A 72,089-nucleotide genomic window follows, 5' to 3' on the forward strand; every position below is an offset into this window, starting at 1 on the left:
ACTGTTGGTGGGGGGGGGGGGGGTCTCTCCTCGAGCTAGATAGTACTGTTGGTGGGGGGGGGGTCTCTCCTCGAGCTAGATAGTACTGTTGGTGAGGGGGGGGGGGGTCTCTCCTCGAGCTAGATAGTACTGTTGGTGAGGGGGGGGGGGGGGGGTCTCTCCTCGAGCTAGATAGTACTGTTGGTGAGGAGGGGGGGGTCTCTACTGGAGCTAGATAGTACTGTTGGTGAGGGGGGTGGGGGGGTCTCTCCTGGAGCTAGATAGTACTGTTGGTGAGGAGGGGAGGTCTCTACTGGAGCTAGATAGTACTGTTGGTGAGGAGGGGGGGGGGGGAATCTCTCCTGGAGCTAGATAGTACTGTTGGTGAGGAGGGGGGGGGGGGAATCTCTCCTGGAGCTAGATAGTACTGTTGGTGAGGAGGGGGGGGGGAATCTCTCCTGGAGCTAGATAGTACTGTTGGTGAGGAGGGGGGGGGGGAATCTCTCCTGGAGCTCGATAGTACTGTTGGTGAGGAGGGGGTGATCTCTACTGGAGCTAGATAGTACTGTTGGTGAGGGGGGGGGTCTCTCCTGGAGCTAGATAGTACTGTTGGTGAGGAGGGGGGGGGGGATCTCTCCTGGAGCTAGATAGTACTGTTGGTGAGGAGGGGGGGGGGTCTCTCCTGGACTAAGATGGTACTGTTGGTGAGGGGGGGGGGGGGGGGGTCTCTCCTGGAGCTAGATAGTACTGTTGGTGAGGAGGGGGGGGGTCTCTCCTGGAGCTAGATAGTACTGTTGGTGAGGAGGGGGGGTCTCTACTGGAGCTAGATAGTACTGTTGGTGAGGGGGGGGGTCTCTCCTGGAGCTAGATAGTACTGTTGGTGAGGGGGGGGGGGGGATCTCTCCTGGAGCTAGATAGTACTGTTGGTGAGGAGGGGGGGGGGGGGGGGTCTCTCCTGGACTAAGATGGTACTGTTGGTGAGGGGGGGGGTCTCTCCTGGAGCTAGATAGTACTTTTGGTGGTGGGGGGGGGGGGGGGGGGGGGTCTCTAACACATCAAATGAACAAGCTGTTGAGTCTGAACACCTACTGTACACTGACTGTAGTAGGGACTGACTGTAGTAGGACTATGTAAATACAGTCTGACTAGATACACTGTTAGTTAGCACACTGACTGGCCTAAAGTAGGGCACTTAGATAGGGCACTATTTTGGATGCGAACAAAACAAACTGAGTTATAATATACAGTAATAATGTGAGGTGTTAAACTAGGAGAATGGCTTATATGATGCCCTGCCTGAGAGGAGAGACGGTAACGACCTCATCAGGGGATGAGAGGAGAGACGGTAACGACCTCATCAGGCATCAGGGGATGAGAGGAGAGACGGTAACGACCTCATCAGGGGATGAGAGGAGAGACGGTAACGACCGCATCAGGGGATGAGAGGAGAGACGGTAACGACCGCATCAGGGGATGAGAGGAGAGATGGTAACGACCTCATCAGGGGATGAGAGGAGAGACGGTAACGACCTCATCAGGGGATGAGAGGAGAGACGGTAACGACCTCATCGGGGGGGAGAGGAGAGACAGTCACGACCTCATCGGGGGGTGAGAGGAGAGACAGTCACGACCTCATCAGGAGAGAGGAGAGAGAACGTCACATGTCAGTGTTTAATAGATGAAAACGGACATGTAGCTTGCATCCCAAATAGCACCCTTCATAGTGCACTATGGGCCCTGTTCAAAAGTAGACACACACCCTTAGTCTCCTCTAAAAGATATCAGGGTTAGTCTCCTCTAAAAGATAGCAGGGTTAGTCTCCTCTAAAAGATAGCAGGGTTAGTCTCCTCTAAAAGATAGCAGGGTTAATCTCTTCTAAAAGATAGCAGGGTTAATCTCTTCTAAAAGATAGCAGGGTTAGTCTCCTCTAAAAGATAGCAGGGTTAGTCTCCTCTAAAAGATAGCAGGGTTAGTCTCCTCTAAAAGATAGCAGGGTTAGTCTCCTCTAAAAGATAGCAGGGTTAGAGTTGGTCTCCTTTAAACCAGATGTGCTCTGTCATTCGTTCTTCCTGTAACCTCTGTCCTTCAATCTCCTCTCTGATGCTGTAGTGGAATATATCTGGATTCTAAATGGCACCCTGTTCCCTGTATAGGGCACTACTTTAGACCGGGACCTGTTCCCTGTATAGGGCACTACTTTTTGGGTGAAGCTTATGTTTTCAGTCAGACCAGACTTTGGTGAAAGACTATCGTTTTTAGATTCAGGGTCACGTTCAGATTTGTTTTAAAATTTGGCAGTACTATTCATAAAACTGACTGGCCAAAACAGGATATAATCAAAATACATTTCAACAAGTTACTGGAAAGTAATGAAGTCACCCTGTACCCAACACCTCTTTAACCCTTTCACACGTACAATCACACGGGGTGTGATCGTTCTACAGTGGTCCCTGAAGCGTACGATCACACCCCGTGTGATTAGAACACTCATTTAGAACACTCATTTAGAACGGCCAGTTTCGAATGACGCAACAATCAACATTTGAGCTGGCCACACTTTTTTCAGAAACTATTTACACAAACACAGTCCTTACAAAGTTATCTCCAGAATGTGAGCAGTTTATTTTTGGATGCAATGTTCAGATATTCACAGAAGTATCTATAGCATAACACAATCATCCTAACCGGAAAAATGTAGGCTACATTTGTCCTAGCGCTGAGGAAAGATTGACGCAAGACAAGCGGTCATATTTTCTAACTCTCGGCTGACACAAACTACACTATGAATTAGCTAATAGCAATTACTATGTACAATTAATCACATCACGGGTGAGCTCACCGTTGACCAAAATAATTGAGTAAAACACTTTCTAGAAATCGAAAGTAATCCGAAGATTAGTTTCAGCATGCAAGCCATGCTTTTTTACCTCACAGAAACCGAAGATAATAAGAGAAGACAAGATGAGTTGTTGAAGGGGTGTGGTCTACCATCATTCACATCCCACATTCACTTCCTGAAGTTCTCAAAAAATGAGTGAACCCTTACTCACCTCATTTTGTTATAGCATCTTTGGTCCGACAGACGATCAAGTGAAACCCAGAATGCATTGTATGTGAACAAACATGGCTCCATACACAAAGCTGGAATTAGCTTAGCTCATCATAATCAGTACAACCTTCAAAACATTATTTTACACACATACTATGCGCCCTTTACAATTTATGCAAAAATCGGAACGCATGATTTATCACGGGTAATTGAAAAACGTAAATAAAATAGTAAATATATCAATAATACCACACAACATTTTCTGATAGTGATTTATTGATACAAATTGCGCGTTTAGGCAGTCAATCACGGTAACCTCTCACTCCCACTCTGAGCCATTCAGTGTTGTTGTTTATGTAACAATCATATCCTGGAATGGAGAGAACGTTCGAACATCACGTGCATAAAAAAACTCACGCTGGGGCGACCGTTAGAGATATTTGGAACTCACGCGTGAAAGGGTTAAACTAATGTTGTGCTTGTCCTTGTTTTTTTCTCTCTAGCTGAGACTGACATCGTGTGTGTGTTCGGTCCTATGTGGCTCAGTGGGTAGAGCACGGTGCAATGCCAGGGTTATGGGTTTGATTCCCACTGGGGACCAGTATGAAAATGTATGCGCTCACTTCTGTAAGTCGCTCTAGATAAAAGTGTCTGCTATAATGTAAAACTGTCTTGTGTGTCTGTGTTACACACTGTTGATGATGTTGTGAATATATGGGTCAGCGCTGTGCATTCTTTGTTTGATGTTTTGATTGTGTGTTGGGTTTCTTAGTCGTAGGCGACGCTTATAATGGATTAGGCAGGTCTGGACTAGTCAGAGTGAATCTGTTTATCACACTAGACAGACAACTCTCTCTGTCTCTCTCTCGCTACAGTTTCCTCCCCGTGTTACCCAACGCCTTCTAAAGAACTATTTTAAAGAACTCATTCTTCCTCCTTCCCATGACACTCACCCCTCTCTTCCTCACACCCACCTCTTCCTCACACCCACCTCTTCCTCACCCTCACCCCTCTCTCTTCCTCACACTCCCCTCTCTCTTCCTCACACCCCCCTCTCTCTTCCTCACACCCCCCTCTCTCTTCCACACCCCCCTCTCTCTTCCACACCCCCCTCTCTTTCTCCTCTCTTGCTAGATATGCACAACAGACAATAAGCTGCTTCTGTTGAGTTGCATTAGGCTGAAACACATCTCTTAATGCTGAATATGAGCTGTTCTATCCTCTTTGTCTCTCAGGGTTTGGAGGACTCCCACAGTTTTGTTTTCAGATGAGTTAGGAGGACAGTTTTATGACTAAATTATGGTGTGTTGGTTTTGGCTTTGATTTGTGGCCTAGTTTTTATATTCCATGGATCTGATAAAGTATTGTCCTAGTTTTATATTTCATGGATCTGATAAAGTATTATACAGGTTTTAGGATGTGGTCCTTTTGTAGCTCAGTCGGTAGATTATGGAGCTTGTAACGCCACGGTAGTTGGTTCGATTCCCGGGACCACCCCATACGTAAAGTGTATGAACACCATGAGTCTAAGTCACTTTGGATGAAAGCATCTGCTAAATGTAAAATATAAACGGAAAAACAAACGATTGTACTGAGTTACAGTTCATATAAGGAAATCAGTCAATTAAAATCAATTCATCAGGCCCTAATCTATGGATTTCACATGACTGGGAATACAGATATGCATCTATTGGTCACAGTAGGGCAGTGGATCAGAAAAACAGTCAGTATCCGGTGTGACCACCATTTGCTTTCATGGAGCCCGACATATCCTTCGCATAGAGTTGATTGTGGCCTTTTTGAATGTTGGCCCACTCCTCTTCAATTGCTGTGCGAAGTTTCTGGATATTGGCAGGAACTGGAACACGCTGTTGTACACGTCAATCCAGAGCATCCTAAACGTGCTCAACGGGTGACATGTCTGGTGAGTAGGCCTCTAAAACGATGTTGGAGGTGGCTTATGGTAGAGAAATTCATTTTAAATTCTCTGGCAACAGTTCTGGTGGACATTCCTGCAGTCTGCATGCCAAATGCACACTCCCTCAAAACTTTAGACATCTGTGGCATTGTGCACATTTTAGAGTGGCCTTTTCTTGTCCCCAACACAAGGTGCACCTGTGCAATGATCATGCTGTTTAATCAGCTTCTTGATATGCCACACCTGTTAGGTGGATGGGTTATCTTGGCAAAGGAGAAATCCATTTTAGAATAAGGCTGTAACGTAACAATGTGGAAAAAGGGAAGGTGTGTGTATGTGTGAACAGAAACGAAAAGAAACGTGAAAAGTGAAAAGAAACGTTCTCACTGTCAACTGCGTTTATTTTCAGCAAACTAGTGTAAATATTTGTATGAACATAACAAGATTCAACAACTGAGACATAAACTGAACAAGTTCCACAGACATGTGACTAACAGAAATTGAATAATGTGTCCCTGAACAAAGGGGAGGTCAAAATTAAAAGTAACAGTCAGTATCTGGTGTGGCCACCAGCTGCATTAAGAACTGCAGTGCATCTCCTCCTCATGGACTGTGCCAGATTTGCCAGTTCTTGCTGTGAGATGTTACCCCACTCTTCCACCAAGGCACCTGCAAGTTCCCAGACATTTCTGGTTGGAATGGCCCTATCCCTCACCCTCCGATCCAACAGGTCTCAGACGTGCTCAATGAATGGGATTGAGATCCGGGCTCTTCGCTGGCCATGGCAGAACACTGACATTCCTGTCTTGCAGGAAATCACGCACAGAATGAGCAGTATTGGTTGGTGGCATTGCCATGCTGGAGGGTCATGTCAGGATCAGCCTGCAGGAAGGGTACCACATGAGGGAGGAGGATGTCTTCCCTGTAACGCACAGCGTTGAGATTGCTTGCAATGACAACAAGCTCAGTCCGATGATGCTGTGACGCACCGCCCCAGACCATGACGGACCCTCCACCTCCAAATGAATCCTGCTCCAGAGTACAGGCCTCAGTGTTACGCTCATTCCTTCAATGGTAAACGCGAATCCAACCATCACCCCTGGTGAGACAAAACCACGACTCGTCAGTGAAGAGCACTTTTTGCCAGTCCTGTCTGGTCCAGCGACAGTGGGTTTGTGCCTATAGGCGACGTTGTTGACGGTGATGTCTGGTGAGGACCTGCCTTACAACAGGTCTACAAGTCCTCAGTCCAGCCTCTGTCCGCAATAGGCTGAGAATCTGAGCACTGATGGAGGGATTGTGCATTCCTGGTGTATCTCGGGCAGTTGTTGTTGCCGTCCTGTACCTGTCCCGCAGGTGTGATGTTCAGATGTACCAATCCTATGCAGGTGTTGTTACACGTGGTCTGCCACTGCGAGGATGATCAGCTGTCCGTCCTTTCTCCTTGTACTGCTGTCTTAGGCGTCTCGCAGTACGGACATTGCAATTTATTGCCCTGGCCACATCTGCAGTCCTCATACCTCCTTGCAGCATGCCTATGTCACATTCACGCAGGGACCCTGGGCATCTTTCTTTTGGTGTTTTTCAGAGTCAGTAGAAAGGCCTCTTTAGCGTCCTAAGTTTTCATAACTGTGACCTTAATTGCCTACCGTCTGTAAGCTGTTAGTGTCTTAACGACCGTTCCACAGGTGCATGTTCATTAATTGTTTATGGCTCATTGAACAAGCATGGGAAACAGTGTTTAAACCCTTTACAATGAAGATCTGTGAAGTTATTTGGATTTTTACGAATTATGTTTGAAAGACAGGGTCCTGAATAAGGGACGTTTCTTTTTTGCCGAGTTTATATACTATTTTTTTGTGGACAAACTTTTGGCCATGGTTTTTTTATTTGTGTGTGTGTGTGTACACACTACCGTTCAGAAGTTTGGGGTCACTTAGAAATTCTTGTTTTTGAAAGAAAAGCAAATTTGTTTTTGTCCTTTTTAAAATGACATCAAATTGATCAGAAAAACAGTGTAGACATTCTTAATGCTGTAAATGACTGTTGAAGCTGGAAACGTCAGATTTTTTTAATGGAATATCTACATAGGCGTACAGAGGCCCATTATCAGCAACCGTCACAAGGCTAATTGATCATTAGAAAACCCTTTTTCAATTATGTTAACACAGCTGAAAATCGTTGTGCTTATTTAAAGAAGCAATAAAACTGGCCTTCTTTAGACTAGTTGAGTATCTGGAGCATCAGCATTTGTGGGTTCGATTACAGGCTCAAAATGGCCAGAAACAAAGACCTTTCTTCTGAAACTCGTCAGTCTATTCTTGTTCTGAGAAATGAAGGCTATTCCATGCGAGAAATTACCAAGAAACTGAAGATATTGTTCAACGCTGTGTACTACTCCCTTCAGAGAACAAACTGGCTCTAACCAGAATAGAAAGAGTAGGAGGCCCCGGTGCACAACTGAGCAAGAGGACAAGTACATTAGAGTGTCTAGCTTGAGAAACAGACACCTCATAAGTTCTCAACTGGCAGCTTCATTAAATAGTACCCGCAAAACACCAGTCTCAACGTCAACAGTGAAGAGACGACTCCGGGATTCTGGCCTTCTAGGCAGAGTTCCTCTGTCCAGTGTCTGTGTTTTTTTTGCCCATCTTAATCTTTTTGTTTTATTGGCCAGTCTGAGATTTGGCTTTCCATTGCAACTCTGCCTAGAAGGCCAGAATCCCTGAGTCGCCTCTTCACTGTTGACTTTGAGACTGGTGTTTTGCCTCACTAATGCTCTTGTGGCTGAGTGGAAGTAAGTTCCCGCAGCAATGTTCCAACATCTAGTGGAAAACCTTCCCAGTAGAGATGGAGGCTGTTTATAGCAGCAAAGAGGGGACCAACTCCATATTAATGCCCGTGATTTTGGATTGAGATGTTCCACGAGCAGGTGTCCACATATTTATGGCCATAGAGAACTTTGAAGTGAGGTAGAATAACATAGTGGGGTGTGCTTCAACAGGGCCCTTTTTTGTAGTGCACTATATAGGGAATAGGGTGCCATTTTGGACTCACACAGTGGAAAGTGTACAGCCTAGTGAAGGAACTAGCTCTGCCCAGTAATCTATCACTGATCATCCAGACAAACACAATAGGGCTCTATTTAACTGCTCCGCTGGCACCTCTCTGAGGATGTGGGCTGAACGTGTGTGTGTTTGTGGTGTGTGTGTGTGTGTGTGATGACGTATGTGACCTTGAAAAGAAAAGAATGCTCTGGGTTAGTCAGAGAGAGAAATATCTCTGGAATCACTGACTGGTGTTTGGCAGTCGCACGGTAGTGCATCCCAAATGGTAACCTATTCCCTACGTAGTGCTCTACCCTTACTGAATAAACAGGCTTCTGGCAAACCTTTGGCCAATTTGCTGCAAATTTTCACATGCAAATTCATTTTGTGGCAAACTAGAGAACTTCCTGGGAAACTTGTGGCGAATATTTTGCTGCAAATTTAATCAGGTTTTTGTTTACTGTGTTTACTACATGAACCAAATCTCACAACTTAAAATGAACTTGCTTCTCAGAGAACTAAACATACTAAATGTAGTAAACTTTATAGAGAGTAGGATACTGAGACAGCCAGTGATTTGGGCATGTGGCGTGGCTGAGCAAGGGGCATACCTAGTCAGCTGTCCAACTGAAATGTGTCTTCCGCATTTAACCCAACCCCTCTGAATCAGAGAGGTGCGGGGCGACTGCCTTAATCAACATCTACGTCTTCAGCGCCCGGGGAACAGTGGGTTAACTGCCTTGTTCAGGTCCCGGGGAACAGTAGGTTAACTGCCTTGCTCAGGGACAGAACTACATATTTTTACCTTGTCAGCTCTGGGGATTCGATCCAGCAACCTTCCGGTTACTATTCCAACGCTCTAATCACTAGGCTACCTGCTACTCCAACTTGTATTCAATGTCTTAACTTGAAATCAACTTGAAATCAACAGCATGATCATGAAGAAAATAGCAAATACTGGATATTTCCCCCCCAAAAATGGTTTATTTAACCGTTTTATGTAGCTACAACATTTACATGAGAGATGTGTGTATCGAGTTATGCCTAATATGGCAATTCATATTATTTGTCCAAAATGAATGGTTTTGTTAGCTTGCATCTCAAAGCCATCCGTGCAAGAAGCCTTGACCTGATGCACACACATTTCTCTGTCCTCAGTTTGATTGAAGGCCTCTGTGTTTTGTCTTTTTGCCTGGTAACTGAATGCTTCTAGAACGAGAGAAGGAACAACACGTGATGAAGCTGAACGAGCTACTAGTTTTAAAGCATTGAACCATCTAATTGTTACAAAGAATGAATGTATATGGGCTACATTTAGGAGAATACATGCATTTTCTTACCTTGTCAAGCTTGAAGACGATACACAAAAATATATATTTTTAAAAGTGTTGAGGTCACCACAAACATATTTCCAGGGTGTCAATGCAGCCTCCTCCCACTACAGCCTCCTCCCGCTAATGCTATTGAACAGTGACACTAGCATATTGACATGTAGGTTTTAAAAGGCAGCAACAAATTCACCTAAAAATATAACTGTTTCTTTAGGTGTTTAGGCAAATCATTAGTTAGCTAGCTAACTATCACATTAATTGTGCAAAAATATGATAGCTATTGTTAGCTAGCTAGCTAGGCACTAGCCGGTCAGTGACACTGACGGATTGAAGCTGGTATCAACAATGTGTTTCACTTTATCCCATAAAACATGACATTGCTAACTAGGCATCAATTAGCTAACACAATTTTAAAGTTTATTAGGAAGTTTAATAAGTTAGACACTCAACGGTCAACTTTGGTAGCTAGCTAGCTAGCTTGGTTTCTATTTTCCAACATATTTTTCTGATCCCCCTGAGTGGTCATCAACTGTTAATATTCTTGAAACTCATGTGTTCACCAGTAACGGCTTCTGGTAAACTGTTTGCCACTAAATATTATTGTTGCCAAAGGTTTTGCCGCAGATTCACCACCACTGGCAACATTTTGTGCACACTATTTAGTTTGCAGCAAACGTGCAGGAAGTTTGCAGCAAAATATTCATTTTTGTAAGGGTACTTTTGCCCAGGGCCCAGAGAGTAGTAGTTCACTATGTAGGGAATAGGGTGCCATTTAGGATGAATGCATAGGCTTTACTGAATCCCTGTAACCTGATACACGCCCTGTAGTTTAACAATCACCCTGTCCCATATTTCAAGCTATAATGTGCTCAATAATACACTAGTCTTCGTCCCAAATGGCATCCTATTTCCTACGTAATGCACTACTACTCCATGCGCCCAAAAACAATCCCTTAAAAAAATGAATATATTGTGCAGTTCTTTTGACCAGGGGCTAAGTGCACTACTTTGGATCAATCTAGGGAATAGGGTGGGTGCCATTTGGGACGGAACCTAGGTTAATCTCAGTCCGTTATTAAGTCCTTTATTCCCAGAGGCAGTGACTCTGCCTTTCACCTCTCGTTCTCTCCCGGGTTCTCTCCCGGTTCTCTCCCAGTTCGGTCTAATTTTACAAAAGAAACAGAAGACGAGAACTCTCTTGGTTCTCCTTCTGGGTGTGTAGATTGGTGGAAAGGTTTTATTCTTGAACGCCAGATCCCAGTATCTCCTATCGTCTAATTAACATCACTTTGCATGGCCCAGTATCTCCTATCGTCTAATTAACCTCACTTTGCATTGCCCAGTATCGCCTATCGTCTAATTAACATCACTTTGCATGGCCCAGTATCTCCTATCGTCTAATTAACCTCACTTTGCATTGCCCAGTATCGCCTATCGTCTAATTAACATCACTTTGCATGGCCCAGTATCTCCTATCGTCTAATTAACACCACTTTGTCTAGTGGTGCTGAATATGTGATGCACACGACTGTCCACGTTTTTTTGCAATAGCCTTTTTTGATTTTAACAGTTTTAGTGTGGGTACTAGGCTTTACAATATTTTTTTAAATTGAACCAAATGATCAGTTTCTGTCTTCAGTCCTTTTTAAATAGGATAGATGGGCTATGTGGGCTACGGTATAGGTCTAATGTTATAGTCTGTCTATAACCAGCCTGAGTAGGCCTATAACCAGCCAGAGTAGGCCTATAACCAGCCAGAGTAGGTCTATAACCAGCCTGAGTAGGTCTATAACTCCATTAGGTTGAATGTGATAGTCTGTCTATAACCAGCCTGAGTAGGTCTATAACCAGCCTGAGTAGGTCTATAACCAGCCTGAGTAGGTCTTTTACTCCATTCCTGTTCTATTCAAAGTTTAGACAAATTAATCACGTTGGAAATTAGCTATTATCAGGCTGGTTTAATGTGATGCATCCACCCGCACTCTGCTACGCCCCGCCTACTCAGCCAATCAGGAGCCACTACTGCGTTGCGACTGGGGCATACTGCGTTCCTTTTACTAAACAGTATGCGGTAAATAGAATACAATGACGAGTAAATGCAGTTTAAGTATGTAGTACGCTAGTATGGGTACGGCCAGTCACTTTAAGACATTAACTTGAAGACTGTAGTGTCGTTGAAATACTTTAGTATTAATCTCTGAGTGTTGCACCCATTAAACTTGACATTTTGTTTCCTTGAGCTCTGACGTACTCGTATCAGCCTATACCATTCTCTACCGCTGTCTCTTAACACTCTTCTCCCCCCCGTTTCCTATCTGATACAGACTTGTTGGACGTAGTGTAGAATGGATTGGTTTCCTATCAGTATGCCGCCAGGCCTGAGTGTGATGATGTGTGTGGTATGCAGAATCACGGGAAGGAAGTATGATAGAGACAGAGGGAGAGAAAGAGAGCCCCGGTCCAACATTTTCATGTTATAAAACAGAAGGGTCCGTGTAGCTATTTTGTTAGCTATTTAGCAGTCTTATGGTTTGGGGATAGAAGCTGTTCAGGAGCCTGTTGGTGTCAGACTTATTGCTCTGGCACAGTTTGCCGTGCGGGAAGCCGAGAGAACAGTATGGCTTGGGTGGCTGGAGTCTAACTATTTTCCGGGCCTTTCCTTTCACACCGCCTGATATATATATATAGAGCCTTATGACTTTAAATATGAGATTAAATAAATTATCCTATGTAGTGTAAACAGGAACCTGCATGAGGAAATTATTGACATCATTGAATTTAGGCTCACCGTCACAGGTGATCTGGTCTGCCGTCGTCATGTCGTCAGCAAGCTTGATGATGGTGTTGGAGTCTTACGTAGCCACACAGTTGTGGGTGAACTGGGAGTACAGGAGGGACTAAGCACACAGCCCTGAGAGGCCCCCCGTGTTGAAGGTCAGCATGGCGGATGTGATTGTTGCTTACCCTCACCCAGTGGGGGCGGCTCGTCAGGAAGTCCAGGATCCAGTTCCTGAGGGAGGTGTTTAATCCCAGGGTCCTTAGGTTAGTGATGAGCTTGGAGTGAACTATGGTGTTGAACGCTGAGCTGTAGTCAATGAACAGCATTCTCACATACAGTGCATTCGGAAAGTATTCAGACCCCTTGACTTTTTCCACATTGTTACGTTACAGCTTTATTCTAAAATGTATTAAATCGTTTTTTCCCCTCATCAATCTACACACAATACCCCATAATGACAAAGGGAAAAGTTTTTTTTATAATAATGATGAGGTACATAGGGCTCAGTGTTAGGAAGTAATAATGAGGTACATAGGGCCTCAGTGTTAGGAAGTAATAATGAGGTACATAGGGCCTCAGTGTTAGGAAGTAATAATGAGGTACATAGGGCCTCAGTGTTGGGAAGTAATAATGAGGTACATAGGGCCTCAGTGTTAGGAAGTAATAATGAGGTACATAGGGCCTCAGTGTTAGGAAGTAATAATGAGGTACATAGGGCCTCAGTGTTAGGAAGTAATAATGAGGTGCATAGGGCCTCAGTGTTGGGAAGTAATAATGAGGTACATAGGGCCTCAGTGTTGGGAAGTAATAATGAGGTACATAGGGCCTCAGTGTTGGGAAGTAATAATGAGGTACATAGGGCCTCAGTGTTGGGAAGTAATAATGAGGTACATAGGGCCTCAGTGTTGGGAAGTAATAATGAGGTACATAGGGCCTCAGTGTTGGGAAGTAATAATGAGGTACATAGGGCCTCAGTGTTGGGAAGTAATAATGAGGTACATTGGGCCTCAGTGTTGGGAAGTAATAATGAGGTACATAGGGCCTCAGTGTTAGGAAGCAATACTGTTGGTTCACCTTATAATATTTAGGAGACCAGGTGTAATTCTAACCTTTTTTGATATTTTGGCTTAGTGCATATTTTTTATTTTATTTAATCGAGACAAATATGAATTTGTTTGAGATGGATTTAGTTCAGTGCATTTTAAAACATCGGAAAGCCGGATTTGATTATGGTAACTAAGCGTATATGATAACATTTATTCTGCATCAAACGACTTCTTTAAAACGAACCATGTTATAATAAAAACAAACTATCCACCACACGCACTATCCACCACATGCTGACTGTCTGCTATATACTGTACATAGAAATTCCTGCAGGTTAAACTATATTAATCCATGAAGTCGATGTTTATGCATACAATAACAAAATAAACATATTTAATAAAAGCAATCACATCTCAACTACAGAGGTCCTCAATCAATCCTTTCAACTTCCTGTGTGGATCTCGTCACGGTATCTCTGTACATTCAAATTTCCATCGATTTTAAAATGCAATTGTGTTCGTTGTCCGTAGCTTATGCCTGCCCCATACCATAACCCCACCACCACCATGGGCACTCTGTCCACAACGTTGACATCTGCAAACCGCTCGCCCCACACGTCTGCCATCTGCCCGGTACAGTTGAAACCGGGATTAATTTATGAAGAATCACACTTCTCCAGCGTGCCAGTGGCCATCGAAGGTGAGCATTTGCCCACTGAAGTCGGTTATGATGCCGAACTGCAGTCAGGTCATGACCCTGGTGAGGACGACGAGCATGCAGATGAGCATCCTTGATACAGTTTCTGACACTTTGTGCAGAAATTCTTTGGTTATGCAAAACCCACAGTTTCATCAGCTGTCTGGGTGGCTGGTCTAAGATGATCCCGCAGGTGAAGAAGCCGGATGTGGAGGTCCTGGGCTGGCGTGGTTACACGTGGTCTGTTGTTATGAGGCTGGTTAGACATACTGCCAAATTTTCAAAAAATGATGGAGGCGGCTTATGGTAGAGAAATAAACCATTCAATTATCTAGCAACATCTCTGGTGGACATTCCTGCAGTCAGCATGCCCAATTGCACGCTCCTTCAACTTGAGACATCCGTGGCATTGTGTTCAAAAAGTACTTCCACTCAAAACCATGAAGAGGAAGAACGGCGGGAGGCCGAGATGCAAAAAAAATAAAATAATTAAATTAAATTTAATCCGTGCTCGAAAGAATACAAGAACTGAAAGTGCAAGGTGCTAATCAGAGCTTATGCCTTCATCAGTACAAACACGTTTAAGAAGACACCTAACACCTGCTGTGTTTAACAGGTGCAAGAATATAGATATGTTTCTACTAGTGTTTGTCTTCAGGCACTCAATCGAGATTCACTGCATATTATAGAAGAGTATTAAACATGGACAATTCACAACAGTCTGGGCTACGTAGCAATATCAGAAGCAATAGATATGAAATAGTCGAGTGGGTTTAAAAGGTCAGAGGGGGAGGGGAGGGTGACTGCTGGTGCCTGTAGACAACACTACAAGAAAACATATACAAGGTCAGTCTCTAACTATCTGCTTGCACCTGTTGTGCACAGCGGGTGTTTTAATTACGTGTCGTCTTAATTTGTTTCCACTGATGAAGGCAGAAACGTATTGCTATTTTATTTATTTATTAGCTCAATTTTCACTTGTTGTATTCTTCTGAACATGGATTAAATTAGCATTATTTTTTGCATCTCTGCCTCCTTGAGTAATTCTTCTTCATGGGTTTTGAGTATGTAGTTTTGGAACGCTACATATCATTTCTCTCCCACGCACCGGCCGCCTTTCATTCTAGGCTGAGCGCTAACCCTCGTACTGGCTTTCCACCCGTCTGACAAAACTGCACATTTTAGAGTGGCCTTTTCTTGTCCCCTGTCAGGTGGATGGATTATCTTGGCAAAGGAGAAATGTTCACTAACAGGGATGGTAAAAATAATTTGTTCACAAAATTTGAAAGAAATAAGCTTTTTTGGGCATATGGAACATTTCTGTTATTTTATTTCAGCTCATGAAACCTGCGACCATCACTTTCTAAATGTTGCGTTTTTATCATTTTTTGTTCAGTATAAATGAAGGTTTTATAGGATATACTACTGTGACATTCTAACTTTATTTTCTAACACCTGTTTTCCAACCTTTTTTTCAGAGCTTTCCATGCGGGTGGCAATCAGAAGGTAAGAGTGTCTGGGCTGCTTCCCAAACACCACCCTATTCCCTGTATAGTGCACTACTCTATCAGGGCTCTGCATCCCAACACCACCCTATTCCCTGTATAGTGCACTACTCTATCAGGGCTCTGCATCCCAACACCACCCTATTCCCTGTATAGTGCACTACTCTATCAGGGCTCGGGTCAAAAGTAGTGAGCTGTACATGGAAAAGGATGTCATTTAATTTCATGTCTGTTGTCTTAACCTCACACCTCCTGAAACACTGTGATGCTTCTGCAATGTGAATCAACAGATCTGTCTTCACTAGGCAGTAAAGAAACAGTCCTGTCTGGTCTTCACTAGGCAGTAAAGAAACAGTCCTGTCTGGTCTTCACTAGGCAGTAAAGAAACAGTCCTGTCTGTCTGGTCTTCACTAGACAGTAAAGAAACAGTCCTGTCTGTCTGGTCTTCACTAGGCAGTAAAGAAACAGCCCTGTCTGTCTGGTCTTCACTAGGCAGTAAAGAAACAGTCCTGTCTGTCTGGTCTTCACTAGGCAGTAAAGAAACAGCCCTGTCTGTCTGGTCTTCACTAGGCAGTAAAGAAACAGTCCTGTCTGTCTGGTCTTCACTAGGCAGTAAAGAAACAGCCCTGTCTGTCTGGTCTTCACTAGGCAGTAAAGAAACAGTCCTGTCTGTCTGGTCTTCACTAGGCAGTAAAGAAACAGCCCTGTCTGTCTGGTCTTCACTAGGCAGTAAAGAAACAGTCCTGTCTGTCTGGTCTTCACTAGACAGTAAAGAAACAGTCCTGTCTGGTCTTCACTAGGCAGTAAAGAAACAGTCCTCTCTGTCTGGTCTTCACTAGGCAGTAAAGAAACAGTCCTCTCTGTCTGGTCTTCACTAGGCAGTAAAGAAACAGTCCTGTCTGTCTGGTCTTCACTAGGCAGTAAAGAAACAGTCCTGTCTGTCTGGTCTTCACTAGGCAGTAAAGAAACAGTCCTGTCTGTCTGGTCTTCACTAGACAGTAAAGAAACAGTCCTGTCTGTCTGGTCTTCACTAGGCAGTAAAGAAACAGTCCTGTCTGTCTGGTCTTCACTAGGCAGTAAAGAAACAGTCCTGTCTGTCTGGTCTTCACTAGGCAGTAAAGAAACAGTCCTGTCTGTCTGGTCTTCACTAGGCAGTAAAGAAACAGTCCTCTCTGTCTGGTCTTCACTAGACAGTAAAGAAACAGTCCTGTCTGTCTGGTCTTCACTAGGCAGTAAAGAAACAGTCCTGTCTGTCTGGTCTTCACTAGGCAGTAAAGAAACAGTCCTGTCTGTCTGGTCTTCACTAGACAGTAAAGAAACAGTCCTCTCTGTCTGGTCTTCACTAGACAGTAAAGAAACAGTCCTGTCTGTCTGGTCTTCACTAGGCAGTAAAGAAACAGTCCTGTCTGTCTGGTCTTCACTAGGCAGTAAAGAAACAGTCCTGTCTGGTCTTCACTAGGCAGTAAAGAAACAGTCCTGTCTGTCTGGTCTTCACTAGGCAGTAAAGAAACAGTCCTGTCTGTCTGGTCTTCACTAGGCAGTAAAGAAACAGTCCTGTCTGTCTGGTCTTCACTAGACAGAGGAAGACCATAGCCAAGCTAACAGAGACGGATCATAGCCAAGCTAACAGAGACGGATCATAGCCAAGCTAACAGAGACGGATCATAGCCAAGCTAACAGAGACGGATCATAGTCAAGCTAACAGAGACGGATCATAGCCAAGCTAACAGAGACGGATCATAGCCAAGCTAACAGAGACGGATCATAGCCAAGCTAACAGAGACGGATCATAGCCAAGCTAAGAGAGACGGATCATAGCCAAGCTAACAGAGACGGATCATAGCCACGCTAACAGAGACGGATCATAGCCACGCTAACAGAGACGGATCATAGCCACGCTAACAGAGACGGATCATAGCCACGCTATCAGAGGAAGAGGAAGATCATAGCCACGCTATCAGAGGAAGATCATAGCCACGCTAACAGAGGAAGAGGAAGATCATAGCCACGCTAACAGAGGAAGAGGAAGATCCTTAGTAGGACCAACTCCTGCATTCCAAGATAAATATATTTGCTTTCCATATGGTACCCTATTCCCTACATAGTGTACTACTATGGGTAGTCAGTGGGTCAAAAGTAGTACACTACTATGGGTAGTCAATGGGTCAAAAGTAGTGCACTACTATGGGTAGTCAATGGGCCAAAATATGGGATTGATAAACTCTGTGTGTGTGTGTACAGTATAGTACACACGTATGCTTAGCTAGGGCCCACGCAATTAATGCACATGTGTGTTTGTCTAACTGCATGTTATTTGCTGTGGGTTTTTTACCCTTTGTCCCCCCCCCCCCCCCCTTCTCACACCCTGTAGGATTCGCTCGCCCCTGCCTCCGTTCAGCCCAAATACTCCTTTGCCCCCAGCACCGCTATCAACAAGATGGCGCGGCCATTCACGCCTGGCGGCGGTAACACGGTCATTAAACCTGTGACGTACGCCCCAAAAGTTAACACCCCGGCCTCAGCGGCCCCCGCCAGCATGCTACAGCAACACAACGGGTAGGTACACAAACAAACAAACAAACAACCATGCAAACACCACACCTCCTCTGGGGGAGAACAGACCAAACACCACACCTCCTCTGGGAGAGAACAGACCAAACACCTCCTCTGGGAGAGAACAGACCAAACACCACACCTCCTCTGGGGAGAACAGACCAGCACCCCCGGGGAGAACGACCACACCTCCTCTGGGGGCGCCCACCCCCGGGAGAGAACAGACCAAACACCACACCTCCTCTGGGAGAAAACAGACCAAACACCTCCTCTGGGAGAGAACAGACCAAACACCTCCTCTGGGAGAGAACAGACCAAACACCTCCTCTGGGAGAGAACAGACCAAACACCACACCTCCTCTGGGGGAGACCAGACCAAACACCACACCTCCTCTGGGAGAGAACAGACCAAACACCACACCTCCTCTGGGGGAGAACAGACCAAACACCACACCTCCTCTGGGGGAGAACAGAACAAACACCTCCTCTGGGGGAGAACAGACCAAACACCTCCTCTGGGAGAGAACAGACCAAACACCTCCTCTGGGAGAGAACAGACCAAACACCTCCTCTGGGGGAGAACAGACCAAACACCTCCTCTGGGGGAGAACAGACCAAACACCACACCTCCTCTGGGGGAGAACAGACCAAACACCACACCTCCTCTGGGGGAGAACAGACCATACACCTCCTCTGGGAGAGAACAGACCATAAACCTCATCTGGGAGAGAACAGACCAAACATCTCCTCTGTGAGAGAACAGACCAAACACCTCCTCTGGGGGAGAACAGACCAAACACCTCCTCTGGGAGAGAACAGACCAAACACCTCCTCTGGGAGAGAACAGACCAAACACCTCCTCTGGGAGAGAACAGACCAAACACCTCCTCTGGGAGAGAACAGACCAAACACCTCCTCTGGGGGAGAACAGACCAAACACCTCCTCTGGGAGAGAACAGACCAAACACCACACCTCCTCTGGGAGAAAACAGACCAAACACCTCCTCTGGGGGAGAACAGACCAAACACCTCCTCTGGGGGAGAACAGACCAAACAACTCCTCTGGGAGAGAACAGACCAAACACCACACCTCCTCTGGGAGAGAACAGACCAAACACCTCCTCTGGGGGAGAACAGACCAAACACCTCCTCTGTGATAGAACAGACCAAACACCACACCTCCTCTGGGAGAAAACAGACCAAACACCTCCTCTGGGGGAGAACAGACCAAACACCTCCTCTGTGATAGAACAGACCAAACACCACACCTCCTCTGGGAGAAAACAGACCAAACACCACACCTCCTCTGGGGGAGAACAGACCAAACACCACACCTCCTCTGGGAGAGAACAGACCAAACACCACACCTCCTCTGGGAGAGAACAGACCAAACACCTCCTCTGGGAGAGAACAGACCAAACACCTCCTCTGGGAGAGAACAGACCAAACACCTCCTCTGGGAGAGAACAGACCAAACACCACACCCCCTCTGGGAGAGAACAGACCAAACACCACACCTCCTCTGGGAGAGAACAGACCAAACACCTCCTCTGGGAGAGACCAGACCAAACACCACACCTCCTCTGGGAGAGAACAGACCAAACACCACACCTCCTCTGGGGGAGAACAGACCAAACACCACACCTCCTCTGGGGAGAACAGACCAAACACCTCCTCTGGGGGAGAACAGACCAAACACCTCCTCTGGGAGAGAACAGACCAAACACCTCCTCTGGGAGAGAACAGACCAAACACCTCCTCTGGGGGAGAACAGACCAAACACCTCCTCTGGGGGAGAACAGACCAAACACCACACCTCCTCTGGGGGAGAACAGACCAAACACCACACCTCCTCTGGGGGAGAACAGACCAAACACCTCCTCTGGGGGAGAACAGACCAAACACCACACCTCCTCTGGGGGAGAACAGACCAAACACCACACCTCCTCTGGGGGAGAACAGACCATAAACCTCATCTGGGAGAGAACAGACCAAACATCTCCTCTGTGAGAAAACAGACCAAACACCTCCTCTGGGGGAGAACAGACCAAACACCTCCTCTGGGGGAGAACAGACCAAACACCTCCTCTGGGAGAGAACAGACCAAACACCTCTCTCTGGGAGAGAACAGACCAAACACCACACCTCCTCTGGGGGAGAACAGACCAAACAACTCCTCTGGGAGAGAACAGACCAAACACCACACCTCCTCTGGGAGAGAACAGACCAAACACCTCCTCTGGGGGAGAACAGACCAAACACCTCCTCTGTGATAGAACAGACCAAACACCACACCTCCTCTGGGAGAGAACAGACCAAACACCTCCTCTGGGGAGAACAGACCAAACACCTCCTCTGGGAGAGAACAGACCAAACACCACACCTCCTCTGGGAGAGAACAGACCAAACACCTCCTCTGGGGGAGAACAGACCAAACACCACACCTCCTCTGGGAGAGAACAGACCAAACACCTCCTCTGGGGGAGAACAGACCAAACACCACACCTCCTCTGGGAGAGAACAGACCAAACACCTCCTCTGGGAGAGAACAGAACAAACACCTCCTCTGGGAGAGAACAGACCATAAACCTCCTCTGGGAGAGAACAGACCAAACACCTCACCTCCTCTGGGAGAGAACAGACCAAACACCTCCTCTGGGAGAGAACAGACCAAACACCTCCTCTGGGAGAGAACAGACCAAACACCTCCTCTGGGAGAGAACAGACCAAACACCTCCTCTGGGAGAGAACAGACCAAACACCACACCCCCTCTGGGAGAGAACAGACCAAACACCACACCTCCTCTGGGAGAGAACAGACCAAACACCACACCTCCTCTGGGAGAGAACAGACCAAACACCTCCTCTGGGAGAGAACAGACCAAACACCACACCTCCTCTGGCGGAGACCAGACCAAACACCACACCTCCTCTGGGAGAGAACAGACCAAACACCACACCTCCTCTGGGGGAGAACAGACCAAACACCACACCTCCTCTGGGAGAGAACAGACCAAACACCACCTCTGGGAGAGAACAGACCAAACACCACCTCTGGGAGAGAACAGACCAAACACCTCCTCTGGGGGAGAACAGACCAAACACCACACCTCCTCTGGGGGAGAACAGACCAAACACCACACCTCCTCTGGGGGAGAACAGACCAAACACCTCCTCTGGAGAGAACAGACCAAACACCTCCTCTGGGGGAGAACAGACCAAACACCTCCTCTGTGAGAGAACAGACCAAACACCTCCTCTGGGGGAGAACAGACCAAACACCTCCTCTGGGGGAGAACAGACCAAACACCTCCTCTGGGAGAGAACAGACCAAACACCTCCTCTGGGAGAGAACAGACCAAACACCTCCTCTGGGAGAGAACAGACCAAACACCTCCTCTGGGAGAGAACAGACCAAACACCTCTTCTGGGAGAGAACAGACCAAACACCACCTCTGGGAGAGAACAGACCAAACACCTCCTCTGGGGGAGAACAGACCAAACACCTCCTCTGGGAGAGAACAGACCAAACACCACACCTCCTCTGGGAGAGAACAGACCAAACACCTCCTCTGGGGGAGAACAGACCAAACACCACACCTCCTCTGGGAGAGAACAGACCAAACACCTCCTCTGGGAGAGAACAGACCAAACACCTCCTCTGGGGGAGAACAGACCAAACACCTCCTCTGGGGGAGAACAGACCAAACACCTCCTCTGGGAGAGAACAGACCAAACACCTCCTCTGGGAGAGAACAGACCAAACACCTCCTCTGGAGGAGAACAGACCAAACACCTCCTCTGGGGGAGAACAGACCAAACACCTCCTCTGGGGGAGAACAGACCAAACACCTCCTCTGGGAGAGAACAGACCAAACACCTCCTCTGGGAGAGAACAGACCAAACACCTCCTCTGGGAGAGAACAGACCAAACACCTCCTCTGGGAGAGAACAGACCAAACACCACACCCCCTCTGGGAGAGAACAGACCAAACACCACACCCCCTCTGGGAGAGAACAGACCAAACACCACACCTCCTCTGGGAGAGAAAAGACCAAACACCACACCTCCTCTGGGAGAGAACAGACCAAACACCACACCTTCTCTGGGAGAGAACAGACCAAACACCACACCTCCTCTGGGAGAGAACAGACCAAACACCACACCTCCTCTGGGAGAGAACAGACCAAACACCTCCTCTGGGGGAGAACAGACCAAACACCTCCTCTGTGATAGAACAGACCAAACACCACACCTCCTCTGGGAGAGAACAGACCAAACACCTCCTCTGGGGGAGAACAGACCAAACACCTCCTCTGGGAGAGAACAGACCAAACACCTCCTCTGGGAGAGAACAGACCAAACACCACACCCCCTCTGGGAGAGAACAGACCAAACACCACAGCTCCTCTGGGAGAGAACAGACCAAACACCACACCTCCTCTGGGAGAGAACAGACCAAACACCACACCTTCTCTGGGAGAGAACAGACCAAACACCACACCTTCTCTGGGAGAGAACAGACCAAACACCACACCTCCTCTGGGAGAGAACAGACCAAACACCTCCTCTGGGGGAGAACAGACCAAACACCACACCTCCTCTGGGAGAGAACAGACCAAACACCACACCCCCTCTGGGAGAGAACAGACCAAACACCACACCTACTCTGGGAGAGAACAGACCAAACACCACACCTCCTCTGGGAGAGAACAAACCAAACACCACACCTCCTCTGGGGGAGAACAGACCAAACACCACACCCCTGGGGGCGCCCCCCCCTCCTCGGGGGAGAACAGACCAAACACCAAACCTCCTCTGGGGGAGAACAGACCAAACACCTCCTCTGGGAGAGAACAGACCAAACACCTCCTCTGTGATAGAACAGACCAAACACCACACCTCCTCTGGGAGAGAACAGACCAAACACCTCCTCTGGGGGAGAACAGAGCAAACACCACACCCCCTCTGGGAGAGAACAGACCAAACACCACACCTCCTCTGGGAGAGAACAGACCAAACACCACACCTCCTCTGGGGGAGAACAGACCAAACACCACACCCCCTCTGGGAGAGAACAGACCAAACACCACACCTCCTCTGGGAGAGAACAGACCAAACACCACACCTTCTCTGGGAGAGAACAGACCAAACACCACACCTCCTCTGGGAGAGAACAGACCAAACACCACACCTTCTCTGGGAGAGAACAGACCAAACACCACACCTTCTCTGGGAGATAACAGACCAAACACCACACCTTCTCTGGGAGAGAACAGACCAAACACCACACCTCCTCTGGGGGAGAACAGACCAAACACCTCCTCTGGGAGAGAACAGACCAAACACCTCCTCTGGGAGAGAACAGACCAAACACCACCTCTGGGAGAGAACAGACCAAACACCTCCTCTGGGGGAGAACAGACCAAACACCTCCTCTGGGAGAGAACAGACCAAACACCTCCTCTGGGAGAGAACAGACCAAACACCTCCTCTGGGGGAGAACAGACCAAACACCACACCTCCTCTGGGAGAGAACAGACCAAACACCTCCTCTGGGGGAGAACAGACCAAACACCTCCTCTGGGAGAGAACAGACCAAACACCTCCTCTGGGAGAGAACAGACCAAATCACCACACCTCCTCTGGGAGAGAACAGACCAAACACCACACCTTCTCTGGGAGAGAACAGACCAAACACCACACCTCCTCTGGGAGAGAACAGACCAAACACCACACCTCCTCTGGGAGAGAACAGACCAAACACCACACCTTCTCTGGGAGAGAACAGACCAAACACCACACCTCCTCTGGGAGAGAACAGACCAAACACCACACCTCCTCTGGGAGAGAACAGACCAAACACCTCCTCTGGGGGAGAACAGACTAAACACCTCCTCTGTGATAGAACAGACCAAACACCACACCTCCTCTGGGAGAGAACAGACCAAACACCTCCTCTGGGAGAGAACAGACCAAACACCTCCTCTGGGAGAGAACAGACCAAACACCTCCTCTGGGAGAGAACAGACCAAACACCTCCTCTGGGAGAGAACAGACCAAACACCTCCTCTGGGAGAGAACAGACCAAACACCTCCTCTGGGAGAGAACAGACCAAACACCACACCCCCTCTGGGAGAGAACAGACCAAACACCACACCCCCTCTGGGAGAGAACAGACCAAACACCACACCTCTGGGAGAGAACAGACCAAACACCACACCCCTCTGGGAGAGAACAGACCAAACACCACACCTCCTCTGGGAGAGAACAGACCAAACACCACACCTTCTCTGGGAGAGAACAGACCAAACACCACACCTCCTCTGGGAGAGAACAGACCAAACACCACACCTCCTCTGGGAGAGAACAGACCAAACACCTCCTCTGGGGGAGAACAGACTAAACACCTCCTCTGTGATAGAACAGACCAAACACCACACCTCCTCTGGGAGAGAACAGACCAAACACCTCATCTGGGAGAGAACAGACCAAACACCTCCTCTGGGAGAGAACAGACCAAACACCTCCTCTGGGAGAGAACAGACCAAACACCTCCTCTGGGAGAGAACAGACCAAACACCACCTCTGGGAGAGAACAGACCAAACACCTCCTCTGGGGGAGAACAGACCAAACACCTCCTCTGTGAGAGAACAGACCAAACACCACACCTCCTCTGGGAGAGAACAGACCAAACACCTCCTCTGGGGGAGAACAGACCAAACACCACACCTCCTCTGGGAGAGAACAGACCAAACACCTCCTCTGGGGGAGAACAGACCAAACACCTCCTCTGGGAGAGAACAGACCAAACACCACACCTCCTCTGGGAGAGAACAGACCAAACACCACACCTCCTCTGGGAGAGAACAGACCAAACACCACACCTCCTCTGGGAGAGAACAGACCAAACACCACACCTCCTCTGGGAGAGAACAGACCAAACACCACACCTCCTCTGGGAGAGAACAGACCAAACACCTCCTCTGGGAGAGAACAGACCAAACACCTCCTCTGGGAGAGAACAGACCAAACACCACCTCTGGGAGAGAACAGACCAAACACCTCCTCTGGGGGAGAACAGACCAAACACCTCCTCTGGGAGAGAACAGACCAAAAACCTCCTCTGGGGGAGAACAGACCAAACACCACACCTCCTCTGGGAGAGAACAGACCAAACACCTCCTCTGGGGGAGAACAGACCAAACACCTCCTCTGGGAGAGAACAGACCAAACACCTCCTCTGGGAGAGAACAGACCAAACACCACACCCCCTCTGGGAGAGAACAGACCAAACACCACACCCTCTCTGGGAGAGAACAGACCAAACACCACACCTCCTCTGGGAGAGAACAGACCAAACACCACACCTCCTCTGGGAGAGAACAGACCAAACACCACACCTTCTCTGGGAGAGAACAGACCAAACACCACACCTCCTCTGGGAGAGAACAGACCAAACACCACACCTCCTCTGGGAGAGAACAGACCAAAAACCTCCTCTGGGGGAGAACAGACCAAACACCTCCTCTGTGATAGAACAGACCAAACACCACACCTCCTTTGGGAGAGAACAGACCAAACACCTCCTCTGGGGGAGAACAGACCAAACACCTCCTCTGGGAGAGAACAGACCAAACACCTCCTCTGGGAGAGAACAGACCAAACACCACACCCCCTCTGGGAGAGAACAGACCAAACACCACAGCTCCTCTGGGAGAGAACAGACCAAACACCACTCCTCCTCTGGGAGAGAACAGACCAAACACCACACCTTCTCTGGGAGAGAACAGTCCAAACACCACACCTTCTCTGGGAGAGAACAGACCAAACACCTCCTCTGGGAGAGAACAGACCAAACACCACACCCCCTCTGGGAGAGAACAGACCAAACACCACACCTCCTCTGGGAGAGAACAGACCAAACACCACACCTCCTCTGGGAGAGAACAAACCAAACACCACACCTCCTCTGGGAGAGAACAGACCAAACACCACACCTTCTCTGGGAGAGAACAGACCAAACACCACAGCTCCTCTGGGAGAGAACAGACCAAACACCACACCTCCTCTGGGAGAGAACAGACCAAACACCACACCTTCTCTGGGAGAGAACAGACCAAACACCACACCTTCTCTGGGAGAGAACAGACCAAACACCTCCTCTGGGAGAGAACAGACCAAACACCACACCCCCTCTGGGAGAGAACAGACCAAACCCCACACCTCCTCTGGGAGAGAACAGACCAAACACCACACCTCCTCTGGGAGAGAACAAACCAAACACCACACCTCCTCTGGGGGAGAACAGACCAAACACCACACCTTCTCTGGGAGAGAACAGACCAAACACCACACCTCCTCTGGGGGAGAACAGACCAAACACCACACCTCCTCTGGGGGAGAACAGACCAAACACCTCCTCTGGGAGAGAACAGACCAAACACCTCCTCTGTGATAGAACAGACCAAACACCACACCTCCTCTGGGAGAGAACAGACCAAACACCTCCTCTGGGGGAGAACAGACCAAACACCACACCCCCTCTGGGAGAGAACAGACCAAACACCACACCTCCTCTGGGAGAGAACAGACCAAACACCACACCTCCTCTGGGGGAGAACAGACCAAACACCACACCCCCTCTGGGAGATAACAGACCAAACACCACACCTTCTCTGGGAGAGAACAGACCAAACACCACACCTCCTCTGGGGGAGAACAGACCAAACACCTCCTCTGGGAGAGAACAGACCAAACACCTCCTCTGGGGGAGAACAGACCAAACACCTCCTCTGGGAGAGCACAGTCCAAACACCTCCTCTGGGAGAGAACAGACCAAACACCTCCTCTGGGAGAGAACAGACCAAACACCACCTCTGGGAGAGAACAGACCAAACACCTCCTCTGGGGGAGAACAGACCAAACACCTCCTCTGGGAGAGAACAGACCAAACACCACACCTCCTCTGGGAGAGAACAGACCAAACACCTCCTCTGGGGGAGAACAGACCAAACACCTCCTCTGGGGGAGAACAGACCAAACACCTCCTCTGGGAGAGAACAGACCAAACACCACCTCTGGGAGAGAACAGACCAAACACCTCCTCTGGGAGAGAACAGACCATAAACCTCCTCTGGGAGAGAACAGACCAAACACCTCCTCTGGGAGAGAACAGACCAAACACCACACCCCCTCTGGGAGAGAACAGGCCAAACACCACACCCCCTCTGGGAGAGAACAGACCAAACACCTCCTCTGGGAGAGAACAGGCCAAACACCACACCCCCTCTGGGAGAGAACAGACCAAACACCACACCCCCTCTGGGAGAGAACAGGCCAAACACCACACCCCCTCTGGGAGAGAACAGACCAAACACCACACCTCCTCTGGGAGAGAACAGACCAAACACCACACCTCCTCTGGGAGAGAACAGACCAAACACCACACCTTCTCTGGGAGAGAACAGACCAAACACCACACCTCCTCTGGGAGAGAACAGACCAAACACCACACCTCCTCTGGGAGAGAACAGACCAAACACCTCCTCTGGGGGAGAACAGACTAAACACCTCCTCTGTGATAGAACAGACCAAACACCACACCTCCTCTGGGAGAGAACAGACCAAACACCTCCTCTGGGAGAGAACAGACCAAACACCTCCTCTGGGAGAGAACAGACCAAACACCACACCTCCTCTGGGAGAGAACAGACCAAACACCTCCTCTGGGAGAGAACAGACCAAACACCTCCTCTGGGAGAGAACAGACCAAACACCTCCTCTGGGAGAGAACAGACCAAACACCTCCTCTGGGAGAGAACAGACCAAACACCTCCTCTGGGGGAGAACAGACCAAACACCTCCTCTGGGAGAGAACAGACCAAACACCACACCTCCTCTGGGAGAGAACAGACCAAACACCTCCTCTGGGGGAGAACAGACTAAACACCTCCTCTGTGATAGAACAGACCAAACACCACACCTCCTCTGGGAGAGAACAGACCAAACACCTCCTCTGGGAGAGAACAGACCAAACACCTCCTCTGGGAGAGAACAGACCAAACACCACCTCTGGGAGAGAACAGACCAAACACCTCCTCTGGGGGAGAACAGACCAAACACCTCCTCTGGGAGAGAACAGACCAAACACCACACCTCCTCTGGGAGAGAACAGACCAAACACCTCCTCTGGGGGAGAACAGACCAAACACCACACCTCCTCTGGGAGAGAACAGACCAAACACCACACCCCCTCTGGGAGAGAACAGACCAAACACCACACCCCCTCTGGGAGAGAACAGACCAAACACCACACCTCCTCTGGGAGAGAACAGACCAAACACCACACCTCCTCTGGGAGAGAACAGACCAAACACCACACCTTCTCTGGGAGAGAACAGACCAAACACCACACCTCCTCTGGGAGAGAACAGACCAAACACCACACCTCCTCTGGGAGAGAACAGACCAAACACCTCCTCTGGGGGAGAACAGACCAAACACCTCCTCTGTGATAGAACAGACCAAACACCACACCTCCTCTGGGAGAGAACAGACCAAACACCTCCTCTGGGAGAGAACAGACCAAACACCACACCCCCTCTGGGAGAGAACAGACCAAACACCACAGCTCCTCTGGGAGAGAACAGACCAAACACCACTCCTCCTCTGGGAGAGAACAGACCAAACACCACACCTTCTCTGGGAGAGAACAGACCAAACACCACACCTTCTCTGGGAGAGAACAGACCAAACACCTCCTCTGGGAGAGAACAGACCAAACACCACACCTCCTCTGGGAGAGAACAGACCAAACACCACACCTCCTCTGGGAGAGAACAGACCAAACACCTCCTCTGGGGGAGAACAGACTAAACACCTCCTCTGTGATAGAACAGACCAAACACCACACCTCCTCTGGGAGAGAACAGACCAAACAACTCCTCTGGGAGAGAACAGACCAAACACCTCCTCTGGGAGAGAACAGACCAAACACCTCCTCTGGGAGAGAACAGACCAAACACCTCCTCTGGGAGAGAACAGACCAAACACCACCTCTGGGAGAGAACAGACCAAACACCTCCTCTGGGGGAGAACAGACCAAACACCTCCTCTGGGAGAGAACAGACCAAACACCACACCTCCTCTGGTAGAGAACAGACCAAACACCTCCTCTGGGGGAGAACAGACCAAACACCACACCTCCTCTGGGAGAGAACAGACCAAACACCTCCTCTGGGAGAGAACAGACCAAACACCTCCTCTGGGAGAGAACAGACCAAACACCACACCCCCTCTGGGAGAGAACAGACCAAACACCACACCCCCTCTGGGAGAGAACAGACCAAACACCACACCTCCTCTGGGAGAGAACAGACCAAACACCACACCTCCTCTGGGAGAGAACAGACCAAACACCACACCTTCTCTGGGAGAGAACAGACCAAACACCACACCTCCTCTGGGAGAGAACAGACCAAACACCACACCTCCTCTGGGAGAGAACAGACCAAACACCTCCTCTGGGGGAGAACAGACCAAACACCTCCTCTGTGATAGAACAGACCAAACACCACACCTCCTCTGGGAGAGAACAGACCAAACACCTCCTCTGGGGGAGAACAGACCAAACACCTCCTCTTGGAGAGAACAGACCAAACACCTCCTCTGGGAGAGAACAGACCAAACACCACACCCCCTCTGGGAGAGAACAGACCAAACACCACAGCTCCTCTGGGAGAGAACAGACCAAACACCACTCCTCCTCTGGGAGAGAACAGACCAAACACCACACCTTCTCTGGGAGAGAACAGACCAAACACCACACCTTCTCTGGGAGAGAACAGACCAAACACCTCCTCTGGGAGAGAACAGACCAAACACCACACCCCCTCTGGGAGAGAACAGACCAAACACCACACCTCCTCTGGGAGAGAACAGACCAAACACCACACCTCCTCTGGGAGAGAACAAACCAAACACCACACCTCCTCTGGGAGAGAACAGACCAAACACCACACCTTCTCTGGGAGAGAACAGACCAAACACCACACCTCCTCTGGGGGAGAACAGACCAAACACCACACCTCCTCTGGGGGAGAACAGACCAAACACCTCCTCTGGGAGAGAACAGACCAAACACCTCCTCTGTGATAGAACAGACCAAACACCACACCTCCTCTGGGAGAGAACAGACCAAACACCTCCTCTGGGGAGAACAGACCAAACACCACACCTCCTCTGGGAGAGAACAGACCAAACACCACACCCCGTCTGGGAGAGAACAGACCAAACACCACACCTCCTCTGGGAGAGAACAGACCAAACACCACACCTTCTCTGGGAGAGAACAGACCAAACACCACACCTCCTCTGGGAGAGAACAGACCAAACACCACACCTTCTCTGGGAGAGAACAGACCAAACACCACACTTTCTCTGGGAGAGAACAGACCAAACACCACACCTTCTCTGGGAGATAACAGACCAAACACCACACCTTCTCTGGGAGAGAACAGACCAAACACCACACCTCCTCTGGGGGAGAACAGACCAAACACCACACCTCCTCTGGGGGAGAACAGACCAAACACCTCCTCTGGGAGAGAACAGACCAAACACCTCCTCTGGGAGAGAACAGACCAAACACCACCTCTGGGAGAGAACAGACCAAACACCTCCTCTGGGGGAGAACAGACCAAACACCTCCTCTGGGAGAGAACAGACCAAACACCACACCTCCTCTGGGAGAGAACAGACCAAACACCTCCTCTGGGGGAGAACAGACCAAACACCACACCTCCTCTGGGAGAGAACAGACCAAACACCTCCTCTGGGGGAGAACAGACCAAACACCTCCTCTGGGGGAGAACAGACCAAACACCACACCTCCTCTGGGAGAGAACAGACCAAACACCACCTCTGGGAGAGAACAGACCAAACACCACACCTCCTCTGGGAGAGAACAGACCAAACACCACACCCCCTCTGGGAGAGAACAGACCAAACACCACACCCCCTCTGGGAGAGAACAGACCAAACACCACACCCCCTCTGGGAGAGAACAGACCAAACACCACACCTCCTCTGGGAGAGAACAGACCAAACACCACACCTCCTCTGGGAGAGAACAGACCAAACACCACACCTTCTCTGGGAGAGAACAGACCAAACACCACACCTCCTCTGGGAGAGAACAGACCAAACACCACACCTCCTCTGGGAGAGAACAGACCAAACACCTCCTCTGGGGGAGAACAGACCAAACACCTCCTCTGTGATAGAACAGACCAAACACCACACCTCCTCTGGGAGAGAACAGACCAAACACCTCCTCTGGGGGAGAACAGACCAAACACCTCCTCTGGGAGAGAACAGACCAAACACCTCGTCTGGGAGAGAACAGACCAAACACCACACCCCCTCTGGGAGAGAACAGACCAAACACCACAGCTCCTCTGGGAGAGAACAGACCAAACACCTCCTCTGGGAGAGAACAGACCAAACACCACACCCCCTCTGGGAGAGAACAGACCAAACACCACACCTCCTCTGGGGGAGAACAGACCAAACACCTCCTCTGGGAGAGAACAGACCAAACACCTCCTCTGTGATAGAACAGACCAAACACCACACCTCCTCTGGGAGAGAACAGACCAAACACCTCCTCTGGGGGAGAACAGACCAAACACCTCCTCTGGGGGAGAACAGACCAAACACCTCCTCTGTGATAGAACAGACCAAACACCACACCTCCTCTGGGAGAGAACAGACCAAACACCTCCTCTGGGGGAGAACAGACCAAACACCTCCTCTGGGAGAGAACAGACCAAACACCTCCTCTGGGAGAGAACAGACCAAACACCACACCCCCTCTGGGAGAGAACAGACCAAACACCACACCTCCTCTGGGGGAGAACAGACCAAACACCTCCTCTGGGAGAGAACAGACCAAACACCTCCTCTGTGATAGAACAGACCAAACACCACACCTCCTCTGGGAGAGAACAGACCAAACACCTCCTCTGGGGGAGAACAGACCAAACACCACACCTCCTCTGGGAGAGAACAGACCAAACACCACACCTCCTCTGGGGGAGAACAGACCAAACACCACACCCCCTCTGGGAGAGAACAGACCAAACACCACACCTCCTCTGGGAGAGAACAGACCAAACACCACACCTTCTCTGGGAGAGAACAGACCAAACACCACACCTCCTCTGGGAGAGAACAGACCAAACACCACACCTTCTCTGGGAGAGAACAGACCAAACACCACACCTTCTCTGGGAGAGAACAGACCAAACACCACACCTTCTCTGGGAGATAACAGACCAAACACCACACATTCTCTGGGAGAGAACAGACCAAACACCACACCTCCTCTGGGGGAGAACAGACCAAACACCACACCTCCTCTGGGGGAGAACAGACCAAACACCTCCTCTGGGAGAGAACAGACCAAACACCTCCTCTGGGAGAGAACAGACCAAACACCACCTCTGGGAGAGAACAGACCAAACACCTCCTCTGGGGGAGAACAGACCAAACACCTCCTCTGGGAGAGAACAGACCAAACACCACACCTCCTCTGGGAGAGAACAGACCAAACACCTCCTCTGCGGGAGAACAGACCAAACACCACACCTCCTCTGGGAGAGAACAGACCAAACACCTCCTCTGGGGGAGAACAGACCAAACACCTCCTCTGGGAGAGAATTGACCAAACACCACACCCCCTCTGGGAGAGAACAGACCAAACACCTCCTCTGGGAGAGAACAGACCAAACACCACACCTCCTCTGGGAGAGAACAGACCAAACACCTCCTCTGGGAGAGAACAGACCAAACACCACACCTCCTCTGGGAGAGAACAGACCAAACACCACACCCCCTCTGGGAGAGAACAGACCAAACACCACACCCCCTCTGGGAGAGAACAGACCAAACACCACACCTCCTCTGGGAGAGAACAGACCAAACACCACACCTCCTCTGGGAGAGAACAGACCAAACACCACACCTACTCTGGGAGAGAACAGACCAAACACCACACCTCCTCTGGGAGAGAACAGACCAAACACCACACCTCCTCTGGGAGAGAACAGACCAAACACCTCCTCTGGGGGAGAACAGACCAAACACCTCCTCTGTGATAGAACAGACCAAACACCACACCTCCTCTGGGAGAGAACAGACCAAACACCTCCTCTGGGAGAGAACAGACCAAACACCACACCCCCTCTGGGAGAGAACAGACCAAACACCACAGCTCCTCTGGGAGAGAACAGACCAAACACCACACCTCCTCTGGGAGAGAACAGACCAAACACCACACCTTCTCTGGGAGAGAACAGACCAAACACCACACCTTCTCTGGGAGAGAACAGACCAAACACCTCCTCTGGGAGAGAACAGACCAAACACCACACCCCTCTGGGAGAGAACAGACCAAACACCACACCTCCTCTGGGAGAGAACAGACCAAACACCACACCTCCTCTGGGAGAGAACAAACCAAACACCACACCTCCTCTGGGAGAGAACAGACCAAACACCACACCTTCTCTGGGAGAGAACAGACCAAACACCACACCTCCTCTGGGGGAGAACAGACCAAACACCACACCTCCTCTGGGGGAGAACAGACCAAACACCTCCTCTGGGAGAGAACAGACCAAACACCTCCTCTGTGATAGAACAGACCAAACACCACACCTCCTCTGGGAGAGAACAGACCAAACACCTCCTCTGGGGAGAACAGACCAAACACCACACCCCCTCTGGGAGAGAACAGACCAAACACCACACCTCCTCTGGGAGAAAACAGACCAAACACCACACCTCCTCTGGGGGAGAACAGACCAAACACCACACCCCCTCTGGGAGAGAACAGACCAAACACCACACCTCCTCTGGGAGAGAACAGACCAAACACCTCCTCTGGGGGAGAACAGACCAAACACCACACCTCCTCTGGGAGAGAACAGACCAAACACCACACCTTCTCTGGGAGAGAACAGACCAAACACCACACCTCCTCTGGGAGAGAACAGACCAAACACCACACCTTCTCTGGGAGAGAACAGACCAAACACCACACCTTCTCTGGGAGAGAACAGACCAAACACCACACCTTCTCTGGGAGAGAACAGACCAAACACCACACCTTCTCTGGGAGATAACAGACCAAACACCACACATTCTCTGGGAGAGAACAGACCAAACACCACACCTCCTCTGGGGGAGAACAGACCAAACACCACACCTCCTCTGGGGGAGAACAGACCAAACACCTCCTCTGGGAGAGAACAGACCAAACACCTCCTCTGGGAGAGAACAGACCAAACACCTCCTCTGGGAGAGAACAGACAAAACACCACACCTCCTCTGGGAGAGAACAGACCAAACACCACACCCCCTCTGGGAGAGAACAGACCAAACACCACACCCCCTCTGGGAGAGAACAGACCAAACACCACACCTCCTCTGGGAGAGAACAGACCAAACACCACACCTCCTCTGGGAGAGAACAGACCAAACACCACACCTACTCTGGGAGAGAACAGACCAAACACCACACCTCCTCTGGGAGAGAACAGACCAAACACCACACCTCCTCTGGGAGAGAACAGACCAAACACCTCCTCTGGGGGAGAACAGACCAAACACCTCCTCTGTGATAGAACAGACCAAACACCACACCTCCTCTGGGAGAGAACAGACCAAACACCTCCTCTGGGGGAGAACAGACCAAACACCTCCTCTGGGAGAGAACAGACCAAACACCTCCTCTGGGAGAGAACAGACCAAACACCACACCCCCTCTGCGAGAGAACAGACCAAACACCACAGCTCCTCTGGGAGAGAACAGACCTAACACCACACCTCCTCTGGGAGAGAACAGACCAAACACCACACCTTCTCTGGGAGAGAACAGACCAAACACCACACCTTCTCTGGGAGAGAACAGACCAAACACCTCCTCTGGGAGAGAACAGACCAAACACCACACCCCTCTGGGAGAGAACAGACCAAACACCACACCTCCTCTGGGAGAGAACAGACCAAACACCACACCTCCTCTGGGAGAGAACAAACCAAACACCACACCTCCTCTGGGAGAGAACAGACCAAACACCACACCTTCTCTGGGAGAGAACAGACCAAACACCACACCTCCTCTGGGGGAGAACAGACCAAACACCACACCTCCTCTGGGGGAGAACAGACCAAACACCTCCTCTGGGAGAGAACAGACCAAACACCTCCTCTGTGATAGAACAGACCAAACACCACACCTCCTCTGGGAGAGAACAGACCAAACACCTCCTCTGGGGGAGAACAGACCAAACACCACACCCCCTCTGGGAGAGAACAGACCAAACACCACACCTCCTCTGGGAGAAAACAGACCAAACACCACACCTCCTCTGGGGGAGAACAGACCAAACACCACACCCCCTCTGGGAGAGAACAGACCAAACACCACACCTCCTCTGGGAGAGAACAGACCAAACACCTCCTCTGGGGGAGAACAGACCAAACACCACACCTCCTCTGGGAGAGAACAGACCAAACACCACACCTTCTCTGGGAGAGAACAGACCAAACACCACACCTCCTCTGGGAGAGAACAGACCAAACACCACACCTTCTCTGGGAGAGAACAGACCAAACACCACACCTTCTCTGGGAGAGAACAGACCAAACACCACACCTTCTCTGGGAGAGAACAGACCAAACACCACACCTTCTCTGGGAGATAACAGACCAAACACCACACATTCTCTGGGAGAGAACAGACCAAACACCACACCTCCTCTGGGGGAGAACAGACCAAACACCACACCTCCTCTGGGGGAGAACAGACCAAACACCTCCTCTGGGAGAGAACAGACCAAACACCTCCTCTGGGAGAGAACAGACCAAACACCTCCTCTGGGAGAGAACAGACCAAACACCTCCTCTGGGGGAGAACAGACCAAACACCTCCTCTGGGAGAGAACAGACCAAGCACCACACCTCCTCTGGGAGAGAACAGACCAAACACCACACCCCCTCTGGGAGAGAACAGACCAAACACCTCCTCTGGGAGAGAACAGACCAAACACCACACCTCCTCTGGGAGAGAACAGACCAAACACCACACCCCCTCTGGGAGAGAACAGACCAAACACCACACCCCCTCTGGGAGAGAACAGACCAAACACCACACCTCCTCTGGGAGAGAACAGACCAAACACCACACCTCCTCTGGGAGAGAACAGACCAAACACCACACCTACTCTGGGAGAGAACAGACCAAACACCACACCTCCTCTGGGAGAGAACAGACCAAACACCACACCTCCTCTGGGAGAGAACAGACCAAACACCTCCTCTGGGGGAGAACAGACCAAACACCTCCTCTGTGATAGAACAGACCAAACACCACACCTCCTCTGGGAGAGAACAGACCAAACACCTCCTCTGGGGGAGAACAGACCAAACACCTCCTCTGTGATAGAACAGACCAAACACCACACCTCCTCTGGGAGAGAACAGACCAAACACCTCCTCTGGGAGAGAACAGACCAAACACCACACCCCCTCTGGGAGAGAACAGACCAAACACCACAGCTCCTCTGGGAGAGAACAGACCAAACACCACACCTCCTCTGGGAGAGAACAGACCAAACACCACACCTTCTCTGGGAGAGAACAGACCAAACACCACACCTTCTCTGGGAGAGAACAGACCAAACACCTCCTCTGGGAGAGAACAGACCAAACACCACACCCCTCTGGGAGAGAACAGACCAAACACCACACCTCCTCTGGGAGAGAACAGACCAAACACCACACCTCCTCTGGGAGAGAACAAACCAAACACCACACCTCCTCTGGGAGAGAACAGACCAAACACCACACCTTCTCTGGGAGAGAACAGACCAAACACCACACCTCCTCTGGGGGAGAACAGACCAAACACCACACCTCCTCTGGGGGAGAACAGACCAAACACCTCCTCTGGGAGAGAACAGACCAAACACCTCCTCTGTGATAGAACAGACCAAACACCACACCTCCTCTGGGAGAGAACAGACCAAACACCTCCTCTGGGGGAGAACAGACCAAACACCACACCCCCTCTGGGAGAGAACAGACCAAACACCACACCTCCTCTGGGAGAAAACAGACCAAACACCACACCTCCTCTGGGGGAGAACAGACCAAACACCACACCCCCTCTGGGAGAGAACAGACCAAACACCACACCTCCTCTGGGAGAGAACAGACCAAACACCTCCTCTGGGGGAGAACAGACCAAACACCACACCTCCTCTGGGAGAGAACAGACCAAACACCACACCTTCTCTGGGAGAGAACAGACCAAACACCACACCTCCTCTGGGAGAGAACAGACCAAACACCACACCTTCTCTGGGAGAGAACAGACCAAACACCACACCTTCTCTGGGAGAGAACAGACCAAACACCACACCTTCTCTGGGAGAGAACAGACCAAACACCACACCTCCTCTGGGGGAGAACAGACCAAACACCTCCTCTGGGAGAGAACAGACCAAACACCTCCTCTGGGAGAGAACAGACCAAACACCACCTCTGGGAGAGAACAGACCAAACACCACACCTCCTCTGGGAGAGAACAGACCAAACACCTCCTCTGGGGGAGAACAGACCAAACACCTCCTCTGGGAGAGAACAGACCAAACACCACACCTCCTCTGGGGGAGAACAGACCAAACACCACACCTCCTCTGGGAGAGAACAGACCAAACACCACACCTCCTCTGGGAGAGAACAGACCAAATGTTTCCCTGTATTTGAGTTAAACAAGTCACTCTGGGTTCCTGTGGAAGGTAGATTTTAGGTATACGTTTCAGCTCTGAGTCATTCAGGTAACTCTCCTGGGAGTAGAAATTGCTGACTGCACATTTTAAGAGGGAAGGTTAAGTTGTAGTATGATTTGATGATCTAATCAGAAGATGTCTTCTCCTGGTCTGTTGAGACCAGACTGTTGAGTAGAATACAGGAAATAAAATGGACGTCCATCAGACGAATGCTTCAACTTTGTCTTATTGGCTAAAGAGAGAGAACATTCTCTTTGTCTTATTGGCTAGAGAGAGAGAACATTCTCTTTGCCAGTATCCCGTTGAGGCTGTTCTGAGGGCAGAAGAGGCGGGTGGGTTTGCAACTCAATATTAGGAAGGTGTCCTTAATGTTTTGTACACTCAGTATATAGCTCTGGTCAAAGGTAGTGCCCTACATAGGGGTTCTGGTTAAAGGTAGTGCCCTACATAGGGGGGTTCTGGTTAAAGGTAGAGCCCTACATAGGGGTTTCTGGTTAAAGGTAGTGCCCTACATAGGGGTTCTGGTTAAAGGTAGTGCCCTACGTAGGGGGGTTCTGGTTAAAGGTAGTGCCCTACATAGGGGTTCTGGTTAAAGGTAGTGCCCTACTTATAAAGTACGGGGGGCTTTAAATTAACAGGGTGGTCCGACCAGGTGTTACTGTTTCAGATGGGGGGGGGATCCAGGCTTTTACAAACCCTTTAGGGAGATTCCTGTAAGTAGGAAATCCAGAGTCCTCTGATCAGGATTTCTAGATAACCTGGTAGTTTGGGGAAAGTTTGAAGGATTTTGCAAACCTTGTTCCATGCCTGATACTTGGTTCACGGTCACCGTGGTGTGTTGGGGGAAGGGATAGAGGATGTGTTAAGGTATGAGTTTTTAGAAAGGTCTAGATGTTGTCTGTGACTGTATTTAGCTGTTCTGCGCTCAGGACCTTTCGCTTAGAATCTGCTGAGCTGTCAGAATGGTTTTTACTGAGGTGTTGCTGGGTTACCTAACTAGCCTTTCTTGGAGCAGTCACACGGACCTGAACCCTGACCTGTATAGCGCTCATACTTCCACGGTCTAAAACACTTCCTAGATAGAGAGATAGAGGTTAGAAACACTAGCAAGTTGTTATAAACAGTTAAGGCCACGTCTGTATTCTGTGTCTCAAGCACAGCAAACTGAGAGAGAAAAATAGGGGTTTATAACACTAGAAACAGTTGACTCTATTGTGAAAAAAGCTCCGACTTCAACCAGTCTTCTTTTAGAAGACCATATTAATCTTATCTATGAAGAGTCACAAGATTGTTGTGAACAGTTTTAAAGAAGCAGTACAAAGTTGTTGTTTTTTTAAGTAAAAAAAAAAAAATGAAACACTTAGTACTTTTAGTTTTAAAGGAGTAGTCTGTCCTCCAGCCGTCTGTCCTCCGGCCATCTTCCTCCAGTATGTTTTGTGGATTAGGTTACCCTCCACATTATTCAGCAGGATACTAAACTGCCACTCCTTCACACAGCTGTTTTCTTTATGACAGAGACTAAATCGTACAGAGTCCTACTATTCATGTTCAGAACTAATCTGTGACCTACGACAAGGCAGGGTTGTATGGAACGCCGTTTGGGTCTTTGCGATGCACGCCAAATAACAGTATTTGACGCGTCAACTAAGCTTGTTGACTAATCAGAACCTGAATATGACTGAATTTCACATTTAATAATTGAACACGTTCATAAATGTTTTTTTTTTTTTACGTAGTTATTACAGATTTATTACACCATCACTCATATTTCATATCTAACAGCGATTCACCAGTTCGTATGCTATGATGCTGGTAAAGTTTTGTCTTGCGCACCTGCCGCTGCAAAACGAGTCAGGACTCTGGGACGGTGCTGGTCAGGAAAAAAAGCTAGCTGGCTGATGAATGCAAACAATGTTTTCCACCTAAAACAAATCAAAATGACATCTGTTTCAGTAGCTATATTTGGCTAACTATCTAGCTAGACGTCATTTATAGGACATATTTGACACAGTGTTAGAGAGGACATATTGACACGGTGTTTTTTGTATTTGGTTGGTAATGGTCGCGTCCGATCAAGCCACAATAGCCAGATGAATCTAGCTTGCCGCTTATAATGTTAGCTTGTGGCAACGAGGCTATGTAACTGGCTAGCTTGTTTACTTCGTTATCTAGCTAACTAGTTAAGTTCATGAACTGAAGTTGTATTTCAATAAGAGAACAACAATGTGGCTGCCTAGCTAATACTTAATCACATGGACTCCTAAATCATTGCTAAGAATATTGAAAATTATTGTTTCTGGTAATTGTTTTCAGGCTGGTTGCATTGGTTCCGGCAAGGTACCAATGTTATAGAAGTGTAAAACGCAAGGGACATATTTGGCTTTCTGGTTGGTCGTAAATAACTTTATGGATTTAAATTTACAGGCCAGATAATTATTGTAAAATACAATGTGTTTCTAAACAAAGGAGAAATAAATAAATCGTTTTAGAAGTTAGACAAACACTCAATACAGACATCAACTTGAAACGGATCTGTTCTGAATCCGCGAGACGAAGACGGGGACACTGGATGCCTTCCAGATGTGTCACACAGCCTGCCTGCGCCTTTTTTGTGAAAGCCATCAGAACAGCCCATGCTGTGTCTCTCTGACGGAACCCGTCAACAATGAAAACCTGTGTTTGTTTTCACCCCAACTGCATGATACTCTGCATCCCACAACGAATCTGTCTCCTCACTGTTGACTGTTCTCTACAACTATTGTTGATTTGACAAGTTCTTACCAACTGTTGTCGTCTTGTTTTTCCAAACTGAACCCCCATCTTCTTTCTCTCTTCTTTCTCTCCGCAGATGGATGAGAAGTTAGTAAACGCTCTTTACTTCCTTTTTACTTGAATGTTAAATCATAGTTTTCCTGTCAGTATCTGAGCTAGTGGTTAGTAATAATTAATGAAGGTCTTTCTCTTAGCAGTAGTAACACAGTTCAGTAGTAACAGTAACACAGTTCAGAATTAACAGTAACACAGTTCAGTAGTAACAGTAACACAGTTCAGTAGTAACAGTAACACAGTTCAGTAGTAACAGTAACACAGGTCAGTAGTAACACAGGTCAGTAGTAGCACAGGTCAGTAGTAGCACAGGTCAGTAGTAGCACAGGTCAGTAGTAACAGTAGCACAGGTCAGTAGTAGCACAGGTCAGTAGTAACAGTAGCACAGGTCAGTAGTAGCACAGGTCAGTAGTAACACAGGTCAGTAGTAACACAGGTCAGTAGTAACACAGGTCAGTAGTAACAGTAACACAGGTCAGTAGTAACAGTAACACAGGTCAGTAGTAACAGTATCACAGGTCAGTAGTAACAGTAACACAGGTCAGTAGTAACACAGGTCAGTAGTAACACAGGTCAGTAGTAACACAGGTCAGTTCAGTAGTAACACAGTTCAGTAGTAACAGTAACACAGTTCAGTAGTAACACAGTTCAGTAGTAACAGTAACACAGGTCAGTAGTAACACAGGTCAGTAGTAACACAGGTCAGTAGTAACACAGGTCAGTAGTAACAGTAACACAGTTAATTCTTTATCTAACAGTATTTCTCTCATTCTCCTGTCATTTGTTGTCTTCTACTACTCTCCTCGTCCTCTTGCCCTCCCTCCTCTCCTCCTCTCTTCCTCCTGCCCCCCTCCCTCCCTCCCTCCCTCCCCCTCCCTCCCCCCTCCCTCCCTCCCTCCCTCCCTCCCTCCCTCCCTCCCTCCCTCCCTCCCTCCTCTCAACCTCTCTTCCTCTCCTCCTCTCTTCCTTTCCTCTTCCTCCTGCCCTCCCTCCTTTCCTTCTCTCATCCTCTCCTCTCCTCTCCTCCTCTCTTCCTCTCCTCTCTTCCTCCTGCCCTCCCTCCTTCCTCTCTTCTTCCCCATGCCCTCCCTCCTCATCCTCTCCTCCCTCCCTTCCTCCCTCTCATCCTCTCCTCTTCCTCCTGCCCTCTTAACCTCTCCTCCCGCCCTCCTCTCATTTTCTCTTCTCATCCTCTTCCTCTCCTCTTCCTCCTCTCTTCCTCTCCTTTTCCTCCTGACCTTCCTCCCTCCCTACTCTCATCCTCTCCTCTCCCTCCTCTCCCTCTTCCTTCTGCCCTCTCTCCCCCTCTCCTTTTCCTCCTGCCCTCCCTCTTTCCACTCTCGTCCGCCTTCTCTCCCCCTCTCCTCTTCCTCTTTCCACTCTCCTCCTCCCTCTCCACTTCCTCCTGCCTCTTCTCCCCTTATTTTCTTCATCCCTGCCCCATCTACTCCTCTTCCTCCTCCCCCCTGCAGAGATGATCAATCTTTCTATGACCACCAGATTTACCAACACGAGAAGTAAGAGACAGATGCATTATGGTCCAACCTATTTGACCGCTGGTCACTAGAGCCATGTTAGAGAGGACATATTGACACGGTGTTGGAGAGGACATATTGACACGGTGTAGGAGAGGACATATTGACACGGTGTCAGAGGACATATTGACACGGTGTCGGAGAGGACATATTGACACGGTGTCGGAGAGGACATATTGACACGGTGTCGGAGAGGACATATTGACACGGTGTCGGGGTGGACATATTGACACGGTGTCGGGGTGGACATATTGACACGGTGTCGGGGTGGACATATTGACACGGTGTCGGGGTGGACATATTGACACGGTGTCGGGGTGGACATATTGACACGGTGTCGGGGTGGACATATTGACACGGTGTCGGGGTGGACATATTGACACGGTGTCGGGGTGGACATATTGACACGGTGTCGGGGTGGACATATTGACACGGTGTCGGAGAGGACATATTGACACGGTGTCGGGGTGGACATATTGACACGGTGTCAGACAGCCATGTTAGATAGAACATATTGGAGGACAGGTTGAATATGACATGGTCTGCATTCGAAATGGCACCCTATTCCCTACGTAGTGCACTACTTTAGACCCAGAGCCCTATGGCACCCTATTCCCTACGTAGTGCACTACTTTAGACCAGAGCCCTATGGCACCCTATTCCCTATATAGTGCACTGCTTTTGACCAGGGATTTAGGGTTCTGGTTTGTTGGTTATGTGCTGTATGTGTGTGTTTGATCATCTCCTGGCTGCATACTGTCTGTCTACAGTAGTCTGTCCTACAGAAGTCTGTCCTACAGCAGTCTGTCCTACAGTAGTCTGTCCTATAGTAGTCTGCCTACAGTAGTTTTTCTGTAGTAGTCTACAGTAGTCTGTCCTATAGTAGTCTGTCCTATAGTAGTCTGTCCTATAGTAATCTGTCCTATAGCAATCTGTCCTATAGTAGTCTGCCTACAGTAGTTTTTCTGTAGTAGTCTACAGTAGTCTGTCTATAGTAGTCTGTCCTATAGTAATCTGTCCTATAGTAGTCTGTCCTATAGTAGTCTGTCCTATAGTAGTCTGTCCTATAGTAATCTGTCCTATAGTAGTCTGTCCTATAGTAGTCTGCCTACAGTAGTTTTTCTGTAGTAGTCTACAGTAGTCTGTCTATAGTAGTCTGTCCTATAGTAATCTGTCCTATAGTAGTCTGTCCTATAGTAGTCTGTCCTATAGTAGTCTGTCCTATAGTAGTCTGTCCTATAGTAGTCTGTCCTATAGTAATCTGTCCTATAGTAGTCTGTCCTATAGTAGTCTGCCTACAGTAGTTTTTCTGTAGTAGTCTACAGTAGTCTGTCTATAGTAGTCTGTCCTATAGTAATCTGTCCTATAGTAGTCTGTCCTATAGTAGTCTGTCCTATAGTAGTCTGTCCTATAGTAGTCTGTCCTATAGTAGTCTGTCCTATAGTAATCTGTCCTATAGTAGTCTGTCCTATAGTAGTCTGTCCTATAGTAGTCTGTCCTATAGTAGTCTGTCCTATAGTAATCTGTCCTATAGTAGTCTGTCTATCCATAAGTTCGGTAATCAGTGCGTGGTAATGTATTATAATTATTAGCTATCATTCTTCGCTTGCCCGTCGCTGGCTTCACGTCGTGGTTGTTCTAACATTGATAATGCCATGTGTTTGTTATGTTAACGTTGTTGGAACATTGTGGGAACCTTGCGCGTGTTTCTGTGCATGGTCCGTTGTTAACGTTATATTAACATTGTGGTGACGTGGGGTGTGTACTAGGCACGGTCTGCGGGTGGATGGCATCCCCATGTTCATCCCCAACGACCGCAGCAAGAAGAGGCTGATCGAGGACCCTCAGGATTGGCAGCCCCGCACAGGCACTACCCAGTCCCGCTCCTTCCGCATGCTGGCCCAACTCACAGGCACCGACTACAGTGAGTGAGTGAGTGAGTGAGTGAGTGAGTGAGTGAGTGAGTGAGTGAGTGAGTGAGTGAGTGAGTGAGTGAGTGAGTGAGTGAGTGAGTGAGTGAGACCCTCTTCATCATAAAAATATCAATGAATTGGCGAGGGCACTAGAACAGTCTAGAGCAACCGGGCCTCAACCTACTGGACTCAGAAATCAAATGTCCACTGTTTGCTGATGATCTGGTGCTTCTGTCCCCAACGAAGGAGGGCCTACAGCAGCACCTAGATATTCTGCACAGATTTTGTCAGACTTGTGCCCAGACAGTGAGTCTCAGTAAGACAAAATTGTTGTTTAAAAAAATGTCCAGTAGCCAAGACAACAATTACAAATTAAATCTAGACACTGGCTGCCCTAGAGAACACACAGAATTACACCTACCTCCGCCTAAACATCCGCACCACAGGTAAATTCCACAAGGATTTGAAGGATCTAAGAGCCAAGGCATGAAGTGCCTTCTACACCATCAAAAGGAACATAAAACTCTACCTCCCAATTAGGATCTGGCAAAAAAATACTTCAATCAGTTATTGAACCCATTGCCCAGAATGGTTGTGAGGTCTGGGGTCTACTAACCAACCAAAATTTCCCCAAATCTACCACAAATCCCTCACCTACAGAGAGATAAACCTGGAGAAGAATCTCCTCAGCCAGCTGGTTCTGGGGCTCTGTTCACAATCGGACCCCACAGAGCCCCAAGGACAGAAACACGTTTAGACCCAACCAAATGTTGCTGGAGCAAAAAGAGAACTATTTGACACGCTGGAAAGGATAAACCAAAAAACCCTAAACAGAATACCTGGCCCTAAACAGAATACCTGACCACTGGGACTGACCCAAACTTAAGGAAAGCTTTGACTATGTACAGACTCAGTGAGCTTAGCCTTGCTATTGAGAAAGGCCGCTGTAGGCAGACCTGGCTCTCAAGAGAAGACAGGCTAGGTGCACACTGCCCACAAAATGAGGTGGAAACTGAGCTGCACTTCCTAACCTCCTGCGAAATGTATGACCATATTAGAGACACATATTTCCCTCAGATTACACAGACCCACAAAGAATTAGAAAACAAATGAAACATCGATAAACTCCCATATCTGTTAGGTGAAATACTGCAATGTGCAAACACAGCAGCAAGATGTGTGTCCCATTACCATGAAAAAAGGACAACCAGTGGAGAACAAACAACATTGTAAATAGAAACTATATTTATCTGTTTATTTATTTTACCTTTCATACTTCAACTACATGAACATTGTTACAATACTGTACATAGACAATAATATAACATTTGACCTTTCTCTATTCTTTAAAACATATTGTAAATGTAATTGAGAAAGAGAGAGGTGTCAGTGGTCCAGAGAGGACGAGAAGCCCAGGAGAGGGAGAGAAAGTTGACACGGGGCCCCAGATGGGACAAGAGGTCCAGGAGAGGGAGAGAAAGTTGACCCTTGGCCCCAGATGGGACAAGAGGTCCAGGAGAGGGAGAGAAAGTTGACACGGGGCCCCAGATGGGACAAGAGGCCCAGGAGAGGGAGACGAAGTTTGACATGGGGCCACAGAAAGGAGTCCATAGTTGTATCATAACAAAAGTGTAAAATGTAATCGGGGCATTCTGATACTGCGTTTTCCCCCCCTGGCTCTCTCAGTGCAGGACCCAGACGATGAGACAATGAAGAGGGCCAGGTAAACAGCCTGTGCGTTTATAAAGCTATGCCTGTGTGATATCCTACAGCTGACTCTGGTATAGTCTGTGTGATATCCTACAGCTGACTCTGGTATAGTCTGTGTGATATCCTACAGCTGACTCTGGTATAGTCTGTGTGATATCCTACAGCTGACTCTGATTTAGTCTGTGTGATATCCTACAGCTGACTCTGATTTAGTCTGTGTGATATCCTACAGCTGACTCTGATTTAGTCTGTGTGATATCCTACAGCTGACTCTGATTTAGTCTGTGTGATATCCTACAGCTGACTCTGGTTTAGTCTGTGTGATATCCTACAGCTGACTCTGGTTTAGTCTGTGTGATATCCTACAGCTGACTCTGGTTTAGTCTGTGTGATATCCTACAGCTGACTCTGGTGTAGTCTGTGTGATATCCTACAGCTGACTCTGGTGTAGTCTGTGTGATATCCTACAGCTGACTCTGGTGTAGTCTGTGTGATATCCTACAGCTGACTCTGATTTAGTCTGTGTGATATCCTACAGCTGACTCTGATTTAGTCTGTGTGTTTATCCTACAGCTGACTCTGGTGTAGTCTGTGTGATATCCTACAGCTGACTCTGATTTAGTCTGTGTGTTTATCCTACAGCTGACTCTGGTGTAGTCTGTGTGATATCCTACAGCTGACTCTGGTGTAGTCTGTGTGATATCCTACAGCTGACTCTGATTTAGTCTGTGTGATATCCTACAGCTGACTCTGGTGTAGTCTGTGTGATATCCTACAGCTGACTCTGATTTAGTCTGTGTGATATCCTACAGCTGACTCTGGTATAGTCTGTTTGTTTAAAGGCTGTGTGGTAAAGTGTGTTACTGTTAAGTTATGGCCGATGCTGACATGCCTGTGTGTTACAGCTAATGATAAAGGTACACTCTGCAAGATGATACACACAGAACGAGGCGATGTCCTACTTCCCAATGTGGGCGTGCCACAGGTGACGCTGGTGATGTTTTCATCTTGCGGAGTTCACCTTTAAAGACTTCTAGTAGAACTCAACAGTTGAGTTATGGACTTCAGGTGTTTTAAGCTTCTGCATGTGGTTTTATACAGGTGGGTTGGTGTGTTGTACAGGTGGGTTGGTGTGTTATACAGGTGGTTTGGTGAGTTATACAGGTGGTTTGGGGCGTGAGTTATACAGGTGGTTTGGGGCGTGAGTTTTATAGGTGGTTTGGGGCGTGAGTTTTATACAGGTGGTTTGGGGCGTGAGTTTTATACAGGTGGTTTGGGGCGTGAGTTATACAGGTGGTTTGGGGCGTGAGTTTTATACAGGTGGTTTGGGGCGTGAGTTTTATACAGGTGGTTTGGGGCGTGAGTTATACAGGTCTTGTTCCAGGACCACTTTCTCGTATTGAGTTGTGATGTAGTTTTACCGTATTGAGTTGTGATGTAGTTTTACCGTTCCCGTTGCATGTTAGACATATTTCTGTCTGTCTTCATTTCCTGTCAATTGTCTCTCTCTCTCTACCTCTCTCTCCACCTCTTTCTCGCTCTCTCTCTCGCTCTTTCTCTCTGGGTGGTTAGGGAAAAGTTCCTTACAGAGATTCAGAGCCCTCATTATGCCCGTCTGAGGGACTGGCACCACGAGAGGTCCGCACGCGCCCTCAACATCAAGTCTTGAGCGTCGCCACGGCAACATGCAATGCCGGGCCCTGAGCCCTAAGCGATCGATAGCCATCACGACGACGACTGACACGATGATAGCCCGATATTCAACGAACGGCAGATGACACACCCGTCAGATATACAGAGGGAGGAAGAAGAAACAAGTTCATTAAAAAAATAATGATCTATCAAATAGAGGATCTATGATCACTAATCAATACATCTGTCACGTTCACTTCTCCTCCTTGACTTGATGAGTTAGTGTTGATCACCTTGTGTTTGTAGCAGACCTGGGGGCCAACACATACGTCAAATACATTGATTGATTGATTGATTGATTGATTGATTGATTGATTGATTGATTGATTGAATACCTGAGGTGCGGGGAGGAGTTTGAACTTCAGGCCTGTCTCAAATCAAGTTCACCTCAAGAGTTGTACAGTATTTGACGTATGTATCTGACCCAGGTCTGGGTTGTAAAGTCCTGTTTCTCATTAAACTCAGAGTTATCTGAGGAGGATGGGGGGTGCACAGCTGTTGGAACAGCACTGTTCAGGCTGTTCTTCCTGTTCTATTCTTTATTCCGCTATTCTGATTCTGTAGTTCTAGTTCCGTCGTCTTTTGATCTCTAAATTCTTTCTGTCTTTCTTTGATCTGTGTTTTCAGATTGATCTTTTTTTCTGTTTTCATGTTCTGAACTCTCCTTGTTCTTCAGGCACCTCCCTCTGATAAGAGAAATAAATCTGTACTGCTGTTATCTGAAAACAGCCCCTCCTCCCCCTGCTTTCTGTCATGGATCTTTCTCTGCTTCCTTCTTTACTGCACTGTACTATACTGCACTGTAAACCACTATACTGTACTATACTGCACTGTAAACCACTACTGTACTATACTGCACTGTACTCCACTATACTGCACTGTACTGTACTGTGCACCACTATCCTGTGCACCACTACTGTGCACCACTGTACTGTGCACCACTGTACTATACTCCACAAAACTATACTGTACTCCACAATACTATTCTGTACTATTCTCCACAATACTATACTGTACTCCACAACTATACTGTACTCCACAATACTATTCTGTACTATACTCCACAATACTATACTGTACTCCACAATACTATTCTGTACTATACGACGCACTACTATTCTGTACTCCACAATGCTATACTGAACCATGCAATACTATACTACCATGCACTACTATACTACCATGCACTACTATACTACCATGCAATACTATACTACCATACTATACTGTACTCTGCAATACTATACTACCATAGTGTACTCTGCAAAACTATAATACCATACTATACTGTACTCTGCAATACTATACTACCATGCAATAATATCTGACCACATACTGTACATCTTTCACTCCTGTGTAAAATATCTGAGTTCTCTCTGCTGTTAGATGTGTAGATGTAGTAATGAGATGGTAATTGTTACCGAGACGGCTGTAGAGACACCTGTTACTGAGACGGCTGTAGAGACACCTGTTACCGAGACGGCTGTAGAGACACCTGTTACCGAGACGGCTGTAGAGACACCTGTTACCGAGACGGCTGTAGAGTCACCTGTTACCGAGACGGCTGTAGAGACACCTGTTACCGAGACGGCTGTAGAGACACCTGTTACCGAGACGGCTGTAGAGACACCTGTTACCGAGACGGCTGTAGAGACACCTGTTACCGAGACGGCTGTAGAGACACCTGTTACCGAGACGGCTGTAGAGACACCTGTTACTGAGACAGATGCTACTAACTCTACAGATGGGGTAGGCAACTTGATTCAGCCATGCGCCGATTTCTGTCGGAGTGGATGGCTGGGGGGATCACATCTAAGCCCAGGGCTCCCGTGTGGCGCAGAGGTCTAAGGCAAAGCATCTCAGTGCTAGAGGCTTCACTATAGACCCTGGTTCGATTCCAGGCTGTATCACAACCGGCCGTGATTGGGAGTTCCATAGTGCGGCGCACAATTGGCCCAGCGTCTTCCGGGTTAGAGTTTGGCCGGAGTTGGCCGTCATTGTTATTTTTAAATATTTCTCATTTACAGTCATTCCATACCTTAATTACATTGACACGATCACGTCTCTTTCAAGTGGGAATACTTGAACAGATTTCCTAAATGAAATACAGTTGAAGTGGGAGTTTACATACACCTTAGCCAAATACATTTAAACTCAGTTTTTCCACAATTCCTGACATTCAATCCTAGTACAAATTCACTGTTTTAGGCCAGTTAGGATCACCACTTTATTATAAGAATGTGAAATGTCAGAATAATAGTAGAGAGAATGATTTATTTCAGCTTTTATTTCTTTCATCACATTCCCAGTGGGTCAGAAGTTTACATACACTCAATTAGTATTTGGTAGCATTGCCTTTAAATTGTTTAACCTGGGTCAAACATTTCAGGTAGCCTTCCACAAGCTTCCCACAATAAGTTGGGGGAATTTTGGCCCATTCCTCCTGACAGAGCTGGTGTAACTGAGTCAGGTTTTTAGGCCTCTTTGCTAGCACACGCTTTTTCAGTTCTGCCCACACATATAGGATTGAGGTCGGGCTTTGTGATGGCCACTCCAATACCTTGACTTTGTTGTCCTTAAGCCATTTTGCCACAACTTTGGAAGTATGCTTGGGGTCATTGTCCATTTGGAAGACCCATTTGTGACCAAGCTTTAACTTCCTGACTGATGTCTTGAGATGTTGCTTAAATATATCCACGTAATTTTCTTTCCTCATGATGCCATTTATTTTGTGAAGTGCACCAGTCCCTCCTGCAGCAAAGCACCCCCACAACATGATGCTTCCACCCCATGCTTCACGGTTGGGATGGTGTTCTTCGGCTTGCAAGCCTCCCCCTTTTTCCTTTCCTGATGATGGTCATTATGACGAAACAGTTCTATTTTTGTTTCATCAGACCAGAGGACATTTCTCCAAAAAGTACGATCTTTGTCCCCATGTGCAGTTGCAAACCGTAGTCTGGCTTTTTTATGGCGGTTTTGGAGCAGTGGCTTCTTCCTTGGTGAGCGGCCTTTTGGGTTATGTCGATATAGGACTCATTTTACTGTGCATATAGACTCCAACCTAAGTCTATGTAAACTTCCGACTTCAACTGTACATTTCAGCTGAATTCGTGGTAATTTTTTTAATTATCCCCCTCTCCCAAAAAACTATGTTTTTACTAAAAACGTTTTGTTGCTGACTCCTACTCTACAGTGGCAAGAAAAAGTATGTGAACCCTTTGGAATTATCTGGAGTTTTGCATAAATTGGTCATACAATTATATTTGATCTTCATCTAAGTCACAACAATAGACAAACATAGTCTGCTTAAACTAATAACACACAAATTATTGTATTTTTCTTTCTATATTGAATACATCATTTAAACATTCACAGTGTAGGTTGGAAAAAGTATGTGAACCCCTAGGCCAATGACTTCTCCAAAAGCTAATTGGAGTCAGGAGTCAGCAAACCTGGAGTCCAATCAATGAGACCAGATTGGAGACGTTGGTTAGAGCTGCCTTGCCCTATAAAAAACACTCACAAAATGTGAGTTTGCTATTCAGAAGAAGCATTGCCTGATGTGAACCATGCGTCGAATTAAAGAGATCTCAGAAGACCCAAGATTAAGAATTGTTGACTTGCATAAAGCTGGAAAGGGTTAAAGAAGTATCTCTAAAAGTCTTGATGTTCATCAGTCCACGGTAAGACAAATAGTCTATAAATGGAGAAAGTTCAGCACTGTTGCTACTCTCCCTAGGAGTGACCGTCCTGCAAAGATGATTGCAAGAGCACAGCGCAGAATGCTCAATGAGGTTAAGAAGAATCCTAGAGTGTCAGCTAAAGACTTACAGAAATCTCTGGAACATGCTAACATCTCTGTTGACGAGTCTACAATACGTTAAAAACTAAACAAGAATGGTGTTCATGGGAGGACACCACGGAAGAAGCCACTGCTGTCCAAAAAAAACAAAAAAACATTTCTGCTCGTCTGAAGTTCGCAAAAGAGCATCTGGATGCTCCACAGCGCTACTGGCAAAATATTCTGTGGACAGATGAAACTACAGTTGAGTTGTTTGGAAGGAACACACCACACTGTGTGGAGGAAAAAAGGCCCAGCACACCAACATCAAAACCTCATCCCAACTTTAAAGTATGGTGGAGGGAGCATCATGGTTTGAGGCTGCCTCAGGACCTGGACAGCTTGCTATTATCGACGGGAAAATGAATTCCCAAGTTTATCAAGACATTTTGCAGGAGAATGTTAGGCTATCTGTCCGCCAATTGAAGCTCAACAGAAATTGGTTGATGCAACAGGACAACGACCCAAAACAAAGTAGTAAATCAACAACAGAAGAAAATACACCTTCTGGAGTGGCCCAGTCAGAGTCCTGACCTCAACCCGATTGAGTTGCTGTGGCCTGACCTCAAGAGAGTAGTTCACACCAGACATCCCAAGAATATTACTGAACTGAAACAGTTTTGTAAAGAAGAATGATCCAAAATTCCTCCTGACCGTTGTGCAGGTCTGATCCGCAACTAGAGAAAATGTTTGGTTGAGGTTATTACTGCCAAAGGAGGGTCAACCAGTTATTAAATCCAAGGGTTCACATACTTTCCCACCCTGCACTGTGAATGTTTCCACGGTGTGTTCAATAAAGACATGAAAACATATTGTTTGTGTGTTATTAGTTTAAGCAGTCTGTGTTTGTCTATTATTGTGACCTAGATGAAGATCAGATCAAATTTGATCACCAATTTATGCAGAAATCCAGGTAATTCCAAAGGGTTCACATACCTTTTCTTGCCACTGTACTTACCTCAGTCAATGTGCTGTTTGGAGGAATAAGACTTGCAGCACGACAATTCCCAGTCCACTTTCTGTAAGTGGTGGTATAATCACAGAGAGATAAGGGAGCAATCCTCGCAATGATTTTACCATTATGCTCCTTACATTTAAAAATGCACACAGAACTCCCTCGATGATGATGATAATGACAATGTCAGCCACTGCTGTCACTTTACCTCTTCTGAGTCACCGTGGTAACCCTATAGCGACTGGTTTTTAAGAGAGTGTGTTTTTCTCCCCAGCATCAAGGCCTCTCTGTCACCTGCTAAGGCCCAGACCCAGACAGCAGCAGACAAACCTGATGGTGAGTCTCTGCAGTTCAGAGTTCAAATGACAGGTTCTGGTAATTATAACATAAATCAAAGCCTTTTATTTATTAGTTAGATGCATTATAACATGTTATAAGCTTTGAAATATGTATTATAGCACATACTATAAGCATAGTAATACATTGTAACACGTGCTATAAGCATTCATACATTCCCATGGTTCCTTATAAGATACTATAGGAGTCTCCCTGTTGAATGCGTTGCATTAATACATTTCTCTGGGTTCTCCAGCCTCTAAGACTCTAGCTCCAGTCAAGGCTGGTCCTCTGGTACGTCCTCCGTGGGTGACCGACCCAGGGTTCGCTGATCGTTACGCCCCAGACAAGACCAGTACGGTTCTGACCCAGCACAGACAGCCGGCCCAGCCTACGCCCATGCAGAACCACTCCTCTATCTTACAGGCAGCTCAGCAGGCACCCGAGGACAGCGGAAGGAACCCTCTCTGTGGAGCCTGCAACAAGATTATTAGGTGGGAACCCTAGGACTGTACTGCCCCCTGTCTGTTAGATGAATAACGGCAAGGCTTTTAATACTGCCCCCTGTCTGTTAGATTAATAATGGCAAGGCCTTTATTTACTACTGCCCTGTGTCTGTTAGATTAATAACGGCAAGGCCTTTATTTACTGCTGCCCCCTGTCTGTTAGATTAATAAGTGCAAGGCCTTTATTTACTGCTGCCCCCTGTCTGTTAGATTAATAATGGCAAGGCATTTATTTAATACTGCCCCCTGTCTGTTAGATTAATAATGGCAAGGCATTTATTTACTACTGCCCCCTGTCTGTTTGATTAATAATGGCAAGGCCTTTATTTACTACTGCCCACTGTCTGTTATATCTATAAACACTAGTGACTAGAGTCAGCCAAGCCTGAAATATCACCCAATTCTTAATATATTGCTTCTTTTAAAAAAAATCAAAACTCTGAATGAAAAAGTAGCCCCATTATCAGGTCAATACCACAACTGCTGTTCCTTACATCAGTCCTATATGGAAAAAGTAGTGTACTATAGAGAGGATAAACTCCATAGTCTATCATTTCATAATAGACTAGAATTATTTCATTGAACTGCTGACCATGTTACCTGACCAGGGAATACTCTTGGTCTTTATATAACGTCATTATTCTTTAGAAAAAAACCGTTCTCTCTTGAACTGGAATGACCCGACACTGTTAGATTAATAACCATCTGACGGTTAAGTGGATACATACAGTAAGTCATGTCAGTGACGATAGGATCACTATTTTCCATTTAAAAGAGAGAGCTGTGTCTTAACAGACAACAGTAGAAACCTCTGTTACTTCCAGCTGGGCTTAACTAGCTGGTGTTTTCTGTGTGTGTGTGTTGTGTGTGTGTGTGTGTGTGTGTGTGTGTGTGTGTGTGTGTGTGTGTGTGTGTGTGTGTGTGTGTGTGTGTGTGTGTGTGTGTGTGTGTGTGTGTGTGTGTCAGTGGAGGCTCCTCAGAGGAGGAAGGGTGTGTGTGTGTGTGTAGGGGCCGGTACCTGGTGGCGCTGGGTCAGTCCTGGCATCCAGAAGAGTTCCAGTGTTCCCAGTGTAAGGTGATGTTGGATGAGGGAGGATTCTTTGAGGAGAGGGGCTCAGTTTTCTGCACCAAGTGTTATGATAACCGATACGCTCCCAACTGTGCCAAATGCAAGAAGACGATCATAGGGGTAAGATCTGTCTTTCTACCATCATCCATGATAATATGGTTTAATTTAAAATGTAATCTTTATTTCAAATCAAATACAATTTTATTTGTCACATGCGCCGAATACAACAGTATTTAATATATATTTACTATAAGGTGTAGACCTCACCGTGAAATGCTGCCTATACAAGCCCTTAACCAACAATGCAGTTTTAAGGAAAATAAGAGTCAATGTGGAGGCTATATACTGGGTGTTACGGTACAGAGTCAATGTGGAGGCTATATATAGGGGCTTCCGGTACCGAGTCAATGTGCTGGTTAGTCTAGGTTATTGAGGTAATTTGTACATGTAGGTAGGGGTAAAGTAACTATGCATAGATAATAAACAGCAAGTAGCAGCAGTGTAAACAAAATATGTTAAGGAGCCTTTTGGACCAAGACTTGGCGCTCTGGTACCGCTTGACATAGAGAGAATAGTCTATGACGAGGATGGCTGGAGTCTTTGACAATTTTTAGAGCCTTCCTCTGATGGAAGGAAGCTTGGCTCCAGTGATGTACTGGCCGTACGCATTACCCTCTGTAGCCATACCAGGCTGTGATGAAACCCGTCAGGATGCTCTCGATGTTGCATTTGTAGAACTTTTTGAGGATCAGGGGACCCATGCCAAATCTTTTCAGTCTCCTGAGGGAGAATAGGCAATGTCATGCCCTCTTCACGACTGTCTTGGTGTGTTTGGACTATGATAGTTTGTTGGTGATGTGGACTCCAAGGAACTTGAAGCTCTCCACCTGCTCCACATCAGCCCCGTCGATGTGAATGGGAGCGTCATAGGCCCTCCTTTTCCTGTAGTCCACGATCAGCTCCTTTGTCTTGCTCACATTGAGGGAGAGGTTGTTGACCTGGCACCACACTGCAGGTCTCTGACCTCCTCCCTATAGGTTGTCATCATTATCGGTGGCCAGACCGTTGTGTCATCGGCAAAGTTAATGATGGTGTTGGAGTTGTGCTTGGCCACGCAGTCGTGGGTGAACAGGGAGTATAGGAGGGGACCAAGCACGCACCCCTGAGGGTCCCCTGTGTTGGCGAGCAGCGTGGCAGACGTGTTGTTGCCTACCCTTATCACTTGAGGGCGGCCCGTCAGTAAGTCAAGCATCCAGTTGCGGAGAGAGATGTTTAGTCGTAGGGTCTTTAGCTTAGTGACGGGAATGAACTACAAAAATCTCTAAAACTGGAAACACTTATCTGCCTCACTAGCTTTAAGCACCAGCTGTCAGAGCAGCTCACAGATTACTGCACCTGTACATAGCCCATCTATAATTTAGCCCAAACAACTACCTCTTCCCCTACTGTATTTATTTATTTATTTTGCTCCTTTGCACCCCATTATTTATATTTCTACTTTGCACTTTCTTCCACTACAAATCTACCATTCCAGTGATTTACTTGCTATATTGTATTTACTTCGCCACCATGGCCTTTTTTGCCTTTACCTCCCGTATCTCACCTCATTTGCTCACTTTGTATATAGACATATTTTTCTACTATATTATTAACTGTGTGTTTGTTTTACTCCATGTGTAACTGTTGTGTGTGTCAAACAGCTTTGCTTTATCTTGGCCAGGTCGCAATTGTAAATGAGAACTTGTTCTCAACTTGCCTACCTGGTTGAATAAAGGTGAAATAAATACGTTTAAAAACGTGATGAGCTTTAAGGGCACTTTGGTGTTGAGTTCTGAGCTGTAGTCAATGAACAGCATTCACACATAGGTGTTCCTTTTGTCCAGGTGTGAAAGGGCAGTGTGGCGTGAAATAGAAATTGCGTTATCTGTGGATCTGTTGGGCCGGTATGTAAATTGGAGTGGGTCTAGGGTTTCTGGGACGATGCTGTTGATGTGAGTCATGACCAGCCTTTCAATGCATTTCATGGCTACAGATGTAAGTTCTACGGGGTGGTAATCATTTGGGCAGGTCACCTTCACTTCCTTGGGCATAGGGAGTATGGTAGTCTGCTTGAAACATGTAGGCATTACAGACTCGGTCAGGGAGAGTTTGAAAATGTCAGTGAAGACACTTGCCAGCGGGTCAGCTCATGCTCTGAATACACGTCCTGGTGATCCATCTGGCCCTGCGGCCTTGTGAAAGTTAACCTATTTAAAGGTCTTACTCCCATCGGCTACGGAGAGCGTGATCACACAGTCGTCGGGAACAGCTGGTGCTCTCATGCATGCTTCAGTGTTGCTTGCCTCGAAGCACGCAGAGAGGTCATCTCGTCTGGTAGGCTCGTGTCACTGGTCAGCTCACGGCTGGGCTTCCCTTTTGTAGTCCGTAATAGTTTGCAAACCCACACCCGACGAGCGTCATAGCCAGTGTAGTCGGATTCAATCTTAGTCCTGTATTGACGCTATGCCTGTTTGATGGTTCGTCGGAGGGTATATCGGGTTAGTGTCCCGCTCCTTGAAAGTGCCAGCTCTACCCTTTAACTCAGTGCGGATGTTGCCTGTAATCCATGGCTTCTGGTTGGGGTATGTACATACGCTCACTGTGGGGACGACATCCTCAATGCACTTATTGATGAAGCCGGTGACTGATGTGGTATACCCCTCAATGCTTATTGGATGAATACCGGAACCTATTCCTGTCTGTGATAGCAAAACAGGCCTGTAGCTTAGCCTCTGTCATCTGACCTCTTCCGTATTGAGCGAGTCATCGGTACTTCCTGCTTTAGTTTTTGAATCAGGAGGATAGAATTATGGCCAGATTTGCCAAATGGAGGGCTTTGTATGCGTCTCTGTGTGTGTGGAGTAAAGGTGGTCTAGAGTTTTTTTTTTTTCTCTGGTTGCACATTTAACATGCTGGTAGAAATAGTTTTAAGTTTTCCTGCATTAAAACCCCCGGCCACTAGGATCGCTGCCTCTGGATTTGCTTTTTCTTGTTTGCTTATGGCCCTTATACAGCTCGCTCAGTGCGGTCTTAGTGCCAGCATTGGTTTGTGGTGGTAAATAGATAGCTAGGAAACACACATATATATATATATTATATATATATATATGAAAACTCTCTTGGTAAATAGTGTGGTCTACAGCTTGTCATGAGGTACTCTACCTCAGGCGATCAAAACCTTGAGGTTTCTTTTAATATTAGATTTCGCGGAGCAGCTGTTATTGACAAATAGACACAGACCATGAACCCATGTCTTACCGGAGGTAGCTGTTCTGTCTTGCCGATGCATGGAAAACCCAGCCAACTAGGTTCTTATTGACAAATAATGGCCTACCAACAGCCAAGAGTCTTCCTGTGGGGACGGAGGCTGGGATAAAAAAAAAATAGGACAAACACTCCAAGACGAGAGGAATGTGGACCACAAGCTAGTTTAGCAGGACACAATCTACCTGGTAAGCGGAGGCCTGACTCCCTTTCCTTCCTTCCTTCCTTCCTTCCTTCCTTCCTTCCTTCCTTCCTTCCTTCCTTCCTTCCTTCCTTCCTTCCTTCCTTCCTTCCTTCCCCCTTCCTTCCTTCCTTCCTTCCTTCCTTCCTTCCTTCCTTCCCTTCCTTCCTTCCTTCCTTCCTTCCTTCCTTCCTTCCTCTGTTTAGGATATCATGCATGCTCTGAAGATGACCTACCATGTCCAGTGTTTCATGTGTGCTGCCTGTAAGAGCCCCATCAGAAACCAGGCCTTCTATATGGAGGAGGGAGAACCTTACTGTGAGAGAGGTGAGGCCATAGACTGTTGAGGTTCGAACTTTTCAAATCAAAACAGAGGGAAAAGTGTTGTGAGGTTAGAGAAATATTGAGTTAAAGTACATGTACTACACATTCACAGCCTTTGGTGTGGACAGATTGTCCCGGTGTCGCTCCATCCATAGCTACTGCTTCTGTAAATGATGACTTCATATGGGAGCATCTACTTAACTTTTATGTTATGTGTTTGTCTATTGGTTAATAAACTCAGCAAAAAAAAAAAAGAAACGTCCCTTTTTTCAGGACCCTGTCTTTCAAAGATAATTAGTAACAATCCATATAACTAAACAGATCTTCAATGTAAAGGGTTTAAACACTGTTTCCTATGCTTGTTCAATGAACCATAAACAATTAATGAACATGCACCTGTGGAACGGTTGTTAAGGTACTAACAGCTTACAGACGGTAGGCAATTAAGGTCAGAGTTATGAAAACTTAGGACGCTAAAGATGCCTTTCTACTGACTCTGAAAAACACCAAAAGAAAGATGCCCAGGGTCCCTGCTCATCTGTGTGAACGTGCCTTAGACATGCTGCACGGAGGCATGAGGACTGCAGATGTGGCCAGGGCAATAAATTGCAATGTTCGTACTGTGAGACGCCTAAGACAGTGCTACAGGGAGACAGGACGGACAGCTGATCGTCCTCGCAGTGGCAGACCATGTGTAACAACACCTGCACAGGATCGGTACATCCGAATATCACACCTGCGGGACAGGTACAGGATGGCAACAACAACTGCTCAAGTTACACTAGGAACGCACAATCCCTCCATCAGTGCTCAGACTGTCTGCAATAGGCTGAGAGAGGCTGGACTGAGGGCTTGTAGGCCTGTTGTAAGGCAGGTCCTCACCTGACATCACCGGCAACAACGTCGCCTATGGGCACAAACCCACCGTCGCTGGACCAGACAGGACTGGCAAAAAGTACTCTTCACTTACGAGTCGTGGTTTTGTCTCACCAAGGGTGATGGTCAGATTTGTTTATCCGCCAATGAATGAGCATTACACCGAGGCCTGTACTCCGGAGCGGGATTCATTTGGAGCTGGAGGGTCCGTCATGGTCTGAGGCGGTGTGTCAAGGCATCATCGGACTGAGCTTGTTGTCATTGCAGGCAATCTCAACGCTGTGCGTTACAGGGAAGACATCCTCCTCCCTCATGTGGTACCCTTCCTGCAGGCTCATCCTGACATGACCCTCCAGCATGACAATGCCACCAGCCATACTGCTCGTTCAGTTTATGCCTCAGTTGTTGAATCTTGTTATGTTCCTACAAATATTTTGCTGAAAATAAATGCAATTGACAGTGAGAGGATGTTTCTTTTTTTGCTGAGTTTATAAATGGAGCTTCTGCTTTCTCTATTGTGCTGCTTTGGTTTCATGGGTCATAACACATCTCTCAACACAGACACATGCTGTCTCTCTCACACACTTCCGCACGCGGCTCTGGAGTGGGTTGTTTTGTTATCAGAGGGAGTACTCAGAATAATGTCTTCAGCGTTGATAAACATTCTGCCACCTCAGCACCTGGGATTGTCCTGCCCTCTCTCTCTCTCTCTCTCTCTCTCACTCACTCACTCACTCACTCACTCACTCACTCACTCACTCACTCACTCACTCACTCACTCACTCACTCACTCACTCACTCACTCACTCACTCACTCACTCACTCACTCACTCACTCACTCACTCAAACAATCGCTCTGAGTACTGTCTCTTTCTTCAAGTCCCTGAGATGGGGAAAAGAAAATGGGGACAATCTGTGGAGCGATCTGCCCTCCTCCTCTCTGTCATCCCTTCCCTACACTCAGGGACATCACTGATGTCATCCCTTCATTTCTTTCTGTTTTCTTTATTTATCCGCTGATCATTCTCAAGACAAAACCTTACTGGGAAAACCTTTTGCTGATAAATATGGTAACTCTGGGGAGGCAGGTAGCCTAGTGGTTAGAGCGTTGGGCCAGTAACCAAAAGGTTGCTAGATCGAATCCCAAAGCTGACGAGGTACAAATCTGTCGCTCTGTCCCTGAACAAGGCAGTTAACCCACTGTTCCTAGACCGTCATTGAAAATAAGAATTTGTTCTTAAACTGACTTGCCTAGTTAAATAAAGGTTAAATAAAAAATAAACTCTCAACCTTTCTTTCTCCTCTTACCCCCTCCCTCTGTCTCTCCTCAACCCCCCTTCTCTCCCTGCAGATTATGAGAAGATGTTTGGTACTAAGTGTCATGGCTGTGACTTTAAGATCGATGCTGGGGACCGCTTCCTAGAGGCCTTGGGATACAGCTGGCACGACACCTGCTTCGTCTGTGCTGTAAGTCACTCTCCTGATTCACCTGGACCTCTGTCTACCTCACGTCTCTACCTGTCTGTCCTGATTCACCTGGACCTCTGTCTACCTCACGTCTCTACCTGTCTGTCCTGATTCACCTGGACCTTTGTCTACCTCACCTCTATCTACGTACATCTCTACCTGTCTGTTCTGATTCACCTGGACCTCTGTCTACCTCACGTCTCTACCTGTCTGTCCTGATTCACCTGGACCTCTGTCTACCTCACGTCTCTACCTGTCTGTCCTGATTCACCTGGACCTCTGTCTACCTCACCTATCTACATACGTCTCTACCTGTCTGTTCTGATTCACCTGGACCTCTGTCTACCTCACCTCTATCTACATACATCTCTACCTGTCTCTCCTGGACCTGGTCCAACCTACATCTCTACCTGTCTCTCCTGGACCTGGTCCAACCTACGTCTCTACCTGTCTCTCCTGGACCTGGTCCAACCTACGTCTCTACCTGTCTCTCCTGGACCTGGTCCAACCTACATCTCTACCTGTCTCTCCTGGACCTGGTCCAACCTACATCTCTACCTGTCTCTCCTGGACCTGGTCCAACCTACGTCTCTACCTGTCTCTCCTGGACCTGGTCCAACCTACATCTCTACCTGTCTCTCCTGGACCTGGTCCAACCTACGTCTCTACCTGTCTCTCCTGGACCTGGTCCAACCTACGTCTCTACCTGTCTCTCCTGGACCTGGTCCAACCTACGTCTCTACCTGTCTCTCCTGGACCTGGTTCAACCTAAGTTTGGAGCGAGCAGAGCGAGCAGTCGCACCACGCTTCGCTCCACAGGTAATATTCCACTTCGCTACATTACAACGGCTTGATTTGTTTGATCTGAGCAATTCTTCTTAGCTAGCTACATAGCCGTCTTTGTATCAAAGATAATTGTGTAGTTTAGAGTAACTGAGTAATTATCGAGGCTAGCTATCTTCGTCCTCCTAACGTAGTCAACACTGCTAGCTGCTAGCTAGCTAGTCATCACCGTTAGCTAGCCAACTTCTACCGACTAGCAGAAACTATTACATTACAACGCAACGACTTGATTAGTGTGGTGTTAGTGTTAGTTAGCCAGCTACATAGTTGTCCGTGCTGTCTCTGTATCTAAGATAATTGTGTAGTTTGAGTTTGAGTATTATCGAGGTGTGCTAGCCAGCCGCGACGCGGCGCCAGACTTACTCAACACACCTAGTCATCATTAACCCACTGCCAGCTAGCCATCCGTTACCGACTAGCAGCGCTGTAGTTACTAATACTAAACAACGGAACGATTAGACTAGTGCAGTGTTACCTAGCTAGCTACCTAGTTGTCTTTGTCATAACTTGATAATTGTTAATTGATAATTGTTAGCTAGCCAGCCATCGAGGTTAGCTAGCCAGCTATTTCCGTCCCCCGCGACGCCATTTTTCCTAACCTAGCCAACTATTACCGACGAGCAGCATTGTTGAAACTAAATACACTACAAGGAACGTCTTGATTAGTGTTATGTTAGCTAGCTAGCTACAAAGTTGCTTTGTATCATGACAAGGTGTAGTACTGAAACTACCGAGGTTACCTAGCCAGCTACACGTTCAAAGTCAACAACGCAGCCACTGCTAGCTAGCCTACTCCACCAGCCAGCAGTACTGTATCATCTTAGTCAATAACATTTTTGCAACGTAAGCTTAACTTCCTGAACATTCGAGACGTGTAGTCCACTTGTCACTCCAATCTCATTTGCATTAGCGTAGCCTCTTCTGTAGCTTGTCTACTATGTGTCTGCCTATCCCTGTTCTCTCTCCTCTGCACAGGCCATACAAACGCTCCACACCGTGTGGCCGCTGCCACTCTAACCTGGTGGTCCCAGCGCGCACGACCCACGTGGAGTTCCAGGTCTCCGGCAGCCTCTGGAACTGCCGGTCTGCGGCCAACAAGGCTGAGTTCATCTCAGCCTATGCTACCCTCCAGTCCCTAGACTTCCTGGCGCTGACGGAAACATGGATCACCACAGATAACACTGCTACTCCTACTGCTCTCTCCTCGTCTGACTACGTGTTCTCGCATACCCCTAGAGCATCGAGCCAGCGGGGTGGTGGCACTGGAATCCTCATCTCTCCCAAGTGGACATTCTCTCTTTCTCCCCTGACCCATCTGTCTATCTCCTCATTTGAATTCCATGCTGTCACAGTTACCAGCCCTTTCAAGCTTAACATCCTTATCATTTATCGCCCTCCAGGTTCCCTTGGAGAGTTCATCAATGAGCTTGACGCCTTGATAAGTTCCTTTCCTGAGGATGGCTCACCTCTCACAGTTCTGGGTGACTTTAACCTCCCCACGTCTACCTTTGACTCATTCCTCTCTGCCTCCTTCTTTCCACTCCTCTCCTCTTTTGACCTCACCCTCTCACCTTCCCCCCCTACTCACAAGGCAGGCAATACGCTTGACCTCATCTTTACTAGATGCTGTTCTTCCACTAATCTCATTGCAACTCCCCTCCAAGTCTCCGACCACTACCTTGTATCCTTTTCCCTCTCGCTCTCATCCAACACTTCTCACTCTCCCCCTACTCGGATGGTATTGCGCCGTCCCAACCTTCGCTCTCTCTCTCCCGCTACTCTCTCCTCTTCCATCCTATCATCTCTTCCCTCTGCTCAAACCTTCTCCAACCTATCTCCTGATTCTGCCTCCTCAACCCTCCTCTCCTCCCTCTCTGCATCCTTTGATCTCCTCTGTCCCCTATCCTCCAGGCCGGCTCGGTCCTCCCCTCCTGCTCCGTGGCTCGACGACTCACTGCGAGCTCACAGAACAGGGCTCCGGGCAGCCGAGCGGAAATGGAGGAAAACTCGCCTCCCTGCGGACCTGGCATCCTTTCACTCCCTCCTCTCTACATTTTCCTCTTCTGTCTCTGCTGCTAAAGCCACTTTCTACCACTCTAAACTCCAAGCATCTGCCTCTAACCCTAGGAAGCTCTTTGCTACCTTCTCCTCCCTCCTGAATCCTCCTCCCCCTCCCCCCCCCTCCTCCCTCTCTGCGGATGACTTCGTCAACCATTTTGAAAAGAAGGTTGACGACATCCGATCCTCGTTTGCTAAGTCAAACGACACTGCTGGTCCTGCTCACACTGCCCTACCCTGTGCTTTGACCTCTTTCTCCCCTCTCTCTCCAGATGAAATCTCGCGTCTTGTGACGGCCGGCCGCCCAACAACCTGCCCACTTGACCCTATCCCCTCCTCTCTTCTCCAGACCATTTCCGGAGACCTTCTCCCCTACCTCACCTCGCTCATCAACGCATCCTTGACCGCTGGCTACGTCCCTTCCGTCTTCAAGAGAGCGAGAGTTGCACCCCTTCTGAAAAAACCTACACTCGACCCCTCCGATGTCAACAACTACAGGCCAGTATCCCTTCTTTCCTTTCTCTCCAAAACTCTTGAACGCGCCGTGCTTGGCCAGCTCTCTTGCTATCTCTCTCAGAATGACCTTCTTGATCCTAATCAGTCAGGTTTCAAGACTGGGCATTCAACTGAGACTGCTCTTCTCTGTGTCACGGAGGCTCTCCGCACTGCTAAAGCTAACTCTCTCTCCTCTGCTCTCATCCTTCTAGACCTATCTGCTGCCTTTGATACCGTGAACCATCAGATCCTCCTCTCCACCCTCTCCGAGCTGGGCATCTCTGGCACCGCGCACGCTTGGATTGCGTCCTACCTGACAGGTCGCTCCTACCAGGTGGCGTGGCGAGAATCTGTCTCCGCACCACGTGCTCTCACCACTGGTGTCCCCCAGGGCTCTGTTCTTGGCCCACTCCTATTCTCGCTATACACCAAGTCACTTGGCTCTGTCATATCCTCACATGGTCTCTCATATCATTGCTATGCAGATGACACACAATTAATCTTCTCCTTTCCCCCTTCTGACAACCAGGTGGCGAATCGCATCTCTGCATGTCTGGCAGACATATCAGTGTGGATGACGGATCACCACCTCAAGCTGAACCTCGGCAAGACGGAGCTGCTCTTCCTCCCGGGGAAGGACTGCCCGTTCCATGATCTCGCCATCACGGTTGACAACTCCCTTGTGTCCTCCTCCCAGAGTGCTAAGAGCCTTGGCGTGACCCTGGACAACACCCTGTCGTTCTCCACCAACATCAAGGCGGTGACCCGATCCTGTAGGTTCATGCTCTACAACATTCGCAGAGTACGACCCTGCCTCACACAGGAAGCGGCGCAGGTCCTAATCCAGGCACTTGTCATCTCCCGTCTGGATTACTGCAACTCGCTGTTGGCTGGGCTCCCTGCCTGTGCCATTAAACCCCTACAACTCATCCAGAACGCCGCAGCCCGTCTGGTGTTCAACCTTCCCAAGTTCTCTCACGTCACCCCGCTCCTCCGCTCTCTCCATGGCTTCCAGTCGAAGCTCGCATCCGCTACAAGACCATGGTGCTTGCCTACGGAGCAGTGAGGGGAACGGCACCTCCGTACCTTCAGGCTCTGATCAGGCCCTACACCCAAACAAGGGCACTCCGTTCATCCACCTCTGGCCTGCTCGCCTCCCTACCTCTGAGGAAGCACAGTTCCCGCTCAGCCCAGTCAAAACTGTTCGCTGCTCTGGCACCCCAATGGTGGAACAAGCTCCCTCACGACGCCAGGACAGCGGAGTCAATCACCACCTTCCGGAGACACCTGAAACCCCACCTCTTCAAGGAATACCTGGGATAGGATAAGGTAATCCTTCTAACCCCCCCCCCTTAAAAGATTTAGATGCACTATTGTAAAGTGGTTGTTCCACTGGATATTATAGGTGAATGCACCAATTTGTAAGTCGCTCTGGATAAGAGCGTCTGCTAAATGACTAAAATGTAAAAAATGTCTACCTGTCTCTCCTGGACCTGGTCCAACCTACATCTCTACCTGTCTCTCCTGGACCAAGTCCAACCTACGTCTCTACCTGTGTTCTGGACCTGGTCCAACTTACGTCTCTACCTGTGTCCTGGACCTGGTCCAACCTACGTCTCTACCTGTCTCTCCTGGACCTGGTCCAACCTACGTCTCTACCTGTGTCCTGGACCTGGTCCAACCTATGTCTCTACCTGTCTCTCCTGGACCTGGTCCAACCTACGTCTCTACCTGTCTCTCCTGGACCAAGTCCAACTTACGTCTCTACCTGTGTTCTGGACCTGGTCCAACCTACGTCTCTACCTGTGTCCTGGACCTGGTCCAACCTATGTCTCTACCTGTCTCTCCTGGACCTGGTCCAACCTACGTCTCTCCTGGACCTGGTCCAACCTACGTCTCTACCTGTCTCTCCTGGACCTGGTCCAACCTACGTCTCTACCTGTCTCTTCTGGACTTGGTCCAACCTACAGTACGTCTCTACCAGTCTCCGTTCTGTCTCTCGCTCTCTCTAGCTCGCTGTCTCTCTTTCTTCTCTCACCTAACCCCGTGCCTTTCTCCCTCTCTCTCCACATCCCAGTTCTGCCAGATCAACCTCGAAGGAAAGACCTTATACTCTAAGAAGGATAAGCCGCTGTGTAAAGGCCATGCCTTCGCTCCCGTTTGAGAGGGAGAGAGGTGGTTCAGAGGGGACAAGAAACCCTCACCATTCTCTGAACCCTGAAGACCTGTACAGTGGCAGTTACTCTCCACTCCGTTGCAAACCAGACAGCATCAGTGCATCAGATCCTCGCTATCGCTCAGCTACAGACGCGGTTGAACTGTACCTCATCCTTCAACTTCTAATCCCTGGGCTTTCCAAATGCGTCCTGTACTGGCTCCCTTCACTAAGAGTCTAAAGGAATGTAATGTTGACCTTTCAACCTTAACTGCCTAGTTTCTCTACTGTTGTTACTCATAGCAGGTTACTCTAGTATCATATGTAATGGTATAACGAAGTGAGACATTTTTACGATCATGTGTAGTGTTATTACAGACTGAGTAATTTCAAAGCCTTCGCTTCTCTATCTCGTGTATTATCAGTGAATATATTTGTCATTCTCCCCTCTGTGATTGTGATGCTTATAACCACCTGTTGTTCACAAGTCATCCTTTACTCCAGTGTGTGAAGTCCACTGTGTTTGGGCAGTGCCTATTAGTCCTGGTAAAATATCACACTTAGCCCCTTCTAGTCTCTAACCTCGTTCGTTTCACTTTCAAGTGCCTTTTTGAAGTTGAACCAACCATTTTAGTGTGTCGTTTTCTAAGATGTTACATTAACTATCGCTGCACCACCGTCTTCATTTAAAGTACCCTCCTAGTCTCTGGTCTGTTCGGCACCCCTTTATACTGCAGTACTTAAGGTGATTTTAATGGGCACCCTTACTCCAGTACTTAAGGTAATGTACGGGGCCACCTTACCGCATTAATTAAGTTAATAGGAACTCAGTCATGAGGAACTAGTTACTGTACTTTACTGTAATACACTCCCTGTGTGCGTTCCAAATGGCGCACCCTATTCCTTATATAGTGCACTAATTTGTATGGGCTCTGGTCAAAAAGTAGTGCACTATAAATGAAATAGCGAGTCCTTTGGGACTCAACCCATATTGCACTAGTCACCATTAAAAACTGTAGAACACTCCATATTGACCCCAGGGACCCATAATGCATCACTTCACGTCAGCTATGTTATTAATTGATTCATGTTAAATCGGAATAGTGCATCATAAAAAAAGGAGTAGCGTTTTGAAGCAGCACTATCCGATGTACGGTATATGGAAATAAACGATGCCTTGTTTACATTGCTGGGGGTCAAATCCAGTTTAAACTATGGAAGTAAACTGTAGCTCTTGAATGGAGAATAAATCTCATGGCCAATTATATTCTAGAAATGTTCTCAATTCAGTTGGAATTGACCCCAACTGTGTGAAGGGATTTGTAGTCATTTTTGTTGTCCTGGGGTTTGTAGTCATTTTTGTTGTCCTGTGATTTGTAGTCATTTGTGTTGTCCTGGGATTTGTAGTCATTGTGTTGTCCTGGGATTTGTAGTCATTCTACACAAGTGACTGTATGGTCTAGGGTTCTATTCAATCCGAATCACGGAAGTTCAGCGTTAGAATGTGATTGAAATGTAAATGTTCCCGCGTTGGCGGAGACTGCGTTCCTGCTAAATGATGTTGGATCAATCCACAAATTACATTCAGAGCGCGCAATCTGTAACATTTCAACGACACATTGAATAGAGCTCATGTTTCACAAGAGACCTGTAAGTACACTGAACAAAAAATATAGATACCACATGCAAAAATTGTAAAGATTTTACTGAGTTACAGTTCATATAAGGAAATCAGTCAATTGAAATAAATAAATTAGGCCCTAATCTATAGATTTCACATGACTGGGCAGGGGTGCAGCCTTGTTTGGGCCTGGGAGGGCATAGGCCCACCCACTGGGGAGCCAGGCCCAGCCACAGAAGGGCTTTATTAAAGACAAATACTCAAGTTTCATCAGATGTCAGGGTGGATGGTCTCAGACGATCCCGCAGGTGAAGAAACCGGATGTGGAGGTCCTGAGCTGGCATGGTTGGCTGGTTGGACGTACTGCCAAATTCTCTAAAAACGACGTTGGAGGCAGCTTCTGGTAGAGAAATTAACATTCAATTCTCTGGCAACAGCTCTGGTGGACAGTCAACATGCCAATTGCACGCTCCCTCAAAACGCAGACATCTGTGGCATTGTGTTGTGTGACAAAACTGCATTTTAGAGTGGCCTTTTATTGTCCCCAGCACAAGGTGTACCTGTGTAATGATCATGCTGTTTTAAGCAGCTTATTGATATGCCACACCAGTCAGGTGGATGGATTATCTGGCAAAGGAGAAATGTTCAGTAACAAATTTGTGCACATAATTTGAGAGAGATAAGCTTTTTGTGTGTATGGAATATTTCTGGTATATTTTATTTCAACTCATGAAACATGGGACCAACACTTTACATGTTGCGTTTATATTTGTGTTCAGTATAGTTATTTGATGGGTGTGTTTGAAAGGACTGTGTGTTTTGAAACCAAATTATTTTGTAATGTACTGTGTTCGCTGACTAGTGAGATTAGTTCACTTCTGATATGTACTCATTCCTACTTTTGTACACATGATGTCATGACGTCAACCTCTGCTCCAACAACAATTAGGATTATAATAATAGAATACTAACAAATATATATATATGTATTTTACTACACTGCTCAAAAAAATAAAGGGAACAATTAAACAACACAATGTAACTCCAAGTCAATCACACTTCTGTGAAATCAAACTGTCCACTTAGGAAGCAACACTGATTGACAATAAATGTCACATGCTGTTGTGCAAATGGAATAGACAACAGGTGGAAATTATAGGCAATTAGCAAGACACCCCCAATAAAGGAGTGGTTCTGCAGGTGGGGACCACAGACCACTTCTCAGTTCCTATGCTTCCTGGCTGATGTTTTGGTCACTTTTGAATGCTGGCGGTGCTTTCACTCTAGTGGTAGCATGAGACGGAGTCTACAACCCACACAAGTGGCTCAGGTAGTGCAGCTCATCCAGGATGGCACATCAATGCGAGCTGTGGCAAGAAGGTTTGCTGTGTCTGTCAGCGTAGTGTCCAGAGCATGGAGGCGCTACCAGGAGACAGGCCAGTACATCAGGAGACGTGGAGGAGGCCATAGGAGGGCAACAACCCAGCAGCAGGACCGCTACCTCCGCCTTTGTGCAAGGAGGAGCAAGAGAAGCACTGGCAGAGCCCTGCAAAATGACCTCCAGCAGGCCACAAATGTGCATGTGTCTGCTCAAACGGTCAGAAACAGACTCCATGAGGGTCCGACGTCCACAGGTGGGGGTTTCTGCTTACACCCTAACACCGTGCAGGACGTTTGGCATTTGCCAGAGAACACCAAGATTGGCAAATTCGCCACTGGCGCCCTGTGCTCTTCACAGATGAAAGCAGGTTCACACTGAGCACGTGACAGACGTGACAGAGTCTAGAGACGCAGTGGAGAACGTTCTGCTGCCTGCAACATCCTCCAGCATGACCGGTTTGGCGGTGGGTCAGTCATGGTGTGGGGTGGCATTTCTTTGGGGGGCCGCACAGCCATCCATGTGCTCGCCAGAGGCAGCCTGACTCCCATGAGGTACCGAGATGAGATCCTCAGACCCCTTGTGAGACCATATGCTGGTGCGGTTGGCCCTGGGTTCCTCCTAATGCAAGACAATGCTAGACCTCATGTGGCTGGAGTGTGTCAGCAGTTCCTGCAAGAGGAAGGCATTGATGCTATGGACTGGCCCGCCCGTTCCCCAGACCTGAATCCAATTGAGCACATCTGGGACATCATGTCTCGCTCCATCCACCAACGCCACGTTGCACCACAGACTGTCCAGGAGTTGGCGGATGCTTTAGTCCAGGTCTGGGAGGAGATCCCTCAGGACACCATCCGCCACCTCATCAGGAGCATGCCGGGCGCTGTAGGGAGGTCATACAGGCACGTGGAGGCCACACACACTACTGAGCCACATTTTGACTTGTTTTAAGGACATTACATCAAAGTTGGATCAGCCTGTAGTGTGGTTTTCCACTTTAATTTTGAGTGTGACTCCAAATCCAGACCTCCATGGGTTGATAAATTGGATTTCCATTGATTATTTTTGTGTGATTTTGTTGTCAGCACATTCAACTATGTAAAGAAAAAAGTATTTAATAAGATTATTTCTTTCATTCAGATCTAGGATGTGTTGTTTAAGTGTTCCCTTAATTTTTTTGAGCAGTATATTTGTTTGTATTAAAGTATCTTATACCAAGTGCCTTCTCAAGCTTTACACACTGAGCTTTACAATAATTCTTAAATTCTAACGAAAAACTGCTGTATTCATTTGTGTAGACGCTAGAGATGTTTTTAGCGAAATAATTGATATCTTTGATAGAGGAGCTGTATTTGGTATTAGAACCAGTTATGCAATAAAAAAATGTCTGTATTCTTCTAAACTCTCTTTTCATTCTCTTTGTCTCCATGCATCCAGTATTAGTTTAATGTTAAAAAATGACCTAACCCTCAAATACAAATCGACCCCCAGCACCTATTTACAGTTGCCCTAAAGAGCAAAGTAGCTTTCAAAATGGGTCTTAGGGCCACCGTACTACTCCCTAGCCATGGTCTTCCCTCCCCCTTAGGGCCATGGTCTCCCCTCCCCCTTAGGGCCATGGTCTCCCCTCCCCCTTGGGGCCATGGTCTCCCCTCCTCCTTAGGGCCATGGTCTCCCCTCCCCCTTGGGGCCATGGTCTCCCCTCCCCCTTAGGGCCATGGTCTCCCCTCCCCCTTGGGGCCATGGTCTCCCCTCCCCCTTGGGGCCATGGTCTCCCCTCCCCCTTGGGGCCATGGTCTCCCCTCCCCCTTGGGGCCATGGTCTTCCCTCCCCCTTGGGGCCATGGTCTCCCCTCCCCCTTGGGGCCATGGTCTCCCCTCCCCCTTGGGGCCATGGTCTCCCCTCCCCCTTGGGGCCATGGTCTCCCCTCCCCCTTGGGGCCATGGTCTCCCCTCCCCCTTGGGGCCATGGTCTCCCCTCCCCCTTGGGGCCATGGTCTCCCCTCCCCCTTGGGGCCATGGTCTCCTTAGGGCCATGGTCTCCCCTCCCCCTTAGGGCCATGGTCTCCCCTCCCCCTTGGGGCCATGGTCTCCTTAGGGCCATGGTCTCCCCTCCCCCTTGGGGCCATGGTCTCCCCTCCCCCTTGGGGCCATGGTCTCCTTAGGGCCATGGTCTCCCCTCCCCCTTAGGGCCATGGTCTCCCCTCCCCCTTGGGGCCATGGTCTCCTTAGGGCCATGGTCTCCCCTCCCCCTTGGGGCCATGGTCTCCCCTCCCCCTTGGGGCCATGGTCTCCTTAGGGCCATGGTCTCCCCTCCCCCTTGGGGCCATGGTCTCCCCTCCCCCTTGGGGCCATGGTCTCCCCTCCCCCTTGGGGCCATGGTCTCCTTAGGGCCATGGTCTCCTCTAGCCAGGTTCTCTAATTGTATAGGTATACAAATGTGAGAATGTTTGATTTTGGAGTGATCTCTGCTGTGTGACTCACTAACTGTAATGCAGCCTTGTCCGTGATGACTCCTGTCAGTTCTGCTTCTCCAGCTCTCAGCAGGCTGTCTGACAGCAGGCTGTCGAGCCAGAGACGTTCTCCGGGTAGTGCACTATAAAGGGAATAGGGTGCCATTTGGGGATGCATCCCCAGTGTCTTCTGCTTGACTAAAAGCACAAAGTTAACAATTCAGTCGTTGTTTTAACAATATATAATTTATTTACATGGATTTCAGGTTGAATAACTATACATACTTTTCTGAAATGTCATCGTGAGGTACTGTATATACATAAGGCCAAGTAAACACTGAAACACTTAGAAACCATCAGCATCGTCGTTATCTGAAAAGTTACAGAAAAAAAACTTTCCAGCTCAACTCAAAAAAAATGTTTTGACAACCATTTCCACTGAGTATGCAAAACATTAAGGACACCTAGAATGACCAGGTGAATCCAGGTGAAAGCCATGATCCTTTACTGATGTCACCTGTTAAATCCACTGTAGGGGAGGGGACAGGTTATTAAAGAAGGATTTTTAAAGCCTTGAGACATGGATTGTGTATGCGTGCCATTCGGTGGGTGAATGGGCGAGACAAAAGATTGAAGTGCCTTTTAAACAGGGTATGGTAGTAGGTGCGAGGCGCACCGGTTTGTGTCAAGAACTGCAACAAGGCTGGGTTTTCTATGCTCAAAAGTTTCCTGTTTGTATCAAGAATTGTCCACCACCCAAAGAAGCATTGGAGTCAACATGGGG

At 47.9% G+C, this 72,089-nt stretch overlaps 1 protein-coding gene across 1 annotated transcript; it reads left to right on the top strand.

Annotated features, from left to right (window-relative positions):
* The first annotated feature begins 13,716 nt into the window (after window positions 1-13,716).
* On the top strand, window positions 13,717-47,422 carry LOC123744808 (PDZ and LIM domain protein 7-like). Its single transcript, XM_082955524.1, has 6 exons — window positions 13,717-13,782; window positions 17,723-17,907; window positions 42,068-42,112; window positions 43,900-44,054; window positions 45,730-45,766; window positions 47,326-47,422. The coding sequence occupies exons 1-6, from the start codon at window positions 13,717-13,719 to the stop codon at window positions 47,420-47,422; spliced, it is 585 nt and encodes a 194-aa protein (XP_082811650.1).
* Window positions 47,423-72,089: the final 24,667 nt, after the last annotated feature.

The sequence above is a fragment of the Salmo salar genome, chromosome 09 (genome assembly GCF_965601325.2).
Source record: "Salmo salar chromosome 09, fSalSal1, whole genome shotgun sequence".
Classification (NCBI taxonomy): domain Eukaryota; kingdom Metazoa; phylum Chordata; class Actinopteri; order Salmoniformes; family Salmonidae; genus Salmo; species Salmo salar.

Excerpts from the sequence above, each read along its gene's own strand:
- LOC123744808 (XM_082955524.1), top strand. The coding sequence starts at position 13,717 with ATGGGCACTCTGTCCACAACGTTGACATCTGCAAACCGCTCGCCCCAC. Across the intron at positions 42,113-43,899 it reads CAGATTTACCAACACGAGAA|GCACGGTCTGCGGGTGGATG; the intron begins GTAAGAGACAGA and ends GGTGTGTACTAG. Across the intron at positions 45,767-47,325 it reads GAGACAATGAAGAGGGCCAG|GGAAAAGTTCCTTACAGAGA; the intron begins GTAAACAGCCTG and ends CTGGGTGGTTAG.